At 43.1% G+C, this 72,089-nt stretch overlaps 2 protein-coding genes across 31 annotated transcripts; both read left to right on the forward strand.

Annotated features, from left to right (window-relative positions):
- The first annotated feature begins 9,920 nt into the window (after positions 1–9,920).
- Positions 9,921–26,658, forward strand: LOC121558743 (SH3 domain-binding glutamic acid-rich-like protein). Of its 30 annotated transcripts, none has more exons than XM_041872133.2 (13): positions 9,921–10,085; positions 12,645–12,830; positions 12,948–13,028; positions 14,980–15,156; positions 16,401–16,574; positions 17,343–17,369; positions 17,466–17,492; positions 20,553–20,579; positions 21,362–21,385; positions 21,761–21,787; positions 22,765–22,794; positions 24,728–24,791; positions 25,586–26,658. In XM_041872133.2, the coding sequence occupies exons 1-12, from the start codon at positions 10,041–10,043 to the stop codon at positions 24,746–24,748; spliced, it is 846 nt and encodes a 281-aa protein (XP_041728067.1). In that variant the 5' UTR covers positions 9,921–10,040; the 3' UTR covers positions 24,749–24,791; positions 25,586–26,658. The 30 variants fall into 30 exon arrangements, with proteins under 30 accessions (XP_041728067.1, XP_041728070.1, XP_041728074.1 ...); XM_041872136.2 differs by having other exon boundaries at positions 24,731–24,791; XM_041872140.2 differs by having other exon boundaries at positions 22,765–22,785.
- Positions 26,659–27,236: 578 nt separating this feature from the next.
- Positions 27,237–48,753, forward strand: LOC121558962 (immunoglobulin superfamily member 5). Its single transcript, XM_041872261.2, has 9 exons — positions 27,237–27,435; positions 28,205–28,284; positions 36,735–37,046; positions 42,082–42,381; positions 42,829–42,966; positions 45,350–45,374; positions 46,668–46,756; positions 47,078–47,148; positions 47,725–48,753. The coding sequence occupies exons 2-9, from the start codon at positions 28,239–28,241 to the stop codon at positions 47,836–47,838; spliced, it is 1,095 nt and encodes a 364-aa protein (XP_041728195.2). The 5' UTR covers positions 27,237–27,435; positions 28,205–28,238; the 3' UTR covers positions 47,839–48,753.
- Positions 48,754–72,089: the final 23,336 nt, after the last annotated feature.

Genomic DNA, 72,089 nt, shown 5'->3' on the forward strand with positions numbered 1-72,089 from the left:
TGTCATAATCCTATTCTGTTTGTTTTCGAGACTTTTAGTTCGTCTCGAAGGGGGGATATGTAGTGTCTTAAGATTATGACTTTCTTAATGGAACCAGAGGGGATGTTTATGTTAGTTCAAAAATAGCCATTTGTAGGGTGACGCCCCAGGGGAGACAGGTGATTGGACAGCAGAGGGAGCAACCCATATTTTTGCATTGTTTATAAGTATATGCTGGAGGCAGAAGAGGTTAGAGCAGCCATTGCAATCTGGGACGTTGCTCTCCGGGTGATCTTGACACCTGTAACTCATGCTGAAAGCTTGTGATATGAATAAACTTATGATCAAGGTTCAGTATGAGCGGACTCCTTTGTTTATCAGCAATGACTAGCAACTTTTACTCGATACCACAGTATGTAAACTTCTGACCCACTGGGAATGTGATGAAAGAAATTAAAGCTGAAATAAATTATTCTCTCAACTATTATTCTGACATTTCACATTCTTAAAATAAAGTGGTGATCCTAACTGACCTAAGACAGGGAATTTTGAATTTTTACTACGAATAAATGTCAAGAATTGTGAAAAACTGAGTTTAAATGTATTTGGCTAAGGTGTATGTAAACTTCCGACTTCAACTGTACATATGAGATGGGTAATGCAAGATATGTAAACATTATTAAGATGGTATAGAATACAGTATGTACATATGAGATGGGTAATGCAAGATATGTAAGCATTATTAAAGTGGCATTATTAAAGTGACTAGTGTTCCATTTATTAAAGTGGCCAGTGATTTTCAAGTCTGTACGTAGGCAGCAGCCTCTCTGTGCTAGTGATTGCTGTTTAACAGTCTGATGGCCTTGAGATAGACGCTGTTTTTCAGTCTCTCGGTCCCAGCTTTGATGCACCTGTACTGTCACGTACGTATGGCAATGTAGTGTATTTCACAAATTGCTACTCTGCGTAATGATTGTATGAGCATGTTTTAATGACCATTTATTTAAATCTCATTCCAACTTATTGAAATGAGTTGAGCAAGAAGTGTTACAATTGTTTCATATTGTTATGTAATTTTGTTCATTGTTATTCACGTTAATTGTAGGCATGGTCTGTAGCACATTTTCATTTGCTGAAAGAAACCTGAACTAATATCACAAAGTTTACTGTTTTGGATTTTGGAAGTGTTGAAGTATGAATAAGAAATATGCATACTTCAACACAATAAAGAATTTGAAAACTGAAGGCCTCAAGTGTTGGTTGTTCTTAGCATCTTGGGTATTTTAGAGAGGCTTTTACAAAAACAAAGTGTACCATTGTGGCATAGGAATGGTCATCATTGAATGTTGCTTTCATTACAATCTGATTTCAAGGGTGTTAAGGAATTTGTCATGAGCAATAGTGTCAGAGAATGTTTGTGACGCACTAATCACAAACAGAGAGCTTATTATTACTTCAGTAACAAATAGTTGAAGAATACTTTCCAGGTATATAACTGGCTATAAATATCATGCATACAAATACTCCATTTAGTAATGTGTTGAGTTGCCATGGCAGATAAAATATGTATTAAAATAAATAATCAAATTATGAAAATAGATTATCATTTTGTATTCTTCTTGGGTCAATCAAAAATGATATTGGGCTCTCTCCCAGGTGAGACCGGGCTAGCGTCTCCTGTATGGTAAGATGACATTCTGTCCATGTCTGTGCCTTGAACTCTGGATCTGCCTGTCTGCATGGCCATTGGATCAGTGATTGGGGCCTGGCCAAAAAGCTCTTTCATCAAGCTGCTCTTCTTGCTGCGGACTACACCATCCTCCGGTTGAGGGCCCGTGGTGTCACGCCTTTGGCACTTCTCTGCTGGTAGAGTGACAAAGGAAGGCTCATACGCCCCAGACCCCTGGTTCTCCACCCTGGCCTGGCCCTTGATGTATCTAGGAGGGCTCTTTCTCAGGCTTTGGGTATGGCTTGTATAGGCAGGCTTCCCACTGTGTAGGTTCTGGATGGTCCTGGGAGCGGACTCGAGGGCCTTGTTGGCACGTTCTATATTCAGAATGTCCTCCAGAGTGTACCGGACCTGGCTTTCAAATGGCTCTGTTTGCTCTCCTTCTGAAGCCTTCAGGGAACTCGCTGCCTCCTCTGCAAGGCAATCCTCCTCACCCTGAAGCTGTGGATCCTCCTCAGAATCACCATCCAGCTCTCCATCCTCTGTGGATAAATATGATAGTTGCTTGCCGTCATTCCCTAGGCTTTTTTGGGGATATAACATGACACAGGAAAGGTTATTTCAGTCCTGTTACTTAGTATGACAAGTGAGCTTTAATTAGTCCCAATGTTTGGGAGTTTTTTGTGTTTGCTGTCTTGTTTGCATATACTCTGTGACTGGAGAGTACATACCTGACACTTCAGAATGTAATTTAACCATTTATTTTCTCAATATCCCCTTAGCTTCGCATCTGTTCATTGGTAGTCCCAATAGGCTGTAGTAAAGTAAAAAAAAATCCTTACCAGCAAAATCTTCATTATCGTTTGATCCTCTGTCATCCACTGACGTGTCTGCTGCGTCACTTCTGTCTGTGAAGTCGATGGCAAAGGACTCCTGAAAAAAATAAATAAGATATCAACTTTACACAGGAATTCACTACACACACTTTTATCAAGTAGTTAATCTTTGCTTTTATCTGTCAATATTGAATGAATGTTTTATTTACCATTATCTATTTTATACAGCTTTCTGCACAGAATGTTAGCGAGAACGAAATCATTTACATACCCAGCTCAAACTCTTCTGCTTCTCCAGATGCTCAAGTGAACTGGCATATTCTAATTCAAGTTGGCATGGAGCCTCGATGGGGAGAGAGGATAAATCATCTGTTTGAACAGATTTAGTTTGTCTTGCTCCTGTAAATGGCAAAATATATTCAGCCTCAAGTAAAAACAAAGTCTGATCTTGATCATGGGTTGAACATGTTAAAAGTAAAAGTAGCTCATATCTTTGTACCTTTTCCGTTCCAGCCTTTTGGAAATCTATGTGAGTAGATATTGTGGATCTCCAATTATCTCTCTCTTTCCTATATTTTGTGTTAAATGCGTCAGTAAGCCATTTCTCAAGAATGCAATATGTACAATAAATGTTAATTTCTCAAATGTAGTGTTATCATCCTGATATCTGTTACCAGCCAGGTTTACAAGTTGCCTGACGACTCAAACTGAATTTGCCCGCTGCTCTTATGTTCGCCAAATACTTCAGTCTGAGACTGCCATCGTTTAAGTAGTTTGTGGGGACGTCAAAATGAGGGGTGTTGTACAAAACAAAGTAATCAGCGATTGGATCATCTCTAACCAATTAGAATATCAAAGCCAATGACTAATTTTCTAAACGCAGTTTTACCCATGTGTGTTCTGGCTCTGGCCCAACCCATTGGTTTCTTTAACCAATCAGAATGGTTAGAATGTGTTTGCATTATAGAAATCAACGGGGAGGTACTCAGATCCAGACATTGCGGAGAAGAAACTAACTGCGTGTAGCGTTTGGGTAGCCAGGCAAGTTTACAAGCGGGAAAATTGGTATTTCGCTTCAACCTTCAATTATGCCTTCAGAAATACAGCTGTATTAGACTCCCTCTTGTGTTTACATTGCAGTACTGCGAGTTAAATGACATTACCACTGTTTCAAACAACAGTACTGCTCCACATCTACTAAGATTGTACAAAACATTATGAACACCTGCTCTTTCCATGACAGACTTACCTGTCATGGTGTTCCTAATGTTTTTTTACACTCTGTGTATGTTGCTGCTCTCAAGTCCTTATAAACTTACTTAGATTTTTTTGGTCAACAGACTGATCTGTGCCTGGAGGTAATCGGACAGCTCTCTGGCCTCATTGGTCTTCCTTGTTTCTGTGGAAAGATGGCGATTAAAGGATATCTGGCTCAGCTCAAGATTCCTTTCCAAGTCCTGCAACACACAATTTATTTACGTTTCATGGGTAGGAGCGTTGGGCCAGTAACCGAAAGGTTGCTGGATCGAATCCCCGAGCTGACAAGGTAAAAATCTGCCGTTCTGCCCGTGAGCAAGGCATTTTTTTTTCTTTATATTTTTTCTTTTCATTTCTTTTTCTTTTTTTATTTTTTTATTTTTTTAGGGGGAATGGATCAGCTTAATATTGCAGATAGATTGTATCTTCTATCAATGTAATTGTCTGCATCACTTCCAAACCCCCATGTTTTATTTTTATTTTTATATTTTTATATATATACTCCCCTTTATTACTTTTCAACCCCACCATCCTTTCCCTACTTGGAGTAAATTAGTGAACAACAATGCCCAGGCCTCTACTTCCGGTCTATACTTACTATCTACACCTTATGGACAGAGTTAATTTTACAATAATTCTATATATATATATATATATATATATATATATATATATATATATATATATATATATATATATATATATATTTGCTCCTGAACTTCTTCTACTCTCAACCTCTCCGATCATTTTCATGATGTCCATCCGGTTTGCTTCTATATGCCATATCTTTCTAACTGTGCTCTTTCCCAAAAGCTCCCAACATACAACCTATATACTTATTATGGACACAGTATGCTTACATTATTAGCTATCTTTGTTATTATTTGTTGTTATTTGTTATTAGTCCCATCCTTCAACTCTATTCAATACCTCCCATCTATCTCTTAACCCCATCCATATAGGATTTCTATTTGCCATATATATTTCAACCGTACTGTGATGTTTTACAAAAGTTCTGAACCTTTCTATTCTCATTGCTTCTACAGATTGTGAATTAAAAATAAACATTTTTGCTAAAAGTATTATTATATTATTGATTGATTGACTATGACTTTTCAGATCACCCAGTAATGCTATCTGCAAGGTTAGTTCCAGGTAAATATTGCAATCCTTTAGCCATTCCTGGACCTGTGTCCAAAAACAAGCTACAAATGGACAGAACCAAAACAAATGATCTAATGATTCTGTCTCTTCACAGCAAAATCTGCAGAGCTGGGAAGATTGTATCCCCCATATAAATAACATTCTATTGGTAGCAAGAATTTTATATAATAATTTAAATTGAAAGATTCTAATTTTTGAATCCGGTGTCGTTTTTGCGTGTCAGTTCATAAACACTATGCCATGGGATCGGTACGTCAAAGATCTCTTCCCAACTATTTTGCAATCTATATGGGACGGCTGTCAATCCTTTGGTCCTTAAGTGAAACTGATATACTTTTTTATTTATCACAGTTTTCCTTAACCAATTATGTTCTTTAATGTAAGGCCGACAGACAAGTTCCTTACTTTCTCCCCCTTCCACTTTCCTCTTCCACTTTTGCGGTAAGGCTGCAATTATTTGGTTGTAATTTTGGGTAGAGCAGACATTTCCATATGTTTTTGTTAGCTGCATGTGCGTCATAACTCCACCAGTCCTACCGATGATATCATTTACGAAGATTATACCTTTTTTAAACATTCTGTCAAAAAATAAAGGTTTTTTGTCAATTAGTATATTTGAATTTAACCACAATATTTGTTGCATTATTTGTTCTGTCGTTTCTGGAGGATTAAATTGAAATTGCAACCAACTTTCTATGGCTTGTTTTAGAAATAGTGACATTTGGGAGATTATTTCCTTTTCAAATAACTGAAAGTGAGAGGTTGTAATCTGAATAAAGGGAAAAAGGCCTTTCTTGAACATTGGGTGAGACAATCTTACTAATTTGCTTGAGAACCAGTTCGGATTTAAGTATAACTTTTGTATGACTGAGCAAGGCAGTTAACCCACTGTTCCCTGGGCGCCGATGATGTGGATGTCGATTAAGGCAGCCCCCCGCACCTCTCTGATTCAGAGGGGTTGGGTTAAATGCGGAAGACACATTTCAGTAGAATGCATTCCAATGTACAACTGACTAGGAATCCCCCTTTCCCTAACTGTATTGACCATGTCCACCTACAGTGGGGAAAAAAAGTATTTAGTCTGCCGCCAATTGTGCAAGTTCTCCCACTTAAAAAGATGAGAGAGGCCTGTAATTTTCATCATAGGTATACGTCAACTATGACAGACAAAATGAGAAAAAAAAATCCAGAAAATCACATTGTAGGATTTTTAATGAATTTATTTGCAAATTATGGTGGAAAATAAGTATTTGGTCAATAACAAAAGTTTCTCAATACTTTGTTATATACCCTTTGTTGGCAATGACACAGGTCAAACGTTTTCTGTAAGTCTTCACAAGGTTTTCACACACTGTTGCTGGTATTTTGGCCCATTCCTCCATGCAGATCTCCTCTAGAGCAGTGATGTTTTGGGGCTGTCGCTGGGCAACACGGACTTTCAACTCCCTCCAAAGATTTTCTATGGGGTTGAGATCTGGAGACTGGCTAGGCCACTCCAGGACCTTGAAATGCTTCTTACGAAGCCACTCCTTCATTGCCCGGGCGGTGTGTTTGGGATCATTGTCATGCTGAAAGACCCAGCCACGTTTCATCTTCAATGCCCTTGCTGATGGAAGGAGGTTTTTACTCAAAATCTCACGATACATGGCCCCATTCATTCTTTCCTTTACACAGATCAGTCGTCCTGGTCCCTTTGCAGAAAAACAGCCCCAAAGCATGATGTTTCCACCCCCATGCTTCACAGTAGGTATGGTGTTCTTTGGATGCAACTCAGCATTCTTTGTCCTCCAAACACGACGAGTTGAGTTTTTACCAAAAAGTACTGGCTTAAGCAGGGGGACACGTCTGGCACTGCAGGATTTGAGTCCCTGGCGGCGTAGTGTGTTACTGATGGTAGGCTTTGTTACTTTGGTCCCAGCTCTCTGCAGGTCATTCACTAGGTCCCCCTGTGTGGTTCTGGGATTTTTGCTCACCGTTCTTGTGATCATTTTGACCCCACGGGGTGAGATCTTGCGTGGAGCCCCAGATCGAGGGAGACTATCAGTGGTCTTGTATGTCTTCCATTTCCTAATAATTGCTCCCACAGTTGATTTCTTCAAACCAAGCTGCTTACCTATTGCAGATTCAGTCTTCCCAGCCTGGTGCAGGTCTACAATTTTGTTTCTGGTGTCCTTTGACATCTCTTTGGTCTTGGCCATAGTGGAGTTTGGAGTGTGACTGTTTGAGGTTGTGGACAGGTGTCTTTTATACTGATAACAAGTTCAAACAGGTGCCATTAATACAGGTAATGAGTGGAAGACAGAGGAGCCTCTTAAAGAAGAAGTTACAGGTCTGTGAGAGCCAGAAATCTTGCTTGTTTGTAGGTGACTAAATACTTATTTTCCCCCATAATTTGCAAATAAATTCATAAAAAACCCTACAATGTGATTTTCTGCATTTTTTCTCTCAATTTGTCATAGTTGACGTGTACCTATGATGAAAATTACAGGCCTCTCTCATCTTTTTAAGTGGGAGAACTTGCGCAATTGGTGGCTGACTAAATACTTTTTTTCCCCACTGTATATTGGTCTCCCCGTAGAAGACCAATACAGATGGACAGAGTTGAAAACCCAATCAGTTTCAATACAGACATCCACCTGGCCTGTGAACATGGAGTCAGCCCTGCCATGTGAATGCATGTACTGTACTTGTATTCTCTTGTTCTTCCTGTTTAGGTCCACAGTGATCAGGGCCAGCCTGTGGCTCAGCTCTTCCCTCTCTTCCATGCTGTGGTCCTCGCTGAGCAGCTGCAGCCGGTGCAGAGCGTCCTTAGTGCGCAGCAGCTCCTCCTCCATGCCCCTCAGACGCCTGGACAGACTGTTGCGGCGGATGCGGGCTTTACACAGGAGCTCCTGCAGAGCATGCACCTCGTTGCCGTGCTTGGCCAGGACCTGACGGTGTGGGTGGGTGCAAAACATTATGACCTTAGCCAATGCTGCAAGATCAGATTATTGTTGTTAGCTGATAATGAGTTTGTTATAGCTGTGTTATACATCAATTATTCAAGCCAGACATTTTTTTGCTGCAGCATACCTGGGGAAGGCCACTCTGTGAGTCCTGGAAGCGCTGTAGCGCCACCGTGTGGCGGCCCTGGAGCTGCTTCAGCAGCTTGTTCTCTGTGGCGACACCACTCAGCTGCTGCTGTAGCTCCCACACTTGGCTGTTGAGTTCCTTGATGCGGTGCCTGTTGGCAGACCTGATGCGCTGGTTTGGTCCCCCCAGGGGATTGATTGGAGGGAAGAGAGGGGCCTTGCGGTTCCTTGAATGAGTGTTTTTCTTCTTTTTGCACCACTGCCCTCCCTTGTTTTGAGCTGAGAGGAAAAAGGCACCTAAGTGTGATGCTTACATGGGAATATGCTGCAAACCATCTCGGCCTATAGGCCTACACTTATGTCATTATAGGTAGGCTGTAGTAATGAGAAGATATGAAATATCAGATTGATATCACATACTTTGTGCTTTCGCTGTCTTCATGCTTAGACCTGGCTTATTTTTTTATATTTTTTATTTAACCTTTATTTAACTAGGCAAGTCAGTTAAGAACAAATTCTTATTTACAATGATGGCCTACACTTGCTTGGTGAGAGGGCAAGGGTCCTATTTGCAGTAGTGTCAGCCTCCTCCCTGTAGTCTGACTGGGTGCATGACCCCTGAGAGTCTTTGCTGCTGCCTTTCCTACTGCTCTATCCCTTGCTTGACCTGGAGGAGGTGGACTGGCCTGAGGAGCAGCTTGAGTCTGCATCCTCTGCACCCACTTCATAGTTAGCATCGTCCTGCTGCACTATGCCTCTGGTGTGGTGTCTCAGACTCAGAGACATGTCTCCCCCAAAGATGAGCCCGCACCAGTTTCTGTAATATAGCAGACATATATCCAATTAGTCGTTAATTTAGCCACACTGTATATGAAATGATAAGAACCCAAGCAATCTATACTTTCAACTATAGCCTACTTACATTCATTAATAGTTTAATACATTTAGCCAGCTAGATCTAACGTTATCCAGCTAGGTCTAGAAGACAGAGAGTGACAGACATTCCTTGGCTTGATAAAAAAATTAAAAATACACTTTCCTGACTTCAACTATTCTACGTAGCTAACAACCAAGCCTAATAACTCCCCATGCCAATGCTATCCCTACATTAAATTAAATTATGTGGTCCTCTGTAGCTCAATTGGTAGAGCATGGCGCCTGTAACACCAGCGTAGTGGGTTCGATCCCCGGGACCACCCATACGTAAAAATGTATGCACACATGACTGTAAGTCGCTTTGGATAAAAGCGTCTGCTAAATGGCTTATTATTATGAAAATATCTAAATGTCCCCCCACTCACTTGCATTCAGTTTAGTTATTATTTATCTTCAATAGCAAGAGACAGTCATTGACCGATTATGTTGTTGGCTGACCGTCTCAGAAATTGTATTTTGGGTTACCCTAGAAACAAGTGTACATTCTTTCTATGGACAAGTCATAGCCAAGGAATATTACGTTCCTTGATCATGGGACATTTCTTAGAACTGACTGTTTTTGGGACGATTAAATACCACACCATCCTAATTTGTATATAAACTCATTGTTTTCTAGTAAAACAATTACATTAGACTTCGTTTGCAATTGTTTAAAGAAAAATCGTCTTTCGGGATTTACTACAACAACAAAAAGATACACTAGCCTATAATAAGTTAAACAAATAAAGATGTACACTGTAGATTTACAACAACAAAAAACTGTTAGGTCCAACAATATGCATACATTTCAACTGCCCGCTTTAACTCTTGGTTTTGTTTTCACTAGTTGCTCTGTTGGTCAGTGGCTATTTCTGTCCATATATGCACTTTGCATGTAGCTTCAAACTAACTTTGTGGTCCCCATGCCGACAGACAGCTGAAGTTGCCAATCACTCGGTCAGCGCTGCACCCCTAAAACCTGGCCCACCAATCCTGCGGTGATGGAGAGTTTGGGGACAAAAATAGCCTCATTAGTGTGGCTTGTGTTCGCAGAGTAATGTCCTGGGTACGCTCTACTATTAGGGCAGGCAGCCTGTATCTTTAATAACCTACGTTAGTACCTCATTCTACAGAACACGTTGTAACAAAATGGTTATAAAAGTATTTCTAGCTTCTTCATCAGGATCGACAGCGGTAAGCATTTACCCGAGTCTTTGTTTTTAAATGCAAAATTAACTTTGTTGGCCGGTTTCCTACGACTATTGTTCAGCTCTTAGTACATGCATTTATGTGACTGGCAAACAGATTCAAATCGGTTGAAGTTATTATAGGCCTAGGCAATTTAGCGGTTTGTCAACTTTTAGTACCGTTATTTGCGTCTAACTTCTCAGTTGAGAAGCACTAAGACTACTCGAGTTTCCTTATATATCTCGACCGTCGCTGAGATCACATTCCAAACCTGCAAAAGCAATCTGTTGAAAATGAACCACCATGCATTCACTTGCAGAACTTTCTGGAATATATTTGGATTACTTCAAACCTAATCTACAAGATCAAAGAAAATGTATGATATGTGAATTGATTCATGGCATATTATTATTATTATTATTATTATTAAAATATAAAACATAAAGTCAAAAGCTTTCATTAATGTATCAGTGTCTTCTACTCTGCTCTCCCCAACCTAATGATAGAAAAAAGCAGCCAAACATGATCTCATAAAGAAGAAGCCCACAGTGCATTCGAAAAGTATTCAGACACCTTGACTTTTTCCACAATTTGTTATGTTACAGCCTTATTCTAAATCTACACACGATACCCCATAATGACAAAGCATAAACAGGTTTTTAGTAATTTTGGAAATATCACATTTACATAAGTATTCAGACCCTTTACTCAGTACGTTGTGGAAGCACATTTCGCAGCGATTACAGCCTCGAGTCTTCTTGGGTATGACTTTACAAGCTTGGCACACCTGTATTTGGGGAGTTTCTCCCATTCTTCTCTGCAGATCCTCTCAAGCTCTGTCAGGTTGGATGGGGAGCGTCACTGCACAGCTATTTTCAGGTCTCTCTCGAGATGTTAAATCGGGTTCAAGTCCGGGCTCTGGCTGGGCCACACAAGGACATTCAGAGACTTGTCCCGAAGCCACTCCTGCGTTGTCTTGGCTGTGTGCTTAGGGTCATTGGGCTCCTGAGTGGCGCAGTGGTCTAAGGCACTGCATCGCAGTGCAAACTGTGCCACTAGAGATCCTGGTTTGAATCCAGGCTCTGTCGCAGCCGGCCGCGACCGGGAGACTCATGGGCGGCGCACAATTGGCCCAGCGTTGTCCAGGGTAGGGGAGGGAATGGCCGGCAGGGATGTAGCTCAGTTGATAGAGCATGGCGTTTGCAACACCAGGGTTGTGGGTTCGATTCCCACGGGGGGCCAGTATAAAAAAATATGTATTCAGTAACTGTAAGTCGCTCTGGATAATAGCGTCTGCTAAATGACTAAAATGTCAATGTAATGTAAATGTCATTGTCCTGTTGGAAGGTGAACCTTCGCCTCAGTCTGAGGTCCTGAGCACTCTGGATCAGGTTTTCATCAAGGATCTCTCTGTACTTTGCTCCGTTCACCTTTCCCTCGATCCTGACTAGTCTCCCAGTCCCTGCCGCAGAAAAACATCCCCACAGCATGCTAATGCCACCACCATGCTTCACCGTAGGGATGGTGCCAGGTTTCCTCCAGACGTGACGCTTGGCATTCAGGCCAAAGAGTTCAATCTTGGTTTCATCAGACCAGAGTATCTTGTTTCTCATGGTCTGAGTCCTTTAGGTGCCTTTTGGCAAACTCCAAGCGGGCTGTCATGTGGCTTCCATCTGGCCACTCTACTGTAAAGGCCTGATTGGCGGAGTGCTGCAGACATGGTTGTCCTTCTGGAAGGTTCTCCCATCTCCACAGAGGAACTCTGGAGCTCTGTCAGAGTGACTATTGGGTTCTTGGTCATCTCCCTGACAAAGGCCCTTCTCCCCTGATTGCTCAGTTTGGCCGGGCGGCCAGCTCTAGGAAGAGTCTTGATGGTTCCAAACTTCTTCCATTTAAGAAGGATGGAGGCCACTGTGTTCTTGGGGGCCTTCAATGCTGCAGAATGTTTTTGGTACCCTTCCGCAGATCTGTGTCTCGACACAATCCTGTCTCGGAGCTCTACGGATAATTCCTTTGACCTCATGGCTTGGTTTTTGCTCTGACATGCACTGTTAACTGTGGGACCTTATGTAGACAGGTGTGTGCCTTTCCAAATCATGTCCAATCAATTGAATTTATCACAGGTGGACTCCAATCAAGTTGTAGAAACATTTCAAGGATGATAAATGGAAACCGGATGCACCTGGGCTAAATTTCGAGTCTCATAGTAAAGTGTCTGAATACTTATGTAAATAAGGTATTTCTGTTTTAGTTTTTTTAAATAAATTTGCGACGATATCTGCAAACCTGTTTTCACTTTGTCATTATGGGGTATTGTATGTAGATTGAGGATTTAAAAAAAATACATTTACATTTTTGTCATTAAGCAGACGCTCTTATCCAGAGCGACTTAGTTAGTGAGTGCATACATTTTTATTTAGATTTTTTTTCCATACTATTTAATCAATTTTAGAATAAGGCTGTAACGTTACAAAATGTGGAAAAAGTAAAGGGGTCTGAATACTTTCCGAATGCAATATCTATACTGTGTTTGTTGTCTGTCTGTACACCTGTGTGATGGCCCAGATCAAAAAGAAGCAACAGGATGTGCTTGGATTCCTGGAGGCCTTGAAAGTGGACTACGCTCCATTGGACATTGCCTGCAATGAGGACAACCGCATGTGGATGAGGGAAAATGTCCCTGTGGAGAAAAAGCCCACCAACGGGATCCCCCTACCCCCTCAGATCTTCAACGAAGAGAGCTACTGTGGGGTGAGCAAAACAAGATAATGTAGAAGGTGTGGTAACTAATAGGCCAGGTAGAGGGGGAACATTTCCATTAAAATGCTGAGAGAACGATTGGAGTGTCTCATTTGTCTTTTACCACAGGACTACGAGACATTCTTTGACGCCAAAGAAGACAATGCGGTATATGCCTTCCTGGGTCTGCCACCTCCTCCAGGATCCAAGGTTGGAATTCAACTTTCACTTACTTTTCTAAAATGAAAATGATGTTTATATAGCTTTTGAGCTTTAGATTACAACCACACAACCCTTTTTTCCACTCAATGGATTTTATAATGCAAATAAATGGTTTACTTCCATGTCAGGCTGTTTTAATGTTTATTTAGCTGAAATGCTAGTTTGTTTTTGCTCAGACATGGCTAAGTGCACTCCATACAGTGGGGGAAAAAAACGATTTAGTCAGCCACCAATTGTGCAAGTTCTCCCACTTAAAAAGATGAGAGAGGCCTGTAATTTTCATCATAGGTACACGTCAACTATGACAGACAAATTGAGATTTTTTTTCTCCAGAAAATCACATTGTAGGATTTTTTATGAATTTATTTGCAAATTATGGGGGAAAATAAGTATTTGGTCACCTACAAACAAGCAAGATTTCTGGCTCTCACAGACCTGTAACTTCTTCTTTAAGAGGCTCCTCTGTCCTCCACTTGTTACCTGTATTAATGGCACCTGTTTGAACTTGTTATCAGTATAAAAGACACCTGTCCACAACCTCAAACAGTCACACTCCAAACTCCACTATGGCCAAGACCAAAGAGCTGTCAAAGGACACCAGAAACAAAATTGTAGACCTGCACCAGGCTGGGAAGACTGAATCTGCAATAGGTAAGCAGCTTGGTTTGAAGAAATCAACAGTGGGAGCAATTATTAGGAAATGGAAGACATACAAGACCACTGATAATCTCCCTCGATCTGGGGCTCCACGCAAGATCTCACCCCGTGGGGTCAAAATGATCACAAGAACGGTGAGCAAAAATCCCAGAACCACACGGGGGGACCTAGTGAATGACCTGCAGAGAGCTGGGACCAAAGTAACAAAGCCTACCATCAGTAACACACTACGCCGCCAGGGACTCAAATCCTGCAGTGCCAGACGTGTCCCCCTGCTTAAGCCAGTACATGTCCAGGCCCGTTTGAAGTTTGCTAGAGTGCATTTGGATGATCCAGAAGAGGATTGGGAGAATGTCATATGGTCAGATGAAACCAAAATATAACTTTTTGGTAAAAACTCAACTCGTCGTGTTTGGAGGACAAAGAACGCTGAGTTGAATCCAATGAACACCATACCTACTGTGAAGCATGGGGGTGGAAACATCATGCTTTGGGGCTGTTTTTCTGCAAAGGGACCAGGACGACTGATCCGTGTAAAGGAAAGAATGAATGGGGCCATGTATCGTGAGATTTTGAGTGAAAACCTCCTTCCATCAGCAAGGGCATTGAAGATGAAACGTGGCTGGGTCTTTCAGCATGACAATGATCCCAAACACACCTCCCGGGCAACGAAGGAGTGGCTTCGTAAGAAGCATTTCAAGGTCCTGGAGTGGCCTAGCCAGTCTCCAGATCTCAACCCCATATAAAATCTTTGGAGGGAGTTGAAAGTCCATGTTGCCCAGCGACAGCCCCAAAACATCACTGCTCTAGAGGAGATCTGCATGGAGGAATGGGCCAAAATACCAGCAACAGTGTGTGAAAACCTTGTGAAGATTTACAGAAAATGTTTGACCTGTGTCATTGCCAACAAAGGGTATATAACAAAGTATTGAGAAACTTTTGTTATTGACCAAATACTTATTTTCCACCATAATTTGCAAATAAATTCATAAAAAATCCTACAATGTGATTTTCTGGATTTTTTTTCTCATTCTGTCTGTCATAGTTGACGTGTACCTATGATGAAAATTACAGACCTCTCTCATCTTTTTAAGTGGGAGAACTTGCACAATTGGTGGCTGACTAAATACTTTTTCCCCCCACTGTATATCATATTCCTTTGTAGGGCAAGCAGGGGTTAGTGATGTTAATTGTGTGAGAGGGATACGATGTGACATGTATGCTAAGCTAGTTGAGGATGATGCAACTGTGTTAAACAACCTGCCAATTGTCCTTGGTGCAGGAAGCGAAAGAGGCGGAAAAGGCATTTATCCTTGAAAATGGGACTGTTGAGAATGAGACCATTGAGAACGGAACCGTTGAGAGTGAGACCGTTGAGAACGGAACTGATGATGCTGAAGATGAAGAGAACCTTGAAGCTGAGGAGGTTGAGGAGGAGAACCTTGATGATGACTCACTAGTAATGCCTTTCTCTTATCCCCTCAGTCCCTGTCTCACCTTTACCATTTCTCCCCCGGTTTCTTCCTATCCAGCGTAATCTTAACCATTTCTCTAGTTAACTCCTGTTGGTTTCATTTTCCAGTTACCCAGTTAACTCTTGTTGGTTACATTTTCCATGGATGATTACCAAGTAACCAGTAATGTTGCTAATCCTCTCATTGCATGGATGAGTGTCAATTTAGAGTTGGTTTAAAAACAGTGTAACCATCTCTCATTAATTAACATGTGTACATTTCTCCCTTTAATAGTGTGTCATTGTGTTTATATTTCATCTGTAGTTTTTACAAAGCATATAAAGTATTTATAATCATTCTAGATATTATATATGATTTCTATTCAATAGAAAGCAGATGATTGGGAATCAGTTCATTCTTTTTCAAATTAATAATTTGTATAATAGGACTGTTCTTACAGAAGAGCATGCTGATGCTGTTGTAAAAAATGGTGATATGAACGTTTATATGGAGAAATATTAAGAAAAAAGTACATTAGGCAAACTTAAACATCTCAGCTCACTTTGGGATGCTGCCAAACCGGAGAGATTGACCTGGTGCATGAGCATCACAGAGAAATGAATTGTATCTTTTTTTCAAGGAGGTGGCCAGGGACAGCAGAGAAATATTGCCCAGTGGAACCTGTGATTTTCCTCTTATAAATCCCACAGGCTTTTAGAGGGTGCTGTTTCGAGAAGAGTGCAAATTGAGTTATTTTTACTGGACCAGCTTCATGGGTATTTCTGGGAAATGAGTTCAGCCGCCCCCTGCTTTTGTTGTTCTCCAGAGTACCAGAGTACCAGGCCGGTTTATTTTCCATTTAAGCTGCAATGTTGTGGGAATGACAGTTATTTTATTGATACTGTTGACTGTACTGATTTAGCTGGCTTCCGGCAGTGGGATAATATGCAGTCTTCCTCGCTACACCATACAACAATGCAAACCTCTCATTTCTCTCCACAGCACCAATATGCTGCTATTCATCACCTTGTAACCATATGTAATTTCCCTTCATTTATTCATGCATTTTCCTTTACTCAGAGGAGCTGCTGATGCTGATGCTTTACTCTGTGATGTCTTTGAACATGTGACTCCAGCATTAGGGCTGCTCCCCTCCTGGTGTTTGTGCGCCCATGACAGCTGCTGTGTCATTACTATTCTAATACATCGTTTTTTCCCCCTTGATGGCACATTGTTGTTTTCACTCTAGAAAAGAGAGGTTCCGATGGAGGAGTTCAATGGAGATGAACACACAGAGGAGGTGGGAGGAGAAACAGGAGAGGAGGCAGCAGAAAAGGCTGCAGAAGAAGACGTCGCCGCAGAAGAGAAGGTGGCAGAGGAGGAGGAGGCGGTCGAAGACACAGAGGAAGCCAGTGAAGACACTGTAATTGGCTCCCAGAATCCCGTGCTGTGTCCTCCCGTGGCATCTCCTCTCCTCCATCTCTTTAATGTTGTCTTTTCCTCTACCTCAGGGTTTTGTTTCCCTCAAGCTCCTGTTGTCCTCGTCTCCTTCTCAACTCTGGAACATACTAACCCACCTGTATACTGTTTCTATTGACTCTTCTGTAACTGTTTCTATTGACTGTTCTGTAACTGTTTCTATTGACTGTTCTGTAACTGTTTCCGTTGACTGTTCTGTAACTGTTTCTGTTGACTGTTCTATTTGTTCCTCAGATCTGTTGGATGTTTAACCACTTCTCTGTTCTGTAGCAGATAACTGTAATCTCTTTGTATGCTGTTTAGTTTTTTAGTTTTTATTGACTCCATTTGCAGCCTTTGTGTCGTCTCAATGACTACATAATCATTGGTCTTGATTTTCCTTGATATGTACTATGTCCTTTGTTCCAAAACAATGTCTAGGTGTGTATGTGTAGTATGTGTCTCCATGTCTAGGTGTGTATGTGTAGTTCCACTGTCCATCCATGTCTAGGTGTGCATGTGTTGGTGTGGGTCCTCTGGAAATCCCCACATGTTGTTGTTCAATGTGCCTGATCTGTGAGATCTGTTCAAGTTGCACGACCTCCAATGTAGAAGTGTCTCATCCATTTTTGAGGAGAGGTTCTCTGTTAGCCTAAAGCCTCCTTGAGGTAATGCTGTCATTGTAAAGATACTGATACACAATATTTTCTATTTTCTCCCCTTTCTGTCAAAGGCCCCCGTGAAGGAGGAAGAAGCCCAGGTAAAGTGTTTTTACATTTCTGAAAAGTATTGAAATCAAATAGAAATATGGGAGTCATGTCTCAGTCTCACAGTTTTTCTCTCTTATCCTAAACAGGAAGAACTAGAGGATGAGGAGGCTAAGGTAACAGGCGACACTGTGTCCACCGAAGTAATGCCTGATATGAAGGGCATTGTCATTAATAATAACTGCCACTGGTCTCTGCATTGTGCCATCTGCCCCACTAAGAAAGCCCTTAGCCTGGATCCAATAGACCTGGCACATGGTTCCATACTACATTGTGCCTTTATTTAACTCTCTAATATTCTAGAATTAAGTAAATTATTAACTTGTAGATATTTTAGTCATTCAACTATTCTAAACAAAGCATATACATGTCGGTCTAAAAGGGAAATACGTATGTTAGGTCTAAGTATTCCTGGCCATAGTCACTGATTTATAAATCAGTACTATGAAGTTTCTCTGCCAATGCCCAGGCCCAGCTATGTCTGCTAGCCATTGTAACAAAACATGATTACATCATACATGCTTAATAACATGCTATCTATATACACTTGCAAAGTTTCCCAACTCACCAGCAGCTTAATTCATTAATAAATACTTTTATTGTGACTTGAAAGCTGTATTGAGAATGGTAAAGGTTATATGAAGGCAAAAGCCTGACTGATCAGAAAAGGTCAAATATCACATTGTTTTAATGTCTCATACCACTGTTGTGTTCTGTTGGGCTCAGAAGTGCCTCAGAAGGCAGTGCTGGTATTGAATACAATGTGCTGTGGCACAAACAAACAGACGCAGAGTAAACCGAGACGTGTTAGTGTTACCCAGGGCACTGTTGTTCACTACAGAGTAAACCATTATAAACTTGTTATTGATAAGATATAAAGTTATATGCTGTTGAACAAGTTCAACTGAATATATCCATCAGTATTTATGTGCAATGTGTCAATAGATATCAAAGCACTTGTGATGTTATTGTATTGTAGTAATAATCAATTGTCACGATCGTCGTAAGCAACGGACCAAGGCGCAGCGTGATATGCGTACATCTTTGAATGAGTAGTTAATGACACTACAACAAAACGATACGTGAAGTCCTAAGGTTAACAAACACAAACCTCTCCGGAACAAGATCCCACAAATAACTAGTGCCAACAGGCTGCCTAAGTATGGTTCCCAATCAGAGACAACGAGAATCAGCTGCCTCTGATTGGGAACCACCCTGGCCAACATAGATATAAATGATCTAGAACAAAACATAGAAAACTATAACATAGAACCTACACACCCTGGCTCAACATAAAAGAGTCCCCAGAGCCAGGGCGTGACAGTACCCCCCCCCCAAAGGCGCGGACTGCGACAGCGCCAACCAAAACCAACAGGGGAGGGGCCGGGTGGGCATTCCGCCTCGGAGGCGGATCCGGCTCCGGGCGTGACCACCACTCTCTTTCTACCCCCCCGTAGCGCCCCTGGTCTGGTCTGGCCCCGCTGGCCGGAGCTGGACTGGACACCGGTGGAGCGGATTGCTCTGGCTCCGGAGTGGAGCAGCTGACCGGTGCCGAACCAGGCACGGGCCGTGCCGGACTGACGACGTGCACCACTGGCTTGGTGCGGGGAGCAGGAACGGGCCGGACCGGGCTGACGACGCGCACCACTGGCTTGGTGCGGGGAGCAGGAACGGGCCGGACCGGGCTGACGACGCGCACCACTGGCTTGGTGCGGGGAGCAGGAACAGGCCGGACCGGGCTGACGACGCGCACCACTGGCTTGGTGCAGGAACAGGCCGGACCGGGCTGGCGACGCGCACATTTTTACATTTACATTTTAGTCATTTAGCAGACGCTCTTATCCAGAGCGACTTACAGGAGCAATTAGGGTTAAGTGCCTTGCACAGGCTTGGTGCGGGGGACAGGAACAGGCCGGACCGGGCTGGCGACGCGCACCACAGGCTTGGTGCGGGGGACAGGAACAGGCCGGACCGGGCTGGCGACGTGCACCACAGGCTTGGTGCGAGGGACAGGAACAGGCCGGACCGGGCTGGCGACGCGCACCACAGGCTTGGTGCGAGGGTCAGGAACAGGCCGGACCGGGCTGGCGACGCGCACCACAGGCTTGGTGCGGAGAGCAGGAACAGGCCGGACCGGGCTGGGAACACGCACCATTGGCTTGGTGCGGGGAGCAGGAACAGGCCGGGCTGGACTGGGAACACGCACCATAGGTCTGGAGCGGAGAGCTGACACAACCCGTCCTGGCTGAATGCCTACTTCCACACAATATGTGTGAGGCATCAGCACAGGACGTACAGGGCTGTGCACTCGTACTGGCGCTACAGCACGTGGCACTGGCGCAGGATATACGGGACCGAGGAGGGGTACTGGAGGCCACGAGCGTTGAGCCGGCACACTCCGTCCTGGCTGCATGCCCACCTTAGCTAGCACAGGACGTACAGGACTGTGCCGGAACACTCGCGGCACAGTACGTGGCTCCGCATAACACGGAGCCTGCCCTTTTAGCCCCCCCCCAACATTTTCTTGGGGCTGTCTCTCGGGCTTCCTCCTCGGCCGGTACCCACTGCGTTGCCGCTGCTCCTCTCTGTAGCGCGCCTCCACAGTATCCTCCCAAGGACGGCGATCCATTCCGGCCTGGATCTCTTCCCAAGTCCAGGATCCCTTCCCGTCCAGGATCTCCTCCCAAGTCCAGGCTGTCTGTTCCTGGACACGCTGCTTGGTCCTCCTTTGGTGGGATCTTCTGTCACGATCGTCGTAAGCAACGGACCAAGGCGCAGCGTGATATGCGTACATCTTTGAATGAGTACTTAATGACACTACAACAAAACAACAAAACGATACGTGAAGTCCTAAGGTTAACAAACACAAACCTCTCCGGAACAAGATCCCACAAATAACTAGTGCCAACAGGCTGCCTAAGTATGGTTCCCAATCAGAGACAACGAGAATCAGCTGCCTCTGATTGGGAACCACCCTGGCCAACATAGATATAAATGATCTAGAACAAAACATAGAAAACTATAACATAGAACCTACACACCCTGGCTCAACATAAAAGAGTCCCCAGAGCCAGGGCGTGACATCAATTTGTTAAAATCTCTATTTCCTGGTTACAGTAACCTGGTGAAAGCTAGCGAGTTGATCCAAAGCTAATCATTGCTATTTGTTGTTTTAGGGAGAAGACGATCAGCAGGTTTCTGAGGTAGATCTACTTTGAATGTTCTATAGCTATAATGTTCAGTCCTTAAATCAAATTCATTATATATTGTAGTCTCAATTTCTGTGCTAAGGGCCTTGGGTGTTCAGTTTTAATGTAGTTTGTTTGCATCCTTGTGATTGTGATCTGTGTCTGACATCCAGACAACTAACCTCACATTCTTCTTTGTTGTAGCTTTTCTTGTGCAATATTGAATGCTTGAAATCCGTCTTCCTTCGTAGTCCCATGATTTGCAACTCCAGATCCACTTTTGTTGTTTTTGCCCCCTTCCCATTTTCCAGAGGCCTCCTGTGAAGAGATTGCTGTATGTTTGGATGCATTTCATCTTAATCCTTGACACAGTTTTGAACACTACTGATCTTTTCTATGACATGCCACCTTAGAGATATAATCATTAGATACCCTAGTCAATAACATTCATATTTGTCATTTGATAAGATTGTTTGATGATTTTATTTAGAAATATGTCATGCTCCTTTAGCTGCTACTCTGTTTAGTGTCTACATTTAAAGAGATCTTGTATAATAGTTAATACAGTAATACAGATACAGTAACAAGGATTGTATGTCTAAATAAATCCAACAAAGTCACAGAAAGATAATTAAGTTTAACTAAATATTTTAGGGCTCCAGCTTGGTTAATGTTGAATCATGCATGTAAAGCTATCTGCAAGAGGGTTTCCTCCTCCAGAAACTCCTTGTACCTCCTCCACACATTGACCCCTCCCGCCTTTGCCCTTTTCCCCATCTCTTGGTTTGGTTTTCCAGGGAGAAGAGGATTTGGGGTCGGAGGTAACTGGGCATCTGCGACTGTGAATTTATCTGGTTGTTCCCCTAGTTACCAGCTGTGTGGGTTTGTCTGGCGGAGATCAGAAGGCTTTGTGTTGTAGGACGGAAGAGCTTGCCTTGTGTGATCTGTCTGCTGTTTGTTCCCTCATCAGTAGCCCGTGTTCACTCCCTCCGAACCTCTTGTCTGTCTGTCTCCCCTCTCTTTTAGCTTTCCTCTTCCTCATTTCTTCCCTAGTCCTGTAGCTGCTTCCTTCCTTCCAGCCTGATCTATCCCTGTAGATTCCATTTTTTAAAAACAGACTTTTCCTATAGCGCATGCCTCTGGTGTCACCTCTGACCTCCATCCACACCACTGACACTTAATCTCATCCTTTCTAGGAGGAAGAAGAGCTGCGACAGCTTGAGGTAGATTGATGTGTTTTTTTTTTTTTCAACTACATTCGTCCCCCCTCTACCTCTCCACCATTCTATCAATGCTGCTTTTCTTGCTTCCACATCTTGCTGTTTATTCAGCATTCCTTCAATTTCCTCCTTCACTACTTTTTATGTAGATTAAACAGACCCTATCTCACCTATGGCATCTGAACAGACTGTAGCCCTTACTATATGTCTGTATCCCTCTCACTCATGCCAGATAATGATATCTCAATCGTTGGATGAGCAACATGGTAACTCTGGTAGCCATCAGAACACAGACCATGATAGAGAAACCCAGCACTGTCATTCATACTGATTTTAGAATATTCCTCACTCACTCTCTCTCTCACACACACACACACACACACACACACACACACACACACACACACACACACACACACACACACACACACACACACACACAGAGAGAGCCTCTCCAACATTCCAAACTGCCACTGCCTGCCCTCCCTCCTTTTCCACACAAGCTTCACTGCCTTTGCTCTCTCTCTCCCTCTCTGCTCTCTTCGTCCTCCCCTCTCTTGCTCTCCTCCACCTCCTCCACCCCCTCCTATACCTTCATTGCAGGAGCAAGAAGAGGCAGTCAGTGAAGTTGAGATAGTTTCCTCTTGTTGTAATTTGTGACATCTTCTGTGGATCTTAGATTGGAAACACCCTCTCTGTATCTCTCTATCTCTCTATTTCTGTCTGTGCTGCTGCTTGGGTTGTGGTCTCTGTGGTACGGATAACTGATGGTGTGCAGCATGACAGACACAACAGTCATTTGGTATACTTATGGTAATAATAATAATGGGAACATTAAGTAACAAAGGGCTTTCCTCCCTCTTGTAGTCTCCTTAGTGACATGCCGTTTCACTTATCTCAAATATAGCCTGTTGTATCTCTTGCCATTGTTCCCTCTTTGACATTGAAATGCTCAAAACCCCTGATATCCCCATCCTTAGGAAGAAGAAGAGGGCCCAGAGGTAACAGAGGTATATTCTGGCTGTGCTCCCAGCCCATTGCATGGTGTGGCCCCTGACGTGGAGTAAATGGATCTTATGCATGACCCTACTCCTTCATATGTGGATTTAGTGTGGGGTTGTGAAGAGCTCTCTACCCTCTTATTCCCCAAGGCTGCCAGCATCACTCCTGTGCTATGCTGTCTATAATGTTTGGAAATTATTGGACTCTCTCTGGACTCTGGTTGTGGTTTTGATGCAGTGTGACTGGGATGAGGTCATTGCCCGTTGGTTTATGTGGAGGCTTGAGTATTCTGCAGCATTGTGCCAGTGGATGTTTCATAACAGGTGACATGCATCGTTTGGTGTCAAGATCTGCCTCTGCGCACATGAGCATAAGTTTGACACCTAGATGTGCTTGTGAATTGGATCTTACAGTGTTTCATAGGGATCCCTAGTGACTTGACCAGAACTTGATGACAACCGGGATGTTTAAAAAGCCATTGGCATGGCTTCTCTTTGCAAGGAGTGTGTGGACAGTGTGGACAGGACAAGCACATCAGAAGATTAATGGACTGTTTGTTATTGTGCAATGCTCCTCCACAACAAGATCTTGGCAGTGTCAGATATGTTGCACCAGACTACGCTGCTTTAAATAATTTGTTACCGTGGACATCATTTATCAAATATTGAATACACAGCAAGCACTATATCCACAAGCAAGTTGTCCGTTACTTAGTTATTAAAAACAGTGAATTACTTGGTCACAGGACTAAATATTTTTAATTTATTTAACCCATAGGCTATTTACATTTGTAGAAATGTAGCTAATTGTATTAGCGCAACACCATGATCAACCCAACAGATGCACCTTGGAGTGAATGTGGTCTGATGATTTGTGAAGTATGCAGTGCCTTGCAGTTTCACGTCATATGACACCACCTCATAGAGGGCCTTGCTTAAAGGCCCACACTACTCTTACTACTTCACTAGCAGTTAAGGGAATGATGCCTTATCCCTGTGGATAACTTGTTCCCTTGGCCTAAGTAGTGGATATATTCCTAGTGTTCCTAGTGTCTTCCCATCCTCACCTCTCCTACCTGTTTTCTTGATGCCTCCCCTGGTTTGTAATATGGTTTTACTCCCTTTTAACCCAACTGGACCCTTCCCTTAAAAAAACAACAACGACAACATATGTTTTTGTATTTTTTGTAATGCCAAGGATGAAGAAGAAAAAGTGACAGAGGTAGAGGAAGCAGAGGTAGTATAGCAACCTGCAAACACACTGATGTTCCCACCAGTGTTCACCTTGGTGCAAAGACTCTTGTACCACTCTGAGAAGGATCTGAGCATTCTACTGAATATTCTAGTGAATCTTTCTTATGGTTATTGATGATGATGACTGCCTTATCTGAATGAAATCAGTTTCTCCGCTTCTCAGTAATCCTGTTAAACTGTAATCAAGCACAGCTGAGCGATATCACTTAATTGGAGAGGGAAGCTTTGTTCGGGCTGCTCTCTTTGTTAAACTAGCACTTTAAGATGAGTCATCTGTGCTCTTTTAAAAAAAAGAAACTAATATGGAGTTAAACTACAGTTTGGCTCATATATTGATGTTACTGAGTGGGATATCAAATTCAAATGTTATTTGTCACATGCCCCCAAATACAACAGGTGTAGACCTTACAGTGAGGGGGGACAATGCAAATAGTCCGGGTAGCCATTTGATTAGCTGTTCAGGAGTCTTATGGCTTGGGGGTAGAAGCTGTTAAGAAGCCTTTTGGACCTAGACTTGGCGCTCCGGTACCGCTTGCCGTGCGGTAGCAGAGAGAACAGTCTATGACTAGGGTGGCTGGAGTCTTTGGCAATTTTTAGGGTCTTCCTTGGATATCTTGGTTCTCCTCTCTTCTGATGTCTTGCTTTACCTTGTCATCAACGTTGTCATTACTCAGTTTTCTTTTCTCAGCAGGAAGAAGAGGACGAGTAGTTACAGCCAGGAAAGGTTTAGGATGTGGTTTACTACTGCCCAGGTAAAATACACTACTTTATTACTTAATCAGAATTATCTTGTCTGCCACTGGGTGGCAGTATGAGAGTATGTAGTTTGCAGTGAACCGATGGCTGCATCGTATACCTCATAAACATTTCTTCTTGTTACTGAATGTCTTTCTAGAGTAATTTAAAAAGAAAACTATTCAGCACATGTATTACTCTGTGCCTTTTTGACCCTTTTATCAAATGGCTCTTCTTACTGGCATTATTAAACCATTGTATTGTATTATTTAGTGCCCTAAAAATAGCTGTGTGTTTTCATAAGTGTTCTGTCAGAGAAGCTAGAGAGAACAGAGCATTGGGCTATTTAACAGGGACTGTCATCAGTCTCTTTACACAAAAAGCTTCATTGAGCACAGAATGCCTGAAGGATCCAAAGAACAGCCATATAAAACGATATCTCATGAATTCTCTTTTCTTTTCCTGCGGCAGTAATGAAGATAATAATAATCGTAATCTACAAAGCCGCACTCATCGCCCCTCTCCAGTAGTGTAGGAAATGGCTCTGCTCTCTCCAGGAGATATTTGGGTTGAGGAGAGGGAACAGCCTGAGACTTTGATCGGATGGCACAGACCACCGCACCCCCTCCCCGAAAAACCCCAAACCTGTCACGCCCAGTTAGAGAAAGCCGTTAAGTGAGCTTCTGAAGAGCCTCGGGAGGGACTGGCACTCAGGGAGGCATGGGCAGTTTGGGCACAGTGGTGATTGAAAGCTTAGGACCCACAGCCTATAGCAACGACGCATTGGTGACCTCTTTTTGTTGTCTTCCAGCCTAGAGAGACCCCCTGTTCCGGCCCTTCCTGACCCCTCAGACAATCCCCCACCCATCCCACTACCCACGATGCCCTCAACTGCTCACTGGGAATGCACATGTCCCCCTGCTAGACCCTGCCGGCTGAAACCTGCCAATCACACACTGTCTGTACGGCCCACCCATACTCCAGAGATAACCCCCTGTTTTACCAGATGTTTATATTGCGTAGGGGACTAGGACTAGAGAAGATGTATTGCTGTACTTCATTTGTATAACATTGTTAGTTTATGGTAGCTTCCATCCAGTGCGTAGCTCAATGACATAGTGTTATCAGTTTGTTGTTATTAGCAATTTTTCTAAGTGTACATACACAGTCATATGTTAAGCGTTTTAAAGATTTCAGACATACTTCACATGTTGCAAATTGAAAATTGTAGTTTTATATCACAGTTTGTATAGGATGATGAGCATGTCACCACTGATATCTTAGCAGTCAATGACTGACAGCTATAACCCTGTGAGTATCTGAGTGAAGATCACTACTGTGAACTGCAACCAGTGAATGGACTTATAATCTCAGACTGAAACAGATCTATCAATGCAGTGCCTCTCACTCGATGCCGGCAAAGATGTTAGATCTACGTGTGTGAATGCAACCCAGTGACTATCTATGCCTCAGTCCAACATGAGAAAGACCCTTGTGTAGGCTTTCCACTAGCTTCCATAGCCACAAAGTCAGATTCCACAAATTGCTTTTTGATCTTATTCTAAGGTTAGGGTTAAGCATAATGTTAGCAGTGTGGTTAGCAGTGTGGTTAGGGTTAGGTTTAAAATCAAATTTTAAGAAGATCAATTGTAGAAATGGGCGGGGTTTAGCCAACATTATGACTTTGTGGCTGTGGAAACTAGTGACGACCCTCATGTAGCGTGCCTTATGACTGTGTTTGCAGCTACTGGACACCGTTCACTGAACATTACTGTCTGCTGATCTACTGTGCACTTTGTTGAATGTAAAAGGAAGTAGATGACTGAGATCCCCCTAGATGTAAGAGAAGTGAAATGCCAATAAAGTAGAGTGGTGTAAACAGCTCCCCATGGCCTATTATGCTCTATTTTCAATTCATTGTGTTTTATTTATAGATCAATGTACAATGTTAGGGCTGGGCAGTGCAAGCTCAAGTCAACAGGATGTAGCTCAGTGTAAAGCCTATCTCTGGGGACTCCAGAAAGAGGTATGGAGGAGGGTATTGCACAGTGAGAAGAATTCGGTGGAAAAGAAAACCAAGAACACATTTATGTCTACATTTGTATTATAAGTGCGAGTTTTGTGAATTTGTCCTAGAAATTTGATATTTGGTGCTCTCTTTTGAAGACATAACTTTATTGAAAGTTATATGCATTTGAATGGAAGAGACCTGACAAATCAAAAAATCGGCTGAGGTCTCAGAGGCCTTAACAGATGTGCTCTCCCTTGGAACACAGCATACTTTTGGTCGGTTGGCATTACAGTGATCAATGTTCTCCCTCTAAATTCACACAAAGGTCATCATGTCTGTCCTGACCCATTCTCCTGAAGAGGGAGGGGAGCTGCCATGAAGCCTCTGTAGACTGGGGGAATTTCAATGGCATTGTTCTCACTGGGACTGTGGGAGTGAGTCATGATGTATGTTTGCCGCCATTTGTTCGAAGCAGGGAGCAAAGTTCGCATTCGTCTGTGGTAATGTTTAACAGGCTGGTTTTGGGTGATATGGTAGCTACAGTACACAACTGCCATACTGGAGGAGATAGCAGCAGCATTGTCAATAGTGTTCCTTAGCTCACAGCCTGTGGTGCAGTACCTGTCAGAAATCCACAAAGTCACACTGAGGTAAGTGAGATAAATACTGTAAAAAAGCTGTATTTTGTTCAACAATACATTTACCCAGTCAACATATTTCTGTGGGAGATAACAGCTCTGTGGTATCTAGCATATACAATAGGAGGACAAACATAGCATATTACCATAAAGATCCTATAATTAATTAATTATAGGACATCTATGATTATTACAACATATAAGTTTGTTGCATCACGATTACAGTTGCATCACGATTACATGATAAAAATGTTATAGTACAAATTTGTGTGTATCTCTTCAGTATATTTTTGGGACTTACTGTACTTATTTTACTGAGTTCTTCTCGAGCTATACCGTAAGGAAATGTTTGTTTAATCCTTGTAAGTACACTTAAATTCAGGTTGGTTGAAATTGAACTATTCAAAGGAACAATTAGAAAACAAACTTTAGGGATGTGTTTTTCTTATTTTAGATAATTAAGTCAATTTCATTTATATGTGAAGAACGTACTCTGAAGTAGAAAAACTTTTTTTAGATTTATTTTTTGGTACATTTAATCAGAGGTAGTAGGTGTTTACATTTCAATTACAAATTCATTACAGAAAAGAAATTCTGTTTTTCCTGCCAATTTAGAAAAGAAAGCAATCAAGATTACTGCTTTTGACTGCCAAAAATGGTGTGCATAATTGTATCTGTAACTCACTGCCACATCCAATTCTGAAATGAATTAAGGTTTACCATCAACACACATTCATTAATGTCGTTTTTATCTCACTCTCTTGTCTCTGTGTCCATTCAGCTTGGAACAATGGTTTGACTGTTCCCTGGGCAGTATGGGCAACCTCATCCCCTTGATACTTCTGGCCTGTGTGGCTCAGGGTAAGACTGCCATACCAACAAGGGCTCCACTTGGGTTAGAATCTTATATCAGAAGCCAGTAATTTGCCTGTGTATCCCCCCTACCACAATGTGCTTGATCATTGAACCCCTTGATATTAAACCCACAGGCACACTAATTAACTTCCTAATGATATATGTGCTCTGCATAATTAATTTCCTCAAAATGCTGGTGTTTCTTGTTAGTGGGAAGATATAGTGGTGAGGGACAAGAGTGTCACTGAATCCCATCTCAAATTAGAGCATGAAAATGTTCATTACTTAAATCATTCTCCCATTCGGTGGAAAAGTATGAGCTATATAAGCTGCCCTAGATATTTCTCAGACCTAATTTCCCAAACGGATACATCATTTATGACTCCACACAGGCCATATCGGCTAACACATTTAGCACTGCACAAACAATTTATACATCACCCAGATTACTTGGAAAGAGCATATTATTTCATATTCCAAAGTTGCACCAGACCCTGTCACGCCCTGACTCAGGGGACGCTTAAATGTTGAGTCAGGGTGTGTATATTCTTTGTTGTGTGTTTTCTATGTTTCGATCTATTATGTGTAGATCTATGTTGGCCGGTGTGGTTCCCAATCAGAGGCAGCTGTAGCTCGTTGTCTCTGATTGGGGATCATACTTAGGCAGCCTATTGGCACTAGTGGGTTGTGGGATCTTGTTCCTTGTAAGGTATGTTGTGTGTGCGCTACCTTGGACTTCACGTTTCGTTTCCTTTGTCGTGTGTTTAATAGTTAAAATAAACATGTACGTATATCACGCTGCGCCTTGGTCTGACCCGTCCTTAAACGAACGTGAGAGACCCATTCATATTTTCCCCTTTACACCTCCATTTATCAATGGAATTAAGTTGTGAAGCACCACTGAAATTCAATTGGGGGATGACTTTTCTAAAGGAGGAGAGCAACGAAAATGCCTCACAGCAAGGTATAGAGCTTCTCTCCTCACAGACTATACAGTCTATCTATTCTTAATCAGGTACACGGTCTTGTGGGTAATTAAATCTAACATGGCACTTCAGCTGTTAATGTGTTTGTTTACCCATCCTAACGTAGTGCTACTTATAGAGTGCCCATCCACTGCCTGCTGCTGCTATGGGCCCTAATTTACACTGTCCTTTTTGTCTGTACTCTACTCTGTAAATTCTGGTTGCCCGAGTCAAATCCTGCTCGCCATCTGGACAGCTCGGCACAGATTTAGAGTCGCTCTCCTCATTTGGACCCACTGGTTTAACATGTGTTTGTCTGGAGCCGACAAGCATGTGACTAATGTATTTTTTTATTTTTTTAAATAAATATATTTTTTGGGGGGGTTGTTGTTTGGGGGTAGATCATCTTTAATATTGCAGGTAGATTGTAACTTCCATCAATGTAATTGTCTGAATCACTTCCAATCCCCCATGTTTTCTTTTTCTTGCAAAAAAATAAAAAAATAAAAAAATATATATATACAGTGGGGAGAACAAGTATTTGATACACTGACGATTTTGCAGGTTTTCCTACTTACAAAGCATGTAGAGGTCTGTAATTTTTATCACAGGTACACTTCAACTTTGAGAGACGGAATCTAATACAAAAATCCAGAAAATCACATTGTATGATTTTTAAGTAATTAATTTGCATTTTATTGCATGACATAAGTATTTGATCACCTACCAACCAGTAAGAATTCCGGCTCTCACAGACCTGTTAGTTTTTCTTTAAGAAGCCCTCCTGTTCTCCACTCATTACCTGTATTAACTGCACCTGTTTGAACTCGTTACCTGTATAAAAGACACCTGTCCACACACTCAATCAAACAGACTCCAACCTTTCCACAATGGCCAAGACCAGAGAGCTGTGTAAGGACATCAGGGATAAAATTGTAGACCTGCACAAGGCTGGGATGGGCTACAGGACAATAGGCAAGCAGCTTGGTGAGAAGGCAACAACTGTTGGCGCAATTATTAGAAAATGGAAGTAGTTCAAGGTAACGGTCAATCATCCTCGGTCTGGGGCTCCATGCAAGATCTCACCTCGTGGGGCATCAATGATCATGAGGAAGGTGAGGGATCAGCCCAGAACTACACGGCAGGACCTGGTCAATGACCTGAAGAGAGCTGGGACCACAGTCTCAAAGAAAACCATTAGTAACACACTACGCCGTCATGGATTAAAATCCTGCAGCGCACGCAAGGTCCCCCTGCTCAAGCCAGCGCATGTCCAGGTCCGTCTGAAGTTTGCCAATGACCATCTGGATGATCCAGAGGAGGAATGGGAGAAGGTCATGTGGTCTGATGAGACAAAAATAGAGCTTTTGGTCTAAACTCCACTCGCCGTGTTTGGAGGAAGAAGAAGGATGAGTACAACCCCAAGAACACCATCCCAACCGTGAAGCATGGAGGTGGAAACATCATTCTTTGGGGATGCTTTTCTGCAAAGGGGACAGGACGACTGCACCGTATTGAGGGGAGGATGGATGGGGCCATGTATCGCGAGATCTTGGCCAACAACCTCCTTCCCTCAGTAAGAGCATTGAAGATGGGTCGTGGCTGTGTCTTCCAGCATGACAACGACCCGAAACACACAGCCAGGGCAACTAATGAGTGGCTCCGTAAGAAGCATCTCAAGGTCCTGGAGTGGCCTAGCCATTCTCCAGACCTGAACCCAATAGAACATCTTTGGAGGGAGCTGAAAGTCCGTATTGCCCAGCGACAGCCCCGAAACCTGAAGGATCTGGAGAAGGTCTGAATGGAGGAGTGGGCCAAAATCCCTGCTGCAGTGTGTGCAAACCTGGTCAAGACCTACAGGAAACGTATGATCTCTGTAATTGCAAACAAAGGTTTCTGTACCAAATATTAAGTTCTGCTTTTCTGATGTGTAAAATACTTATGTCATGCAATAAAATGCAAATTAATTACTTAAAAATCATACAATGTGATTTTCTGGATTTTTGTTTTAGATTCCGTCTCTCACAGTTGAAGTGTACCTATGATAAAAATTACAGACCTCTAGATGCTTTGTAAGTAGGAAAACCTGCTAAATCGGAAGTGTATCAAATACTTGTTCTCCCCACTGTATATATATATATACATATCCTTTAAAAAAAATATATTTCCCTTTATTACTTTCCAACCCCACCACCCCTTCCCTAATTGGAGTAAACTAGTGAACAACAACGCTTAGGCCTCTACTTCCAGCTAATACATACTATACATTTTATGGACACAGTCAATTTTACAATAATTCTATTTTGTAATTTTTTTACTCCTGAACTTCCTCTACCCTCAACCTCTCCGATAATTTTCATGATGTCCATCCGGTTTGCTTCTATATGCCATATCTTTCTAACTGTGCTCTTTCACATAAGCTCTCAACCTATATACAGTGGGGGAAAAAAGTATTTGGTCAGCCACCAATTGTGCAAGTTCTCCCACTTAAAAAGATGAGAGAGGCCTGTAATTTTCATCATAGGTACACGTCAACTATGACAGACAAAATGAGAATTTTTTTTCTCCAGAAAATCACATTGTAGGATTTTTAATGAATTTATTTGCATATTATGGTGGAAAATAAGTATTTGGTCAATAACAAAAGTTTCTCAATACTTTGTTATATACCCTTTGTTGGCAATGACACAGGTCAAACGTTTTCTGTAAGTCTTCACAAGGTTTTCACACACTGTTGCTGGTATTTTGGCCCATTCCTCCATGCAGATCTCCTCTAGAGCAGTGATGTTTTGGGGCTGTCGCTGGGCAACACGGACTTTCAACTCCCTCCAAAGATTTTCTATGGGGTTGAGATCTGGAGACTGGCTAGGCCACTCCAGGACCTTGAAATGCTTCTTACGAAGCCACTCCTTCGTTGCCTGGGAGGTGTGTTTGGGATCATTGTCATGCTGAAAGACCCAGCCACGTTTCATCTTCAATGCCCTTGCTGATGGAAGGAGGTTTTCACTCAAAATCTCACGATACATGGCCCCATTCATTCTTTCCTTTACACGGATCAGTCGTCCTGGTCCCTTTGCAGAAAAACAGCCCCAAAGCATGATGTTTCCACCCCCATGCTTCACAGTAGGTATGGTGTTCTTTGGATGCAACTCAGCATTCTTTGTCCTCCAAACACGACGAGTTGAGTTTTTACCAAAAAGTTCTATTTTGGTTTCATCTGACCATATGACATTCTCCCAATCCTCTTCTGGATCATCCAAATGCACTCTAGCAAACTTCAAACGGGCTTGGACATGTACTGGCTTAAGCAGGGGGGACACGTCTGGTACTGCAGGATTTGAGTCCCTGGCGGCGTAGTGTGTTACTGATGGTAGGCTTTGTTACTTTGGTCCCAGCTCTCTGCAGGTCATTCACTAGGTCCCCCCGTGTGGTTCTGGGATTTTTGCTCACCGTTCTTGTGATCATTTTGACCCCACGGGGTGAGATCTTGCGTGGAGCCCCAGATCGAGGGAGATTATCAGTGGTCTTGTATGTCTTCCATTTCCTAATAATTGCTCCCACTGTTGATTTCTTCAAACCAAGCTGCTTTCCTATTGCAGATTCAGTCTTCCCAGCCTGGTGCAGGTCTACAATTTTGTTTCTGGTGTCCTTTGACAGCTCTTTGGTCTTGGCCATAGTGGAGTTTGGAGTGTGACTGTTTGAGGTTGTGGACAGGTGTCTTTTATACTGATAACAAGTTCAAACAGGTGCCATTAATACAGGTAACGAGTGGAGGACAGAGGAGCCTCATAAAGAAGAAGTTACAGGTCTGTGAGAGCCAGAAATCTTGCTTGTTTGTAGGTGACCAAATACTTATTTTCCACCATAATTTGCAAATAAATTCATTAAAAATCCTACAATGTGATTTTCTGGAAAAAAATTCTCAATTTGTCTGTCATAGTTGACGTGTACCTATGATGAAAATTACAGGCCTCTCTCATCTTTTTAAGTGGGAGAACTTGCACAATTGGTGGCTGACTAAATACTTTTTTTCCCCACTGTAGCTGTACTATGATATTTGCATTGCTACTAAGTAACCCTCCAATTGTTCTCCACTATTCCCCCCGCTAAAGCCCCTCCCCATCCCAAGTTGGGTTGTCATCCCAGTGATCGGCATACCACCCCTGTCCCCCCGGATCCCTAGGCCCCCCGAGAGGCCACAGGACCCATCCTTCGAAAACAGCACACAGTGCCACCCAGAAAACAGAAGCAGGTCAACCGCCAAAAGCATTTCCAATACTCTCACCTCAATATATATATATATATATATATATATATATAGCTATTAAAAATATATATCTATTCAAATATCTTGCATATCTTAATTTCCATCATTATCAATTAATATGCGTAATAATGTCGGCAGCATGCGAAGGATTGTTACGTATAACCCGGATTGCCATTGTATTACATTACATTTTTGTCAAGCAATTATTATTTTAGCAAACAATTATTGTGGTTCATCTTATATTCTCCCTAACATCCTTACCCCCTTGCAACAGATGTGGGATACACACACACGCACATACTCTAACACACTCAATCCCTTTCCTCCACAATCAACCATAAGCTCAGATGCTCAACGGTTGTTACAACCCAGAGGCCAACTCAAGAAAGGACCTGATTTACGAATGCATATACAGTTACAATGGGGAGAACAAGTATTTGATACACTGCCGATTTTGCAGGTTTTCCTACTTACAAAGCATGTAGAGGTCTGTAATTTTTATCATAGGTACACTTCAACTGTAAGAGACGGAATCTAAAACAAAAATCCAGAAAATCACATTGTATGATTTTTAAGTAATTCATTTGCATTTTATTGCATGACATAAGTATTTGATACATAAGAAAAGCAGAACTTAATATTTGGTACAGAAACCTTTGTTTGCAATTACAGAGATCATACGTTTCCTGTAGGTCTTGACCAGGTTTGCACACACTGCAGCAGGGATTTTGGCTCACTCCTCCATACAGACCTTCTCCAGATCCTTCAGGTTTCGGGGCTGTCGCTGGGCAATACGGACTTTCAGCTCCCTCCAAAGATTTTCTATTGGGTTCAGGTCTGGAGACTGGCTAGGCCACTCCAGGACCTTGAGATGCTTCTTACGGAGCCACTCCTTAGTTGCCCTGGCTGTGTGTTTCAGGTCGTTTTCATGCTGGAAGACCCAGCCACGACCCATCTTCAATGCTCTTACTGAGGGAAGGAGGTTGTTGGCCAAGATCTCGCGATACATGGCCCCATCCATCCTCCCCTCAATACGGTGCAGTCGTCCTGTCCCCTTTGCAGAAAAGCATCCCCAAAGAATGATGTTTCCACCTCCATGCTTCACGGTTGGGATGGTGTTCTTGGGGTTGTACTCATCATTCTTCTTCCTCCAAACACGGCGAGTGGAGTTTAGACCAAAAAGCTCTACTTTTGTCTCATCAGACCACATGACCTTCTCCCATTCCTCCTCTGGATCATCCAGATGGTCATTGGCAAACTTCAGACGGGCCTGGACATGCGCTGGCTTGAGCAGAGGGACCTTGCGTGCCCTGCAGGATTTTAATCCATGACGGCGTGGTGTGTTACTAATGGTTTTCTTTGAGACTGTGGTCCCAGCTCTCTTCAGGTCATTGACCAGGTCCTGCCGTGTAGTTCTTGGCTGATCCCTCACCTTCCTCATGATCATTGATGCCCCACGAGGTGAGATCTTGCATGGAGCCCCAGACCGAGGGTGATTGACCGTCATCTTGAACTTCTTCCATTTTCTAATAATTGCGCCAACAGTTGTTGCCTTCTCACCAAGCTGCTTGCCTATTGTCCTGTAGCCCATCCCAGCCTTGTGCAGGTCTACAATTTTATCCCTTATGTCCTTACACAGCTCTCTGGTCTTGGCCATTGTGGAGAGGTTGGAGTCTGTTTGATTGAGTGTGTGGACAGGTGTCTTTTATACAGGTAACGAGTTCAAACAGGTGCAGTTAATACAGGTAATGAGTGGAGAACAGGAGGGCTTCTTAAAGAAAAACTAACAGGTCTGTGAGAGCCGGAATTCTTACTGGTTGGTAGGTGATCAAATACTTATGTCATGCAATAAAATGCAAATTAATTACTTAAAAATCATACAATGTGATTTTCTAGATTTTTGTTTTAGATTCCGTCTCTCACAGTTGAAGTGTACTTATGATAAAAATTACAGACCTCTACATGCTTTGTAAGTAGGAAAACCTGCAAAATCGGCAGTGTATCAAATACTTGTTCTCCCCACTGTATAGCTGTTTGAGAAAGCATGCAAGATTGAGCAAAAATTGACAAACATTTTAGATTTGATTAACCTATGTCAAATCCTAGGTGATGGAGATCAGATACACCCTCTTCCCCTGAGACACAAACACTCTGGTCCCCCGTTGTAACCATTTTCCCCAAGCATCTCCGTGCAGTCAGACCTTTGATTATTTTGTGCCACCAGGGCCACAATAATATGCCCCCTCTATGATTGTCCGAGTGTGACCCCCTCCCCATGGGTTACTGCAGCCAGTGTTGCCAGCACTGCCACTACCTGGGTGGGGGTACCCCACTGGAATCCCCACCGGCTAGGTACAAGGTCTTCAAGGTTCTCATTAGCAGCTTTGAGAATTTCCTTGTATATTATGCTCTCCCACCAGGGGGCTCTGGCTTTGTAGGACCAACCCTGCCAGGCAGGCTCAGAATCTTGAGGGTCTCTGACCGCATTTATTTTTCTGTTTTGGCTGCATATAGGCAACTAACAGCAGGGCCATAAAACAGATGGGGATTTCTCTTTGGTGTATGGGTCACTCAGGTGGGTGTCTAGGATATAGTGTTGGGGACAGTTCCATCATGATAGGACAATAAAAAAATAGATTAGATGTATAATAATAATAAATAATGTATACTTTATTTTAAAATGTATATCCCTCATCTGCACAAAATTGAAAGCTCTCTCTCATAACCCCTGCTCACAGATACACGTTGGTTCTGGGATATGCAACCATTTCCTTTCTCCCTCACTTAACGCCACACTTTTCCAAACACAAAAACGCACACCACACCTTCTATCACAATACATCCACACATACCCACATACTATGCCTTCTATGTCTAATGTTTTACCTCTGTCTGCATTCAAAAGATTTATACGCAAATTTGGGGTAAGAAAGAGAGAGATAAGTTTGTGTAGGTCACATTTCAAAAGTCTTCTCGACTCAGTTTTACGCAATGTTTTTTTGAGGATGAGTTTTATAGTCAGATCTTGCATGTTTCTAACAGCCTTACAATCAACCAAGACAGTCACACCTCATGTACCATATCAGAGAGTGATTCAGTGGGATTCAAATGTGTCATTGGTTTCCATTATAACTCAATCATGATTATATCACAACACCCCAATGTCACCCACATTTTCCGTGCACCATGCTTCTGACGCCCATGTCTCTGTCTGTCCCTGTTAGTGCTGGAGGCCCGGATGCAGCTGGAGCCCAGAACCATCACTGTGCTGCGAGGTGACACGGCCCGGCTGATCTGCAGCACGGCTGAGCCCTGGCAGGTCATGGTGTGGATCCTCAACGGTGGCTCTGTGTTGACCATCTCAGCCCAGTACGGTATTCTCTCAAACAACCCCAATGTGACCGCCATGAACCGCTCCACCAATCAGCTCTCCAGCTGGGAATTTGCACTGAAGAGAGTCCAGCGCAGCCACCAGGGAGAGGTGACCTGTGACCTCCAAAACATCCAGAGGCAAACTGCCGATCTGTTTGTTCAAGGTTTGTGTGCTTTTCTCATTTGGCTGTCCTTGAGGTGGCTGTCTACTGGCAGGCTGACAATATTCAGTATGGCAGAGAAACAAAGGAGCCACGGTTACTGTACGGCAAAGGTTTTTCAAGAGAGGATTTCAAAAGCCAGCTGTGAAGTGGGATTTTCTATTCTTATGGATTCTCTCTCTCTCTCCTTGTCTCTCACACATGTACGCACACTCACGTGTACACGTTCATACACACACAAAGAAAACGAAACAGATGGAACCCCTTTTGAAAACAATGGCAGAATGAAAGAAGACAGAAAGGGGAATTTAACCTTGACTAGGAGAACAAAAAGTTGAACCTCATCCTTGATGATGCCACCCACACACTCCCTGACACTAGAGACAAAAACTAAATGTTTTCCTAAGCCATATTGGCTTGTTGTTTTAATTGAATGCTTTTGTTTTAACTTGTTTGGGGTTTCATGCATGCAGCAGATTTTCTCCAGTTTTTCTCAAAGCAGCTGATTTGGTTGTTGGGCATCGATCCAGGTGTATATCAATGGAGGGAATTTATTTGGGGCCTGTCTTAGAGTAAGACTGCTGCAGTGGCTGTATGACATTGTTGATGCCAGGGTTGGAGGGTGTGGGATGGAAATCGATTGGGCCAGTTATAAATACAGGGTGGAGGGCACTCTCCTGAGCGCCAGTCATACACCAGCCGGGATTTAGAGTATGTCATCCCTCACCTGATACGCCCTCCCTCTATCCCTGTATTCCTCTATTGCTCTATCCATCTTTTCCTGTTTCCCTCTTTCCCTGTTTCCCTTTTCCCCCCTCTATCTCTCTTTCCATATGTTTCTCCATCTCTGTTTCTTGACTTGGATGCCGATTAAGGCAGCCCCCCGCACCTCTCTGATTCAGAGGGGTTGGGTTAAATGCGGAAGACACATTTCGGTTGAATGCATTCAGTTGTACAACTGACTAGGTATCCTCTTTCCTTTTCCCCTCTGTCCCTGTTTCCCTCTATCCTTCTGTTTCCCTCTATCCCTCTGTCCCTGTTCCCTCTATCCCTCTCTCTGTTTCCCTCTATCCCTCTGTCCCTGTTTCCCTCTATCCTTCTGTTTCCCTCTATCCCTCTGTCCCAGTTTCCCTCTATCCTTCTGTTTCCCTCTATCCCTCTCTCTGTTTCCCTCTATCCCTCTGTCTCGGTTTCCCTCTATCCCTCTCTCTGTTTCCCTCTATCCCTCTCTCTGTTTCCCTCTATCCCTCTCTCTGTTTCCCTCTATCCCTCTGGCCCTGTTTCCCTCTATCCCTCTCTCTGTTTCCCTCTATCCCTCTGTCCCTGTCTCCCTCTATCCTTCTGTTTCCCTCTATCCTTCTGTTTCCCTCTATCCTTCTGTTTCCCTCTATCCCTCTCTCTGTTTCCCTCTATCCCTCTGTCTCTGTTTCCCTCTATCCCTCTCTCTGTTTCCCTCTATCCCTCTCTCTGTTTCCCTCTATCCCTCTCTCTGTTTCCCTCTATCCCTCTCTCTGTTTCCCTCTATCCCTCTCTCTGTTTCCCTCTATCCCTCTCTCTGTTTCCCTCTTTCCCTCTGTCCCTGTTTCCCTCTATCCCTCTCTCTGTTTCCCTCTATCCCTCTGTCCCTGTTTCCCTCTATCCTTCTGTTTCCCTCTATCCCTCTCTCTGTTTCCCTCTATCCCTCTCTCTGTTTCCCTCTATCCCTCTCTCTGTTTCCCTCTATCCCTCTCTCTGTTTCCCTCTATCCCTCTCTCTGTTTCCCTCTATCCCTCTCTCTGTTTCCCTCTATCCCTCTGTCTCTGTTTCCCTCTATCCCTCTCTCTGTTTCCCTCTATCCCTCTCTCTGTTTCCCTCTATTAATTTGTCCCTGCATCCATCCTTTTGTTCCATTGGGAGGATTTAAACCACTGTTTCACATAATGGATTTCCTAGTCAGGCATGGTTTCCAAAGTATCACTGTCTGTGCTTTGAACTATTGGTTATCTTGTTCAAATTTATTCTATTGATATATTTGCAGCAAGTTCATTAATGACTGAAAATTCTCTTCTTGAACTTTTATTTGGATCTTGAGGACATTACTGTTTTCCTTGTTGTTATTCAATTTCTTATCGTTGATGCAGTGCTTTCCCCACTGTAATCACAGTGCATTTCTCTGATTTCCAGTATGCAGATAGACTCTGTTCCACAGGGGCGAAGGTGTGGAGAGATTGAGTGGCACAAATATTGAATAGTGTTCAAAAGTCAGGGCAGGATAACAATCAGAGCTCCTCCGCAGTTTTTGCTGAAATTGTTATCTCTCCAAGCCAAAAGTATCCCAGTGAATCATCTCAGAGAGTTTGCTGGGGATGCCCTGCATGGCAAAGAATTACCACAGAGAATACTCAGCCAGAAATGAAGAAAGATGAAGGATGATTACAAGCCGTACTCTGGGACAGGATTCACCAAAACTGATAAGCTGGTATGGACAGTAGCAATGCTAGGAGGTGTTGCTGATATCTCCTCTACATTCTACAGTCATATAATCTTATTATAAACTCCACTCATATTGGGAAGTTGGACCAAAGACAAATTGGTTGTAAACAAGAAAAGCTGTGAAATGAATAATTCATTTTGCGATAAAAACATAAATATTGTATTAATGTTTACTCTGCAACGTTTTAGCATAAACATGAATGAGATGGTTATGATGATGATATGTAAAAAAACAACAACATGATGATGACATATCGCCGGGTGATGAATCTCTATTACACCATACAGGAAATTCAGATAGTCCCCTTTCCTTTCTCATTATTCAGCTAATTTCGCCCTGCTGTCCTCCATGCAAAAAGGAGGGAACAAAGCAATGACCCATTGCCTTCAATATATTACAGGAGTCCTCCTTTATTACCAGAGTTACACATTATCCCTGACATACACTGAGTATACCAAACATTAGGAACAGCGTCCTAATATTGAGTTGCACAACCCCTTTTGCCATCAGAACAGACTCAATTCATCGGGGAATGGACTCTACAAGGTATCGAAAGCGTTCCACAGGGATGCTGGCCCAGTTGTGTCAAGATGGCTGGATGTCCTTTGAGTGGTGGACCATTCTTGATACACACAGGAAACTGTTGAGTGTGAAAAACCCAGCGGTGTTGCAGTTCTTGACACAAACCGGTGTGCTACTACCATGCCCTGTTCAAAGGCACTTAAATATTTTGTCTTGCCCATTCACCTTCTGGATGGCACACATACACAATCCACGTCTCAATTGTCTCAAGGCTTAAAAATCATTATTTAATATGTCTCCTCTCCTTCATCTACACTGATTTGAAGTGGATTTAACAAGTGACATCAAGAGGGATCATAGCTTTCACCTGGATTCACCTGGTCAGTATATGTCATGGAAAAAGCAGGTGTTCTTAATGTTTTATATACTCAGTGTATGTAACCACTACCCATTAACAATAGTGCATGGTGGATCAAGCCCTCCAGTGTGGATGCAGAGGATCTCAGAGCCTTTTAATTAATAGTGCATCTAGGCGTTTTCCAGTTACCAGTCAGCAACTCTGCTGGTGATTTGTGGCCCGTTGGTCCAAATATACCATATTCACTGGAGACTGGCCCCTTGCTCTCCTCAGCCCTCCATTCTAATTGTCCAATATGAATGTGATGTAAACACACCCACACAGAACGTATACACACATACTGCTTGCAGACACACAAACAAACACACACATACATGCACGTACACGCACGTGTACACACACACGCACACACACACACACACGCAGACACACACACACACACACACACACATATTCTCTTGAACAAATCAATATGTCTGTATGGGGTTGTTGAATATGAACAGAATGTGCTGTAAGGGCCAGAGCCGAGGATGAGGCCACTCTGATGTAAATCAGAGACGAGTGAGTGTGCCTTTCGTGATTGGGCTGGAGAGCCGCAGCATGCTGTTCATCAGAATAAATTCACACACAGACACACATACAAACACATGCATAACAACTAGTGCTTTTGGAACATACAATACTGCTAATCCGAGCAGAAAGTGCCCATACAGATTAAATACTATCCCTCAGAGTTGCAATTTCCCTGCCGAGGGCCCTGTTGAAAAATCACAGGAATTAAAAAGAGCTGTACTCCTCACCAGCATCTTCTCAGGGAACAGTCACAAAGCCTGTCTAAGATGGCTAGGCTTACTGTGATTAACAAACCTTATGAAACCTTATTTCAGAGATCATTTAGATTGGAATGATGGGGGAGGAGCCTCATGTTGTAAGGGACTGACTATCTTTCCTCAAATGTTTCAATCTTCCATCCATGATTAGCTGCAGTAGTTTATTAGTCCATGGAAGTGAGATGCTGTTTTCTTCTGATCCTTATTCCTTTATTGCACTGCTGAGATTTGCTTAGAGCTTTAAATGGCTTCCTTTTACAGCCTTTTCAATGGGGAGACAGTGTAATCAAAGTTACATATCAACTTACGGTATATAACACCAAATCAAATATCAAGACGCAGCCTATGATGAACGGGGGAGCAGTCTTTGTGCACAGAACATTGAGGGCTTTGATCCTGAATCAACAGACATGTAATTCAGTTAGACGAAGCTTCAGTAATTATCTATCTATAGCAATTCTCTGCTGCACCGTCTGCTTTTCACTCTGCCAGACAATAGACTTCACAGAAGATATTGCCCAGTCTAAGTGTCTTATTTGGCTGCCAGTGTATAAGGGGGGAAAGAGGCATTCTCCGATCAGCTAATTGAGACCTCGAGGCACACGTTCAATCATTTAGGAAGAGTAAGAAGCCTCTATAAGTGAGCAGGTCAATTGCGATCGGAGAATCCCTATCAGTCTCAGGATACACATGCATACAGTATACACGCATACTGCGTAATGCACACAGTGCCTTCCTGTAATCCATAAACGTGACAGAACTTGCTAAATACTACACACGCTCTTGCAAAATAGCACAATGGACTAGAAAGAAAATACATTCAGTATCCCAAAACAATTAATATTTTCTTTCCAGAGAGGGGTAATGTGGCCATCACAGGGGGGAACGTGACTGTGCTGAAGGGGGAAGAGGTCCTGTTCCAGTGCCTGGCTGTAGGCTGGTACCCAGAGCCCAGTCTGACTTGGCTGGTGAACGGCAGAGAGGTGGACCAGGGTCAGTACAACATCAGCACTGAAGGGCCTGTTGATGTGGATGGGCTCTACAACCTGACCAGTGATCTCAGCGTCCAGGCAGCAGAGAGCTCTCATGTGGAGTGCCTAGCCTCTGTCTCTGCCCTCCCCACGCCCCAGGCCAGCAGTGTGCGTCTGACTGTGGGTGAGAAACACAAACTCTCTCTCTCTCGCTCTCGCTCTCGCTCTTTCTCTCTACTCAGAGCTGGGGTTTGTCTATGTCCATATATTCATCAGTGAAAGCAGACGGTGGGGGGTTGTTATTGGTGATGAGAGAAATTACAAGAAAGGCATTGCAAGATAGACACAAGGCTTTTATCACCATTGAAGTGGAGCAAAGTGTTCCCAATCTCTCTGAAGTCATCCTACATAAATAGAGTATTGGGAGCTGCAGGATTTGGTTTGCTAACGGTGTTATGTTGCATACTGAGTTTCCCCTCTGTGGTTTGGGTAATCTTTAAAATACATTAAATAGCGTAAACAAAAGACAGCAAACCCTGATAATAGACTGTATCAATTAAAATATTAATTAAAGAATGACATTTTTCAGCTTCTTTGGGACTAAACCTCATAAATTACATTATTTGTTTAGTTGCAGAGGTGGTGGCGGAGAATGTATGCGACGACTGCACTGTTCTAATTGCAGTAACTGCCTCAGTGGCCACCGTCCTCCTGCTCCTGCTACTGAGCATCTGCATTGTCCTCTGTTACAGACGGAGGAGAAGAGCAAGTAAGCACCTTTCTTTTCTTTTTATATGGCTCAGTGAAAAATGTCCACCCCCCCGCCCTCACGAGAATAATGATTAAAGTATAATGAAGGAGTTAGGCTGTCACACGCAGTGATTCTGCAGTGTGCCCCACGCCTGCATCGGCAAGGGCATGGGTTTTTGAATGCATACAGAACTTCAACTGTCAGCAGAATACTCCAGTTCTAAAGTGCTGGCTTTGGCCTAACCTCCCACCTGTCCATAAAACACAGGAGCACCACCATGGAGAAACAGTTGTCCAGGAGAGACACACTGGACAGAGCACCTCCTGGTGGTCACTCTATGGAAATGCAGTTATTCTGTCACTAAGTAAGGAACACAGGTAGACAGACTCATGAATATGGGTGAGAATTACATTAAGCAGGAGTTAGCCTATAATATTGTTTATTTTCCATTTGCTAGGTTGAATAATCTGAGAGTTATGTCAATCATCAAACAGTCTTATGATCTGGTGTTACATATACCAAGACCAATTCAAAATGACTCTAATAGGGGCCACAATCCACAAACATGTCTCTGAAGTGACCCCAAAAAATCTTCAACTTCCTACTCCTGGAATTAATGTCTTACTGGGTTACCAGCAGCCAGTGAATAGAAGGTTTTGTGAGTCTTTGGCGGCTTTAGGAGTAGAGATGGTTGGTGAGGAGTTTTTGGAGAGCCATCTCAGAGGGGATCGTTGTTGTGGGCGACGAGGCAGCCGTCTGGCTGTTTGTGTGTGATAACAAAACCTGCCCCTGAGTCATACATTAGACTGCTCTAATCCCTGTGACTGATTCAGATTAGTGCAAATAAGGGCCATTATTTGGGAGCTGTAGGATTATCTTAATAAGGCAGGTGTGCCCTCTTTAGTACATTTACAGTATTCACCCAATAGTCTGGTATCTTTTTCACTGTCCTTTATTTTGTCCAGTTCCTTTCCCCCCGCTTTCCTTATTGTAAATCCCAGGAAGCAAAGCGTCAAATCAACATAATCAGGATTTTTCACATTTAAGAAAATGGTATGGTTCCAAGTCAGTCCTGCTCTCTGTGAGCTAATCCAACACACTAAAGAGTTATGTGTGCATTGCAATTATTTGAACAGAATGGGGATGAAATATATTCACCTTAATAACTTTGGACAGTATGGGTTTAACATAAAACATAAAGACAGAGGCAATTTCTCCTCCTGTAAAACCAGGAGGAGCCCGTCTGGTGTTCAACCTTCCCAAGTTCTCTCATGTCACCCCGCTCCTCCGCACACTCCACTGGCTTCCAGTTGAGGCTCGCATCTACTACAAGACCATGGTGCTTACCTACGGAGCTGTGAGGGGAACACCTCCTTACCTTCAGGCTCTGATCAGACCCTACACCCAAACAAGGGCACTACGTTCATCCACCTCTGGCCTGCTAGCCCCCCTACCTCTACGGAAGCACAGTTCCCGCTCAGCCCAGTCAAAGCTATTTGCTGCTCTGGCACCCCAATGGTGGAACAAGCTCCCCCACGATGCCAGGACAGCGGAGTCACTGACCACCTTCCGGAGACACTTGAAACCCTACCTCTTTAAGGAATACCTGGAATAGTATAAAAGTAATCCCCCCCATTAAAAAAAAAAAGAAGAAAAAAAAAGAAATGGTTGTCCCACTGGCTATCATAAGTTGAATGCACCAATTTGTAAGTCGCTCTGGATAAGAGCATCTGCTAAATGACGTAAATGTAAATGTAAAAGAGTCTGGTTTATCCTTCTCCTGGGCCGGCACCATCTGTACCACCATTGTTATAGAATAGTTTTGGCTCTGGCCAGGGCCTTGGGCTAAGAAAGATAATGATGTTGTGTAATAATATTCATTAACAATAAGCTCAGGCTTTCATTCTAACATTTCTAAAGTGACCTCAGGCTACAGTGAGTGTGTGCTGGCCCAAAACGAGTGAACGCTGCATTTACAGCTGTCATACATACACTCTTAGAAAAAAAGGTGCCATCTAGAACCTTAAAGGGTTCTTCGGCTGTCCCTATAGAAGAACCCTTTCAAGAACCCTTTTTGGTTGCAGATAGAACCCTTTCTTCATGGAACCCAAAAGGGTTCTACCTGAAACTAAAAAGGGTTTTACCTGGAACCAAAAAGGGTTCTCATATAGGGACAGCTGAAGAACCCTTTTGGAACCCTTTTTTCTAAGAATGTATTTTGGAGCTTCAGACACTGAGCAAACTAAATGATGCTGTGGTCTATGCAACCACAAGCAAGGTCAGGATTACTGTATTGGTCCAGATTGAGCATTGAGACAGTGAAAATCCTGGATGATAGCCATAATGTAAGATCACATAAGATCATGACTGTTGTATTTTTCTGTATTTGGTTGTCTTTCAGAATCAAGCCAACCGGAGGCAATAAGGTGAGAGTTTGATGCTCTTTGTGCCGTTCTTTCTAACCTCTCAACCTGCTTGTTAATGTGGGATTATACAATGTTTGAAAAGGTACAGACCTTGGTGTTTCTTTTATTGGCGAGAGCTGACAAATGAAAATACAGGATCAAATGTGGCTACTTTAGAGGATGTGACTAACCATCCATAAAACCATTTATGGAAAACATTTGTGAGAGGGAACTAATACAGTCTCATCCTATTGATTCAAAATTCCATTAGTCCTTTACACAAGTTACTGCTGGGTCTCAGCATAAATCTTAGTAAATAAGTCAACCCAAAGGCATGTATTTATATGGCTCTGAGTCTGCCTTGTGTCTGAGAAGAGACTGGGATTTTATAGTTAATTAAAATAAAGAATTTAGAATAATTATTTGGAACATTAGATGGTTATTAGATTATAACATCCACTTTAAGATTGAAACTCTAGTTTACTCAAAAATATACACATGGCAGTCAATGCAGTCAATTAAACAGAAATACATGGATATTACAATACATACACAATAACACTTTCAAGTTGAAATCACAAGTGAAATTCATGACAGTATGTACAGTCAGGAGACTCAAAATAATTTGCATAGGTATAGAATGGGCGACTTTTTATATCTCTCAGTCCTGGCCTGTTGAATTGAAAGCAGGTGTGTACTGCGAATGGAGCTGCCTGACACTTGTCCTCGGCAGGCAGGTAACCAGTCTCTGAAGGGGGACTTGAAGCAAAGGCACAGTTTCTCTCTTTTCTCATGAAGTGAGGGCAGTGATAGTGACGTCAGAGCATTGTTGTATCCAGGATATGCCGTGCCAAGGATGATTCTGCAAGTATGCTTCTGTATTGGTCAGAGAGGGCTTGAGTCAAGGAGCTGTGCCAAGCTGGTGCTGCATTCTCTAGGCAGGGTCAAACATAGCTAGTAGATAACGTTTTATACCATTTGTCAGCAGTTTTAATGTCCCTAATGATACCATTCCACTATTGAAGCAGTGAACACGCTGACTTAAGAGTGGTTAAGTCTAAATAAATTGAATAATGATATGGCTCTTTTTTTTTCATAGGTATCAGCGCATTACATTGGGGAAAAAACACTAAAGCCTGTACACTGCAGTCACAAGACAAGACAATTGATAGGACCAACATAAAGCTCACAAAACTGTTGCTTCTTTCAAGGTTGCACCATTTTCCTGCTGTAGGAAACTGGCTCAAATTAAGATCCTACATCTGTAGGAATAGGTCATATTTTCCATTGGGCTTTTCCTCTGGGTTTCCACAGGATAGACGAATCAGAGAGCGGGAGAAGCTCTATTGCCGAGGCAACAGGAGGGAAGGTCAACCTGGGATACACAACAGAGGGCCACTCAGGTGAGAGTCAGGGTGACAAATACCCCTTCTCCTCATTAGGACACATTATCTTCAACATCTAATGAGATTAGTGTGGTAGGTAAGCATAGAAAATCAGAATGGATAGGCTATTGTATTTTATCTGTTATTTTTAGAATTTAGTATTTTTTAGTATTATAGGCTACTAACAGCATTAGAGGCTATAATTGACAATGATGTAATCATAATGCCATGTTCTATGTTGGAGCCGCTGTACTATACTTCCCCTGAGCATACAGTGTGGTACAGTGAAATGGTCAGAGGGGATGTCAGGTCAGGTAAACGCCTGTTCTCACTCGACAGACGCTGGCCGCAGTGACCTCATCGTCACTGGGGGAACCCACAGCCAGATGAGGTCCATCAGAGCTCACAAGGTAAGGAGAGAGAGAGAGAGCAACTTACCGCAGCTGAATAATGCAGAGTCAGTCTCCATACTGCAGCCGGAGCCCCTGACACCTCCCAGGCTCTCACATTGACGGGGACAGCAGGGATCCTCCCCTGGCCGGGGGACAGCTAACTTTCAATGGCTGCAATCGAAATGGCATCCTATTCACTCTAGAGTGCACTAGTTTTGACCAGGGCCCATGATTCACTCATAATGAACCTACTGTACTGTATATGATAACAGTCTAACCAACTGACTGTTCAAAATGTGATTTGCTGGATATATAGATTAAAGTTAGTTGTCAATAATATATTGTATATTAGTTCATCAATGTTGATGAGCTAATGGAGCTTCTTAGATGCTTTTATAAAGATTGTTAAGAAATAACACCAGTAACTGATTGGAATATTGATCAAAGGAATGTTCAGAGTTGTTGCATGATCAGTAATGGTGATGGGAGAACGATATGCCAACCACACTCTCCTTGCCTTGTTCTTCAAGTAGCTTTACACAAGGTCAGAAGTTCAACTGTCACAAAATATTCACCTTTTGTTCTATATTCCAGATCCCAGATGTTGTCTCTTCCAGTAACTTCTCGCTAAACACTAGTCAGAGTAATGTCCCAACTGACCACAGTGGAGATGGCTCCAAGAACGTTAGAAGAGTGACTACGGTGTGATTGTCGTATGGGGTCCAAACAAGACATGCTGGATTTTGCTGTTACATTAGTGTATCATTGCCAATTATGCTACACAACATGCTTTTCATGACATGAAATGTATCACACTTTTATCTAAGATATTATTGTACATACTGTATGTATATTCACTTGATGTAAACTATTTTTACATTTTTGTACTGTCACTGCATATTGAGGATACCTAATCCCATGGAATTAACTCTCAACACATTGTTTGTGGGTTTTTGGGATCACACAGACCAAGGTATCAAATGACTGACTCTCTCATACCTCTTTGTTCTCACTCACACATTCTTCCAAGGTTTTAGGAGTAGTAAACCACCATCCACCGGCTATAGTGATATGGATTAAGAAAGCCAATAGCCTGGACCCTACTGAGTCATGGGTTCATCATTGAGATCTGTTGTGTAACTTTATGTTAATCCTCCTGTCAACAGTTACATGGCCAACTCACCATCATCCCAATGCTCAGCTAGGTTTCACATTCTCATAGGTGACAGGGATCAGAAAAGATAAAGCATGGGACAATTTTCGGCAATGTAGTGGCATGGTACCAAGACCTCCTTGTAAGTAGATGTTATCCCGGCAGATACATGGGTCTGTATTGACCAATCATCACATTGGTCAATGGCAAGGCCTGGGAAGTGAGTGACAGCAGGTATTCTAGTGGCATTTTCCTCCAGTTGAGGTGTTATAGGATAGGGATACCTTCCTGTTCATCGATGAATGATGCCAACATTAATAATGTATGCTATCCCTTCCTGTGAAAATGGATACAAGTGATATTCAACAAAAAGGAAAACAGAAATAGCTTTTTATTACATGCAATATGTAAACTTGCTCTTCAAAAGCTGCCTATGATATAAAAAATAAAGCATGTCCTATATTACACTACCAGTCAAAGGTTTTGACACACCTACTCATTCAAGGGTTTTTCTTTATATTTACTATTTTTTACATTGTAGAGTAATAGTGAAGACATCAAAACTATGTAATAACACATATGGTTAGTGTCATGATTCCTCTATTGACGCAGATATAATAATGACGATTTTTTATCTGTGGTTCCTGTCGTTTTCTGTCTAAGTGCTGCAGAGATTCCTTCTGTGTGACCAAAATTGTCGGTTTTAGGAACAAACTAAATGAATCGACAATAAACTGAGAACGGGATACATCTCTCTGAATATAAATATATCTAAACACATTTCTATATTATATGAAGGGTGAAAATGTGCTATCGAGCAGAGCCAGTTGTTACGGTCTCAAGAGTCTGCTGTTAGTGACGGTGTCTGTGTAGGAGACTCAGTTGAGCGGATCTCGGTGTGTGTGTTGCTATTCTTCCCCAGGACCACGATCTGCTCAACATCTTTTAGGAGTCTGGAATTCTGGCTGTAAATTCATTTGTTCTGATCCCGACTGGAATTCTGACCCTCCCATAAGCTTTACATTAGCATGGGTGTATTTCTTGGCCAGTTAGTTCACCCAAATTGCAATGACATTGGTTTCCTTACCCTGTAAGCCAGTCTATGGACAAGGTATGACAACAACATGCTTTGGTTTGGTTTCCCTTGCACTGTTGTCACATGGTAGCGTTTTGGCATTTGTGGCACAAGTCTCATTCAAGTCATTTGACCGATATTGGCATTTCTCACACATCAGTATGAAAAATGAATGCTAAATGACTAAAATGTAATGTAATGTAAAAATATGGAATCATGTAGTAACCAAAAAAGTGTTAAACAAATCCAAATATATGTAATATTTGAGATTCTTCAAATAGCCACCCTTTGCCTTGATGACAGCTTTGCACACTTGGCATTCTCTCAACCAGCTTCATGAGGTAGTCACCTGGAATGCATTTCAATTAACAGGTGTGCCTTGTTAAAAGTTAATTTGTGGAATTTATTTCCTTCTTAATGCGTTTGAGCCAATCAGTTGTGTTGTGACAAGGTAGGGGTGGTATACAGAAGATAGCCCTATTTGGTAAAATACCAAGTCCATATTATGGCAAGAACAGCTCAAATAAGCAAAGAGAAACGACAGTCCATCATTACTTTAAGACAAGAACTTTGAAAGTTTCTTCAAGTGCAGTCGCAAAAACCATCAAGTGCTATGATGAAACTGGCTCTCATGAGGACCACCACAGGAATGGAAGACCCAGAGTTACCTCTGCTGCAGAGGATAAGTTCATTAGAGTTACCAGCCTCAGAAATTGCAGCCCAAATAAATGCTTCACAGAGTTCAAGTCACAGACACATCTCAACATCAACTGTTCAGAGGGGACTGTGTGAATCAGGTGTTCATGGTCGAATTGCTGCAAAGAAAACACTACTAAAGGACACCAATAAGATGAAGGGACTTGCTTGGGCCAAGAAACACGCGCAATGGACATTAGACAGGTGGAAATTTGTCCTTTGGTCTAGAGTCCAAATTTGAGATTTTTGGTTCCAACATCCGTGTCTTTGTGAGACGCGGTGTGGGTGAACGGATTATCTCCACATGTGTAGTTCCCACCGTAAAGCTTGGAGGAGGAGGGGATATGGTGTGGGGGTGCTTTGCTGGTGACACTGTCTGTGATTTATTTAGAATTAAAGGCACACTTAACCAGCATGGCTACCACAGCATTCTGCAGCGATACACCATCCCATCTGGTTTGGGCTATTATTGGTTTTTCAACAGGACAATGACCCAAAACACCTCCAGGCTGTGTAAGGGCTATTTGACCAAGAAGGAGAGTGATGGAGTGCTGCATCAGATGACCTGGCCTCCACAATCCCCCGACCTCAACCCAATTGAGATGGTTTGGGATTAGTCGGACGGCAGAGTGAAGGAAAAACAGCCAACAAGTGCTAAGCATATGTGGGAACTCCTTCAAGACTGTTGGAAAAGCATTCCAGGTGAAGCTGGTTGAGAGAATGCCAAGAGTGTGCACAGCTGTTATCAAGGCAAAGGGTAGCTATTTGAAGAATCTCAAATATAACATTATTTGATTTGTTTAACACTTTTTTGGTTGCTACATGATTCCATATGTGTTCTTTCATAGTTTTGATGTCTTCACTATTATTCTACAATGTAGAAAATAGTAAAAATAAAGAAAAACCCTTGAATGAGTAGGTGTGTCCAAACTTTTGACTGGTACTGTATATTAGAGGAAAGGTATGTTACGCAATATGACCATGCTGGATGGAACTCAAGGGATTCAATAATGTATGTATTCAATACACACTACTGCAATTAATAGGAAGACCATTCACTGTCTCTATCTACCCCTGAATAGAATTAAGCAACTAAGGAGCAACCAAACCCCAGTTAACTTGCAAAGCCACAGTGTTTGGTCAGTCATTGTCCCTCACAAATTAAATGAGGAGGAACCAGAGTGTCATAAAATGTTTAAGCCGTTTTCACCAACAATAGCTAGTCAGAGAACATTGTTCCCCCTCTTCCCTTTGCTTTATATAATCATTTTGACAACTAAACCGTAATCCAATATGTGTCAGCACCTCTCCCCCTGCCTCCTTATTTCTCTAACTAAATTAATTCCCTTATCAGGAGAGGAAACGGCTACAACAGCCATGGAAAAGCTTGGAGTGGTATGCTGCTGCTGTGAGAGAGAGGCTCAGCAATGCATTGGAAAGTGGATATTCTTACAGAAGGGATGATATAACATTTGCATTTTATAATGGTAAAGGAGAATAGTCGCGAGTGGCAGAGGTATATGAACCTGTCATAGCAATTCTATAGTCACACTGGCGTTACTGTCACTTACAGAGTCGGCATGCATACAAATAATGACATGCCTATGACTTCTATCTCAGAGGTGCTTGATTTGCTACATCTTTTAACAGCATGGGGATGCTGTCAGTGGCTTATGCCAATCAGTGGCTTATGCTTTGTGAATAGAAAATATACTGACATCTCAGTTTATTTATGCATTCTTATAGACCTGTTTAGCACATTGATTTGTCTTATCAGTGTCTGTGACCTTGATGGAGAAGAAGGGGCCTGAAACCTTTGGTGATTGGCGTAATAATTACTATAAAATTGTAAGTGCTACTTCAACTGGACCTAAAAACACCACAGAGCAAAATGTTTGGGCCCTGACCTTAATACCTCTTTATATGCAGATGATGTGGTTTTCTAGTCTAGTTTGTCTGTCTGTAAATGGTACAGTAATTGTATCTGTGCAGCCTGCAGCTGGAAGATTACACTTGGTGTCAGAGAGTGAGTAAGAACTTTTAATAGAAAGTAAATGAAAGACATAACATCCTTATTGGGTGGAGTCTGAGGGAATATGTTACCCTTATTGTCAGTTATGCAGGGACAACATCCACTGCATTATTGCAAATAGCATTTTGTTCATTGTAATTCTATTTCACCAGATGGGTGATAGTACAGATCTTCTCCTTCTTAAAAATCCCATAATGACTGAGAGGAAAGTGGCCTAGCCCTAGTGTGTTTATCCTCTCCTGCTTTTTCCCCACACCAAACGCCTGCCGTGCAGTCAAAGCAGTGGCTATTAAATAAATGAAACATCCTCCAGTGGGTTCACAAAGAGGGGCTGGATATGAGAGGCCTATTACATGACCCTGTTCTGTGTTTTGTTTTCTAGACTAATGTTACCCTCCCTTGAGCTCCAAGGTTTTCAGTTACCCTTCACCAACGGTGTATTCATATCGCTAGGAGCCATCTAAAACCCCAAGGTGTGCCTTTCCAGCATCAACGTCTTGGCAGTCTTTTAAGCCATCTCTGTCTCTCCCTCACTCATTCTCCATCCCTCCTACTCCTTACTTTCTAGGCTCTCCACCTGCTCAGGTTATTGTGTGAGGCAGCAGTCACGTTGCACAGTCTCTCTCAGGTGCCGTCTCTGAGCCTTTAGGGGCAACTCTTACGTAATAAACACTCCTCTCTTCAAAGGGCTTCTGTCGTTTCGGCAGGGTGTTTTTTCCTCCTTCTCGAACAGAACACAGGAGATCTCAGCAGATGTTCCACAATTAAGAGACCAATGAGGAGAAGCAGTGATAAGGGTTCAGCTCCCTTTCATAGCTTGCCCTCGCAATTACCCAGGGTGCACAAGCCGTTTTCTAATGTATGAATAAATAAATGGAGCCTTTGCTAATGGCTCTCTGGCTCTCTATTTCAGTGTTTAAACAGTGTGCATACAGTAAGTATCTCCTTCATCTTGAACTGCTGGTGTCGGAGAGAAACAGGGCATGCACAGATATAGGAACACAGATTATTCTATTGAGTCAACACAAGGCAAGGTGGCACCAGATTCATCTCTCCTTATTGACCCATGAATGTAGATACATGAGTGCAACTCCGTCACTCCAATATTAACATAATAATAGGATAATAATAGGATGTAAAGCCTGAGAGCTCTTCACCATTTCTATAAATATTTATTCATGCATATTAGACCCCAGTGACATAAAATACTTTGCCTCTTCAGGAGGGGTCTTGAGTTTATGTAATTGGCTTCAATGAAATGGTCCCTCTTGGCATTGGTCAGGGCAAATTAAACAATTGTGCTTGGTTTGTGCCTCTCAGGGTCAATGCTGATAAATAACTTAGCACGGCCTCCCTCTCATTATTGAAAGCCAATGCACTCAAGTGCAACTTTCACTGGCCTGGGCACGAATGAAGGGCTTCCAAAACCAGACCTTTGCTACTGTAATATGTGTCTGGGCTATTAAAGGCAACTGGAGCAAAAAATCCTTGACGTGACCCTGTTAACATAATTAAGGCTTTCTTAATTAGCTGATTAGTGCAATTTAGAAATAGATGCCGCAGCCCTTTACCAGAGTACAAGAGAGTGAGAGCTGCATGTGGCTGTCATTTCTCTGCGAGAGGCAGACTGGTACACGTCTCTTCGCTTCGCTCCAGGCCCCAGTGGCTGATTGAAGATGTAGTCCGGGATCTTAAGCACTTAGGAATTCGTACCATATCATACCATTTGCAAAAACAGTTACAAAAAATTATCATGGACCCATTTTGACTCGTGAGCACTACATTCAAAACTGCTGGCCGAAATTATACAAAAGCTCTGGAGCATCGCTTTAACTGGTTGTGGCTGAATTTGGAGCAGGGTCAAGGTATGGCCACCGTCTGAATCCTAGCTAAGCAGAGCACTTCCACTTTTAAGCCTCTGAAGCGTCTCCAATCCTGCCCTGCCTTCCCTCTCCATCCAGTATGTGTCTCTGACTCACTGTGCATTCACAGTTTCATATCCTATCATATCCTATCATTAACATTAGCCGTAGCCAAACACACATTTTTAGTTGCACAAGGGTTATCACCAGAATAAAAACAACAAGCCCTCTAGTGGGATACATCTTGGAAGAGCATGGAATGAACATCAAGGTCACCTTTTAGCCATTCTAGGAAGAATATTATTATACAGTATAAAAACAATATAGTGTTCCCTATAGAGTGGCTTGCGAAAGTATTCACCCCCCTTGGCATTTTTCCTCCTTTTCTTGGGGTATGTCTCTATAAGCTTGCCACATCTAGCCACTGGGATTTCTGCCCATTCTTCAAGGCAAAACTGCTCCAGCTCCTTCAAGTTGGATGGGTTCCGCTGGTGTACAGCAATCTTAGGTCATACCACAGATTCTCAATTGGATTGAGGTCTAGGCTTTGACTAGGCCATTCCAATACATTTAAATGTTTCCCCTTAAACCACTCAAGTGTTGCTTTAGCAGTATGCTTAGGGTCATTGTCCTGCTGGAAGGTGAACCTCCGTACCAGTCTCAAATCTCTAGAAGACTGAAACAGGTTTCCCTCAAGAATTTCCCTGCCATCATTGCTTTAATTCTGACCACTTTTCCAGTCCCTGCCGATGAAAAACATCCCCACAGCATGATGCTGCCTCCACCATGCTTCACTGTGGGGATGGTGTTCTCGGGGTGATGAGAGGTGTTGGGTTTGCGCCAGACATAGTGTTTTCCTTGATGGCCAAAAAGCTCAATTTTAGTCTCATCTGACCAGAGTACCTTCTTCCATATGTTTGGGGAGTCTCCCACATGCCTTTTGGCGAACACCAAAAATGTTTGCTCATTTTTTTCTTTATGCAATGGCTTTTTTTGGCCACTCTTCCGTAAAGCCCAGCTCTGTGGAGTGTACGGCTTAAAGTGGTCCTATGGACAGATCCTCCAATCTCCACTGTGGAGCTTTGCAGCTCCTTCAGGGTTATCTTTGGTCTCTTTGTTGCCTCTCTGATTAATGCCCTCCTTGCCTGGTCCGTCAGTTTTGGTGGGCGGCCCTCTCTTGGCAGGTTTGTTGTGGTGCCATATTCTTTCCATTTTTTAATAATGGATTTAATGGTGCTCTGTGGGATGTTCAAAGTTTAGGAGATTTTTTTATAACCCAATCCTGATCTGTACTTCTCCACAACTTTGTCCCAGACCTGTTTGGAGAGCTCCTTGGTCTTCATGGTGCCGCATGCTTGGTGGTGCCCCTTGCTTAGTGGTGTTGCAGACTCTGGGGCCTTTCAGAACAGGTGTATATATACTGAGATCATGTGACAGATTATGTGACACTTAGATTGCACACAGGTGGACTTTATTTAACTAATTATGTGACTTCTGAAGGTAATTGGTTGCACCAGATCTTATTTAGGGGCTTCATAGCAAAGGGGGTGAATACATATGCACGCACCACTTTTCCGTTATTTATGTTTTAGAATTTTTTTAAAGAAGTAATTTTTTTCATTTCACTTCACCAATTTGGACTATTTTGTGTATGTCCATTACATGAAATCCAAATAAAAATCCATTTAAATTACAGGTTGTAATGCAACAAAATAGGAAAAACGCCAAGAGGGATGAATACTTTTGCAAAGCACTGTACTCTAATGGTGCATTGCTAATCATAGCAATAGCATTGCATGACAACTCTTACATCTTAGCTTTGTTTTTCTCCTTTCCCCATGTGTCAACAGACTGTAATCACATTAATGACTGAATGGAGCTGGCAAGAAAGCGCTATTCGACTTATGTGGTACAAGTTAAGCCTTGGGGACGATTCATGTCATGTGCACTCAAATAATTATTTGCCGTCAAATATTTTCTGGTCCATTTCTTCAAGGATGAAAGTATCTTTTTTTTTGTTGCAGCATGTGTTTATATCACCTCTGGCGATTCTCAGGGAAGCATAAGTAAACTGGACAGAAGTCTTTTGTTTCTGGAGACAGGCCCTAATATCTTGATTTGGGGAATTGCTTTGTAGTGTGTTGCTAAGGGTACCCTACTATTTCAAACCAGGGTGTAGAATTGATTATATCACCAGCCAACCAAGGATGGAAATCATTTTTATATCAGTGTAAACTGTATCTGATTCACATTATTCTGTCGTTTTTTATCACTTCAATTGCAGCCATTTTGGGCAAATAGAACATATGTTATCTAACAGATGTTATTTCCTGATGTCCAGTCTATTGTATTTTTTACCCTGTACTTATTCCCTGTATGTGTTCCCTGTACCTATTCAAATATTACCACGGTTAGTTTGGGTGCATGGGCACTTCAATTAAATCTCACTTTTCCATATGTCCCGACCTGCCCATCTGTCACTGCTGGGCTCAGATGGCAAGGACTTGGGCAGAAAGGGGGCAGCAGTTCACATCCCCTGACAGCTCTCGTCCTGATAAATGACACCCAGCCGTCACTGGGCAGCAGGCAAAATACTTATGCAACACTAGAACCCCTCATCGTTGCTCACTCTCACATCACAGAAGTAGCTTAGTAAAACAACTCCCATACGGAGACCTACAGCATTAGGTAGGATGTTAGACCTCATATGTGTGGATTAGTTTGCTAACTCCGGTATTAGCCCATGAGCAACAGATTAGAGACATACCATGACCAATACTGGCACATACCAATACCTGGATTGGAATTATCTACATTTACATTTAAGTCATTTAGCAGACGCTCTTATCCAGAGCGACTTACAAATTGGTGCATTCAACTTAAGATAGCCAGTGGGACAACCACATCTTGATCACAGTAAGTACACTTCTTCAAACAAGCAGCTGTGAGCAAAGTCAGTGCAATCATGGACAACTACATCTCGATCACAATAAGTACATTTCTTTAAACAAGTCAGTACTAGCAGGTGAAATAAGTCAGGTGTTAGTTTAGACAAAAGACAGTGGTAGTAAAGGGGGGGTAGAAGGATTACTATTCCAGGTATTCCTTAAAGAGGTAGGGTTTCAAGTGTCTCCGGAAGGTGGTCAGTGACTCCACTGTCCTGGCGTCGTGGATGAGCTTGTTCCACCATTGGGGTGCCAGAGCAGCGAATAGCTTTGACTGGGCTGAGCGGGAACTGTGCTTCCGTAGAGGTAGGGGGGCTAGCAGGCCAGAGGTGGATGAACGTAGTACCCTCGTTTGGGTGTAGATTCTGATCAGAGCCTGAAGGTAAGGAGGAGCCGTTCCCCTCACAGCTCCGTAGGCAAGCACCATGGTTTTGTAGTAGATGCAAGCTTCAACTGGAAGCCAGTGGAGTGTGCGGAGGAGCGGGGTGACGTGAGAGAACTTGGGAAGGTTGAACACCAGACGGGCTGCAGCGTTCTTGATAAGTTGCAGGGGTTTAATGGCACAGGCAGGGAGCCCAGCCAACAGAGAGTTGCAGTAATCCAGCCACCTGGTTATCAGAAGGAGGAAAGGAGAAAATGAATTGTGTGTCGTCTGCGTAGCAATGATAGGAGAGACCATGTGAGGATATGACAGAGCCACATGACTTGGTGTATAGAGAGAATAGGAGAGGGCCTAGAACTGAGCCCTGGGGGACACCAGTGGTGAGAGCATGTGGTGCGGAGACAGATTCTCGCCACACCACCTGGTAGGAGCGACCTGTCAGGTAGGACGCAATCCAAGAGTGAGGAGCGCCGGAGATGCCCAACTCGGAGAGGGTGGAGAGGAGGATCTGATGGTTCACAGTATCAAAGGCAGCAGAAAGGTCTAGAAGGATAAGAGCAGAGGAGAGAGAGTTAGCTTTGGCAGTGCGGAGAGCCTCCGTGACACAGAGAAGAGCAGTCTCAGTTGAATGACCAGTCTTGAAACCTGACTGGTTAGGATCAAGAAAGGTCATTCTGAGAAAGATAGCAGGAGACTTGGCTAGAGACGGCACGCTCAATAATTTTTGAGAGAAAAGAAAGAAGGGATGCTGGTCTGTAGTTGTTGACATGGAGGGATCGACTGTAGGTTTTTTGAGGAGGGGTGCAACTCTCGCCCTCTTGAAGACGGAAGGGACATAGCCAGCAGTCAAGGATGAGTTGATGAGTGAGGTGAGGTAAGGGAGAAGGTCTCCGGAAATGGTCTGGAGAAGAGAGGAGGGGATAGGGTCAAGCGGGCAGGTTGTTGGGCGGCCGGCTGTCACAAGTCGCAAGATTTCATCTGGAGAGAGAGGGGAGAAAGAAGTCAAAGCATAGGGTAGGGCAGTGTGAGCAGGACCAGCGGTGTCATTTGACTTAATAAATGAGGATCGGATTTTCAAAATGGTTGACGAAGTCATCGACAGAGAGGGAGGAGGGAGGGGGAGGAGGAGGATTCAGCAGGGAGGGGAAGGTGGAAAAGAGCTTCCTAGGGTTAGAGGCAGAGTCTTGAAATTTAGAGTGGTAGAAAGTGGCTTTAGCAGCAGAAACAGAGGAAGAAAAAGTAGAGAGGAGGGAGTGAAAAGATGACAGGTCTGCAGGGAGTTTTCCTCCATTTCCGCTCGGCTGCCCGGAGCCCTGTTCTGTGAGCTCGCAATGAGTCGTCAAGCCACAGAGCAGGAGGGGAGGACCGAGCCGGCCGGGAGGATAGGGGACATAGAGAGTCAAAAGATGCAGAAAGGGAGGAGAGGAGGGTCGAGGAGGCAGAATCAGGAGACCGAAGGGAGAAGGATTTGGCAGAGGGAAGAGATTATAGGATGGAAGAGGAGAGAGTAGCGGGAGAGAGAGAGCGAAGGTTGCGACGGCGCATTACCATCTGAGTAGGGGCAGAGTGAGTAGTGTTGGAGGGGAGTTGCAGTGAGATTAGTAGAAGAACAGCATCTAGTAAAGATGAGGTCAAGTGTATTGCCTGCCTTGTGAGTAGGGGGGGATGGTGAGAGGGTGAGATCAAAAGAGGAAAGGAGTGGAAAGGAGGCAGAGAGAAATGAGTCGAAGGCAGACGTCGGCAGGTTAAAGTCACCCAGAACTACGAGGGGTGAGCCATCCTCAGGAAAGGAACTTATCAAGGCGTCAAGCTCATTGATGAACTCTCCAAGGGAACTTGGAGGGCGATAAATGACAAGGATGTTAAGCTTGAATGTGCTAGTGACTGTGACAGCATGGAATTCAAATGAGGAGATAGACAGATGGGTCAGGGGGGAAAGAAAGAATGTCCACTTGGGAGAGATGAGGATTCCTGTGCCACCGCCGCGCTGACCAGATGCTCTCGGGATGTGCGAGAACACATGATCAGACGAGGAAAGAGCAGTAGGAGTAGCAGTGTTTTCTGTGGTAATCCATGTTTCCGTCAGCGCCAAGAAGTCGAGGAACTGGAGGGTAGCATAGGCTGAGATGAACTCTGCCTTGTTGGCCGCAGAACGGCAGTTCCAGAGGCTGCCGGAGACCTGGAACTCCACGTGGGTCGTGCGCGCAGGGAACACCAGATTAGAGTGGTAGCAGCCATGCGGTGTGAAGCGTTTGTATGGCCTGTGCAGAGAGGAGAGAACAGGGATAGACATACACATAGTTGACAGGCTACAGAAAAGGCTACAATAATGCAAAAGAGATCGGAATGAAATTAACTAAACATCTGGGGAAGCGAGAGAGCGGGGCCTCCCTCGATTAACTCCCACTGAACAACTTGGCAGAACTGTCTTTGTTTCAGGGACAGTCTTCGTTTTGGGGACAGCTGCCGCAGCCAGCTGCCGCTGAACAAAGAGGTTGTGCTAATAACACTAAGCTAATTGCCTAGCACAAGTGTAGCCACTCCCCCTCCTATTGAGTTGTAATATGCAGAGAACAAAAGAAGTGGCTGGCCAGGCGTCCAGTGTGAATGAGTAGCAATCGCTTTTTAAGCAGACTGGGTAGCTTACTAACTATGACAGACAGACAGAACCAACACAGTTTACAAGTTAAAACATTTCTACTTACAGAATCAAGCAGGATCCTTCCAAGACTATTAGTTGACACCTAGTACTATCCCAGAGTTTAAATTCCAAAGCACTTTTTTGTTAAGTTGAGTTGAAAAGCTCTTCCTAAAGCCATCTCTGAGCTGTTTTTGTATTATTTGAGATATAGCTTATGTCTTGTACTCTACAGTACAATATGAAGGCATCCAGCACTTTGGCTTCTTCTTTTTTGGGACCAGTATTCAATTATTTCTTATCTCCAGAGAGACGATTAAGGATACCTTACAGGAGGTTATGATAGAGTTCACCTCTGGCTCGGCGAGGAAAGTCACCCACACACACCATCTGCCTGGAGTGTTGGAGCCAACCTCTGTGTGCTTCAAAAGAGGAGGGGAAAAATCAAAGGTGTGCTCACTGGTATGAAAGAAAGAACACACTTTGGTCTTTTCAGAGAGCTGCGATATTGGAGGGGCCTTTTATAAAAGCAGTGGTGACGTGGTTTCTCTGTGACCATCTGATGAGATATTTCCCATGGATTTAGACCTGGGCCTGTATCCACATAGCGTCTCAGAGTAGAAGTGCTGATCTAGGATCAATTTAGCCTTTTAGATCAAAATGAATAAGATTATATGGACAGATCCTAGATCAGCACTCCTACTCTGAGATGCTTTGTGGATACGGGCCCTGGACACATAGATGCACTGTCAGCAGGGTGCAGACTAAAACCCAATGGGTGAACCTCTCTCACTGACTGTCTTCTGTCACATCAAACAGAAATGAAACCGTGAAGGCAGCTGGGCTGGACACCCCCTGTAAAGCTGTCAGGATAGAGATGCATAAATCAAATCAAATCAAATTTTATTGGTCACATGCGCCGAATACAACAGGTGCAGACATTACAGTGAAATGCTTACTTACAGCCCTTAACCAACAGTGCATTTATTTTAAACAAAAAAAAGTAAAAATAAAACAACAACAAAAAAGTGTTGAGAAAAAAAAGAGCAGAAGTAAAATAAAGTGACAGTAGGGAGGCTATATATACAGGGGGGTACCGTTGCAGAGTCAATGTGCGGGGGCACCGGCTAGTTGAGGTAGTTGAGGTCATATGTACATGTGGGTAGAGTTAAAGTGACTATGCATAAATAATTAACAGAGTAGCAGCAGCGTAAAAAGGATGGGGTGGGGGGCAGTGCAAATAGTCCGGGTAGCCATGATTAGCTGTTCAGGAGTCTTATGGCTTGGGGGTAGAAGCTGTTGAGAAGTCTTTTGGACCTAGACTTGGCACTCCGGTACCGCTTGCCGTGCGGTAGCAGAGAGAACAGTCTATGACTAGGGTGGCTGGAGTCTTTGACAATTTTGAGGGCCTTCCTCTGACACCGCCTGGTATAGAGGTCCTGGATGGCAGGAAGCTTTGCCCCAGTGATGTACTGGGCCGTACGCACTACCCTCTGTAGTGCCTTGCGGTCGGAGGCCAAGCAGTTGCCATACCAGGCAGTGATGCAACCAGTCGGGATGCTCTCGATGGTGCAGCTGTAGAATTTTTTGAGGATCTGAGGACCCATGCCAAATCTTTTCAGTCTCCTGAGGGGGAATAGGCTTTGTCGTGCCCTCTTCACGACTGTCTTGGTGTGTTTGGACCATGATAGTTCATTGGTGATGTGGACACCAAGGAACTTGAAGCTCTCAACCTGTTCCACTACAGCCCCGTCGATGAGAATGGGGGCGTGCTCAGTCCTCTTTTTTTTCCTGTAGTCCACAATCATCTCCTTTGTCTTGGTCACGTTGAGGGAGAGGTTGTTGTCCTGGCACCACACGGCCAGATCTCTGACCTCCTCCCTATAGGCTGTCTCATCGTTGTCGGTGATCAGGCCTACCACTGTTGTGTCGTCGGCAAACTTAATGATGGTGTTGGAGTCGTGCCTGGCCATGCAGTCATGGGTGAACAGAGAGTACAGGAGGGGACTGAGCATGCACCCCTGAGGGGCCCCCGTGTTGAGGATCAGTGTGGCAGATGTGTTGTTACCTACCCTTACCACCTGGGGGCGGCCTGTCAGGAAGTCCAGGATCCAGTTGCAGAGGGAGGATCTTTAGCTTAGTGATGAGCTTAGAGGGCACTATGGTGTTGAATGCTGAGCTGTAGTCAATGAATAGCATTCTCACGTAGGTGTTCCTCTTGTCCAGGTGGGAAAGGGCAGTGTGGAGTGCAATAGAGATTGCATCATCTGTGGATCTGTTGGGGCGGTATGAAAATTGGAGTGGGTCTAGGGTTTCTGGGATAATGCTGTTGATGTGAGCCATGACCAGCCTTTCAAAGCACTTCATGGCTACAGACGTCAGTGCTACGGGTCGGTAGTCATTTAGGCAGGTTATCTTAGAGTCCTTGGGCACGGGGTCTATGGTGGTCTGCTTGAAACATGTTGGTATTACAGACTCAGTCAGGGACATGTTGAAAATGTCAGTGAAGACACTTGCCAGTTGGTCAGCACATGCTCAGAGTACACGTCCTGGTAATCCGTCTGGCCCTGCGGCCTTGTGAATGTTGACCTGCTTAAAAGTCTTACTCACATCGGCTACGGAGAGCGTGATCACATAGTCATCCGGAACAGCTGGTGCTCTCATGCATGCTTCAGTGTTGCTTGCCTCGAAGCGAGCATAGAAGTGGTTTAGCTCGTCTGGTAGGCTTGTGTCACTGGGCAGCTCGCGGCTGTGCTTCCCTTTGTAGTCTGTAATAGTTTTCAAGCCCTGCCACATCCGACGAGCGTCAGAGCCAGTGTAGTACGATTCAATCTTAGTCCTGTATTGACTCTTTGCCTGTTTGATGGTTCGTCGGAGGTCATAGCGGGATTTCTTATAAGCGTCCGGGTTAGAGTCCCGTTCCTTGAAAGCGGCAGCTCTACCCTTTAGCTCAGTGCGGATGTTTCCTGTAATCCATGGCTTCTGGTTGGGGTATGTACGTACGGTCACTGTGGGGACGACATCATCGATGCACTTATTGATGATGCCAGTGACTGATGTGGTGTACTCCTCAATGCTGTCTAGCAAAACAGTCCTGTAGCTTAGCATCTGCGTCATCTGACCACTTTTTTATTAACCGAGTCACTGTTGCTTCCTGCTTTAGTTTTTGCTTATAAGCAGGAATCAGGAGGATAGAGTTATGGTCAGATTTGCCAAATGGAGGGCGAGGGAGAGCTTTGTATGCGTCTCTGTGTGTGGAGTAAAGGTGGTCTAGAGTTTTTTTTCCTCTGGTTGCACATTTAACATGCTGATAGAAATTAGGTAGAACGGATTTAAGTTTCCCTGCATTAAAGTCCCCGGCCACTAGGAGCGCTGCATCTGGATGAGCGTTTTCCTGTTGATTAATGGCCTTGTACAACTCATTCAGTGCAATCTTAATGCCAGCATTGGTTTGTGGTGGTAAATAGACAGCTATGAAAAATATAGATGAAAACTCTCTTGGTAAATAGTGTGGTCTACAGCTTATCATAAGATACTCTACCTCAGGCGAGCAAAACCTCGAGACTTCCTTAGTATTTGATTTTGTGCACCAGCTGTTGTTTACAAATATACACAGACCGCCACCCCTTGTCTTACCGGAGTCAGCCGTTCTGTCCTGCCGATGTAGCGTATAGCCTGCTAGCTGAATGTTATCATTGTCGTCGTTCAGCCACGACTCGGTGAAACATAAGATATTACAGTTTTTAATGTCCCGTTGGTAGGATAACCGTAATCTTAAGTCATCCAATTTATTTTCAAATGATTGAACGTTGGCTAATAGGATTGATGGAAGAGGCAGTTTACTCGCTCGCCGTCGGATCCTTACAAGGCACCCCGATCTACGTCCACGATATCTCCGTCTCTTCCTCACGCGAATGACGGGGATTTGGGCCTTGTCGGGTGTCTGTATGATATCCTTCGCGGCCGCCTCGTTGAAGAAAAAATCTTCGTCCAATACGAGGTGAGTAATCGCTGTCCTGATATCCAGAAGCTCTTTTTGGTTATAAGAGACGATGGCAGAAACATTATGTACAAAATAAATTACAAATAACGCGGAAAAACACACATAATAGTACAATTGGTTAGAGGGCTGTAAAACGGCAGCCATCTTCTCCGGCGCTGTATAAATGGCGTACATACCAGTACAGTACATAAGGTAACAATCGAGTTGACAGTTTTCAAGCTTTTTTGATGAATTTACTCTATGTTCTCTTCCTGAAGATATTTTGGTCTGGAAAATGTTGATGTTTCTGAAAGAGGCTTTCCAGGTTTATCACAACATGCTAGCAGAGCTTAGCAATGGGCAGTATTTTATCAAGAGACACAGCTGTCCTTTTTGATGATCCTCTCTGCTCGCCACTTGAGCAGCACATGCCCAAAGTTCAAGTTTGTCAAAACCCAAAGCCAAAACCCAAAACTCAAACACACCAATCGATGACATTGTAGTGACAAATAAATTCATGGCTGGTGACAGGAAGGGTTATTGCCATAGCAGCCTTATTTATTGTCACAACTTGTCAGTCTCCTAATATTTCATTTCTAAACCACTTTTGACAAGCAACATCCTGCAGCCCTTATTTGACAAATATTCTTAAAAAATTCCATAAGAACAGTATTTGCCTGAAGTGGAAATACAATTGTTTGATTTGATTCCTTTCAGTAGTAAACAATATTATTTTTTATGTACAGTCGCTTACTGTAGAAATTGTCTCCCTCATGGAGAACCAAACCAACTCCTCTTATCCTGGAATAGTATAACAGTTCCTTCTACCCACCCTCCCCCACCCCCCCATTAAAAAATAAAAAATAAAATAAAAAATATAAAAAATAATAATATATATATAAAAATAAATAATAATAATAATAAAAACATATTTTAAAAGGAGGTGGTTGTCCCGCTGGCTATCCTAAGTTGAATGCACCAATGTGTAAGTCGCTCTGGATAAGAGCGTCTGCTAAATGACTTAAATGTAAATGTTAAATGTAAAATCCATTTACAAAATATTTGTGACCAGGTGAACAAGAGTGGCGATCGATATGCAAATGCAGAGCAACTCTTCCTGGGTTCCACATAAAATCTACAAATATATTTTAGAACAGTTATAGACAAGGACATTAAAGGAAACACATTTAAATTAAATAAAACATTACAAAAATGAAAAGAAATACAAATAAAACAAGAGTTATATATTGGAAATGTATAATTGATCCAGTAGTTACCAATTGCACTAACCAGAGAGAGTTGATAAATTGCTGTCAAAGTCAATTTTACATTGTTTGTGTAGGTATTGGTTTCAATACACCTCCCCTATGCTATGCAGACCATCGTCAAGGATCAGCCTAAGTGTGAGGCTGCAGGGGAGGGGCTGGGGTCATCCCATCTCTAGCCATTAGCAGACAGAAAGAGAGATAAAAAGCAGCACCCCTGGGTGAATCCCATTCCACAGTTAATCATCAGCCTCAATTATTAATACATAGTTAAATAGACAATTTGCATGCATTAGACATGATTCCAGGGCATTAGACATGATTCCAGGGATGAGTACCTTAGATTAGGCCTCTCCCTTTAGCATCACCTCTGCCTCCTATGCTAGGTCTCAGCCCTGGTTCTGAAGACATGCAACCCTATAGCCCTTCTTCCACAGATGAGCAGACAGAGCTATTGACGACAGCGGCTGAGTAATGGGGCAAGGAGGACATGATTGACTCCCAAATGTGCCGTTCCTTTTACAGGACCCATTGGAGCCATCGATTACCGCGGTCTCTGTGTTGCTCCTTTTACCGTCTGAGGTCTCATTCGGGCTAAATAGACTAGCCTTGTTGCTAGGACGTATATATTCTCTCCCCTTTCTTAGCGAAGACAATTGTCAGGGCAGCAGGGAATGAGAAATGGCTAATGGCTATTGATAGACCATCAGTAATGTAACCTCTGCTCGCCAAGGCTTTTTAACTCCTGGTCTGGGTCTTTGCTTACCTCAGTATTTTCACATCTCATAAAAAATTGCTTAAAGTAATCTTCAGAAACAGTTTTCAATAAAGTAATTTGGATAGTGGATAACCCCAAGGTATTCTGGCTGTGCAGTAATTAAGCATTGACCTATCTTTCCCTTTGATCTCACTATGCTGACTGGGAGATGGCAGTCGTTGCTTCTCTCTGTCAGCACTGCATGGGCTTTGTGTTCAGCTGTACCAGAACTAGAAGTAGGAGGATGAGATAGGTAGATAGTCTGTGTTTTTTTCTCTCCATCTCTGTCCTTCTCTCTGGTGATAACTTGATAGCACACCTCCATAGTTACTCTGCCTGGACTATCCACTTCAATGTGTACATTTCACACCATGACCCTTTATGGAGGAAATTAAAAGCAAACATTGGAGCCATTCCCTCGGTAACAGTGGATGAGCAGACTTGCTCTAGTCTAACCTTTCCCTCTCTCTCCTGCTCCCTCTCTCCTACTTGGTAACCTTAAAGGTGCCCTCCAGTGGAAGTTTCCACCCCTATTTCGAAGTAATTCCTATCCTAGAACGGAAATCCTTGTTTAGTTGCACCTCCGAAGAATGGCGCAGACTCATACATCAAATCAAATCAAATTGTATTTGTCACATACACGTGTTTAGCAAATGTTATTTCGGGTGTAGCGAAATACATATTCACAAATTGGGGGTGTGAACGTTGTTGTGAATTCCATGTGGAGGGGAGAGACACAACAAGAAATAGGGCAATGACAGCTGTCAGTGTAGCTAGCTAGCATGCTAACCTTATCTAGCTAGCTGTTATCTGTTGTTGCTGTTTTACATAGTATTCAAAAGATTAGCGAGCTGGCTATGGCTGCTTCTGAAGCTGGATTTGTCATAAGCATTTAGGGAAAACCTTGCCACAGATGAAACCACTAACCTATCTTTGACTTCGTCATCTATTGTTATCTCCAAAGTTTTGGCATCTTCCATAAATTGTGGCCGCGAATCCGCCATAGTCATATTTAGAAAGAATAAGATCAAGCTCCGGTAATATGGATAACTATTAAATGGTTTGGGCTAGACATGCGGTTTTCTACATTGTAAGGGACAAGGTGCAACCTTTGGTTGGATGGTGGTAGGCTATTCGGCTGCGGTACAGCAAAGCCAAGTCAGCCCGTGCTCAAGGTTCCCACATGGGAAGTGAAATGATATGCTACAATGACTTTGCACACCGCTCAAATGATATGTACAGTTGAAGTCGGAAGTTTACATACACTTAGGTTGGAGTCATTAAAACTAGTTTTTCAACCACTCCACAAATGTCTTGTTAACAAACTATAGTTATGGCAAGTCGGTTAGGACATCTACTTTATGCATGACACAAGTAATTTTTCCAACAATTGTTTACAGACAGATTATTTCACTTATAATTCACTGTATCACAATTCCAGTGGGTCAGATGTTTACATACACTATGTTGACTGTGCCTTTAAACAGCTTGGAAAATTCCATAAAATGATGCCATGGCTTTAGAAGCTTCTGATAGGCTAATTGACATCATTTGAGTCAATTGGAGATGTCCCTGTGGATGTATTTCAAGGCCTACCTTCAAACTCAGTGCCTCTTTGCTTGACATCATGGGAAAATCAAAAGAAATCAGCCAAGACCTCAGAAACAAAATTGTAGACCTCCACAAGTCTGGTTCATCCTTGGGAGCAATTTCCAAACGCCTGAAGGTACCACCTTCATCTGTACAAACAATAGTACGCAAATATAAACACCATGGGACCACGCAGCCGTCATACCACTCAGGAAGGAGACGCGTTCTGTCTCCTAGAGATTAACGTACTTTGGTGCGAAAAGTGCAAATCAATCCCAGAACAACAGCAAAGGACCTTGTGAAGATGCTGGAGGAAACAGGTACAAAAGTATCTATATCCACACAGGAAAACGAGTCCTATATCGACATAACCTGAAAGGCCGCTCAGCAAGGAAGAAGCCACTGCTCCAAAACCACCATAAAAAAGCCAGACTACGGTTTGCAACTGCACATTGGGACAAAGATTGTTCTTTTTGGAGAAATGTCCTCTGGTCTGATGAAACAAAAATAGAACTGTTTGGCCATAATGACCATCGTTATATTTGGAGGAAAAGGGGGTTGCTTGCAAGCCGAAGAACACCATCCTAACCATGAAACACAGGGGTGGCAGCATCATGCTGTGGGGGTTCTTTGCTGCAGGAGGGACTGGTGCACTTCACAAAATAGATGGCATCATGAGGAAGGAAAATTATGTGGATATATTGAAGCAACATCTCAAGACATCAGTCAGGAATTTAAAGCTTGGTCGCAAATGGGTCTTTCAAATGGACAATGACCCCAAGCATACTTCCAAAGTTGTGCCAAAATGGCTTAAGGACAACAAAGTCAAGGTATTGGAGAGGCCATCACAAAGCCCTGACCTCAATCCTATAGAAAATGCGTAGGCAGAACTGAAAAAGCGTGTGCGAGCAAGGAGGCCTACAATAAAAGCTTAAATAAATAATTATCTCTAATATTATTCTGACATTTCACATTCTTAAAATAAAGTGGTGATCCTAACTGACCTAAGACAGGGCATTTTTACTAGGATTAAATTTCAGGAATTGTGAAAAACTGAGTTTAAATGTATTTGGCTAAGGTGTATGTAAACTTCCGACTTCAATTGTAACAACACCCTAAGCACATTAGACAAAACACCAATACAAATGTAACAACAGCATAACAAAATAGATAAACCAGTTCCTTGAATCTTCTTTCACAGGTGCCATTTTATTATAGGATAGACACTTGTGAAATAATGTTTTCTAGCTGCACCAATCAAAGAGGTGGCACGTGTAGCGAGCCAAAACGTTTGTGGTCAAAACCATTCATCTTGGGGTGATGGGGGGAGCAGGGATGCAAAATGCAATTATATCATTTTAATACAGACTAGCTAAAAAATATGAACACATTTTCCAATGGATTATGATAATTATCTGGTAAAAAAGTGAAGGTGCAAAAACATGTTTGCACCCCCTATTTTAATCTACCCCAGGGCTCAGACTCCCAAGTGGACATTGAAAGGCTGTTTGGCTCAGCTCAGTCGTGACTCGCGAAGAGGAAGAACTTTGCAGGTGTTTCTGATTAATAAACAATTCCATGCTGGTGGGTGGTAACGTTCAAATAAAACCCAGACCTGAAAAGAAACGTAGTCTGAAAACTATTTGCATGTCATGTCAATAGGGGAACACACTGAATTTACATGGATTTCCACAAAGTTCCCACTTCGGATTTCCCACTTCAAGCCCAAATATATACATGCTAAAGCAATGACTTATTGACTTAAATTGTTGTGCAACATCATGGGTAAGCTCTGGGCATCGTCTTTCAGCTGGATTTTCACTGTTGTGATACTTTAAAGCTGCCTGGAGACTCAACAGTGGTGGGTGTTTGTTTACCTCTAAAGGGAACACTGTCTGTTTACAGTCAGAAAATAATGTAGTGGCTAGGGATGATTTATGCAGATGTTCTCAGTGCTGTTGGTGTATGCATAATGCATTTCATGTAGAGGGAGAACTAGAGGGGAGAGTGGGGTAAGTTGAGCCAACCCTTGTTTCTAGGAAACCATACACAAAATTAATAATGTGACCAAATATTTAGGAAGATGTCATCATTTCATGGACTCTGTGAAGGAAGAAACCACACAGAAAAAGTGGTAAGCAAGTTAGCTCCCAAAAACAGATTTTCACAAAGTCCCCCCAAAAATGTTATGCATAGCATTTTTGCAATGTGTCATGCATATGAACTCAAGATAGTGCATTTTTATTGTTTCAGAGCAGACATATTCATGCCTGTCACGCCCTGACTCTGAGGACTTGTATTTGTTGAGTCAGGGTGTGCATTTTCTGTGTTGTGTTTGCTATGTTGTTTTCTATGTTTTAGATCTAGAATGTGTAGATCTATGTTGGCCGGGGTGGTTCCCAATCAGAGGCAGCTGTAGCTCGTGGTCTCTGATTGGGGACCATACTTAGGCAGCCTTTTGGCACCTGTTAGTGGTGGGATCTTGTTCCGTGTAAGGTATGTTGTGTGTATGCTACCTTGGACTTCACGTTTCATTTGTTGTTTTGTTGTGGTGTTTATTCGTTAAATAAACATGTATGCTTATCACGCTGCGCCTTGGTCCTTCTCGTTCGTAAACGATCGTGACAATGCCCCATGTATACAGTGAAAGTATTCAGACCCCTTGACTTTTTCCACATTTTGTTACGTTACAGCCTTATTCTAAAATGGATTTTTATTTAAATAATCCTCACCAATCTACCAAAAGCAATAATAACAAAGCAAAAATAGGTCTGTATAAATTTTTGCACATTTATTTAAAATAAAAAACTACCTTGTTTACATAAGTATTCAGACCCTTTGCTATGAGAATCGAATTTGAGATCAGGTGCATCCTGTTTCCATTGATCATATTTGAGAAGTTTCTACGACTTGATTGGAGTCCACCTGTGGTATATTCCATTGACTGGACATAATTTGGAAAGGCACACACCTGTCTATATAAGGTCCCACAGTTGACAGTGCATGTCAGAGCAAAAACCAAGCCATGAGGTAGAAGGAATTGTCCGTAGAGCTCCGAGACAGGATTGTGTCAAGGCACAGATCTGGGGAAGGGTACCAAAACATTTATGCAGCATTGACGGTCCCCAAGAACACAGTGGCCTCCATCATTCTTAAATGGAAGAAGTTTGGAACCACCAAGACTCTTCCTAGAGCTGGCCGCCCGGCCAAAAGGCACCTAAAGACTCTTAGACCATGAGAAACAAGATTCTCTGGTCTGATGAAACCAAGATTGAACTCTTTGGCCTGAATGCCAAGTGTCACGTCTGGAGGAAACCTGGCACCATCCCTACGGTGAAGCATGGTGGTGGCAGCATCATGCTGTGGGGATGTTTTTCAGCGGCAGGGACAGGGAGACTAGTCAGGATCGAGGGAAAGATTAACGGAGCAAAGTACAGAGAGATCCTTGATGCCCAGAGCGCTCAGGACCTCAGACTAGGGCGAAGGTTCACCTTACAACAGGACCACGATACTAAGCACACAGCCAAGACAACGCAGGAGTGGCTTCGGGACAAGTCTCTGAATGTCCTCAAGTGGCCCAGCCAGAACCCGAACTTGAATCCGATCGAACATCTCTGGAGAGACCTGAAAATAGCTGTGCAGCAATGCTCCCCATCCAACCTGACAGAGCTTGAGAGGATCTGCAGAGAAGAATGGGAGAAACTCCCCAAATACAGGTGTGCCAAGCTTGTAGCGTCATACCCAAGAAGACTCGAGGCTGTAATCGCTGCCAAAGGTCCTTCAACAAAGTACTGAGTAAGGGGTCTGAATACTTATGTAATTGTGATATTTCCAGTTTTTTTTTAATACATTTGCAAAAATGTCTAAAAACCTGTTTTTGTTTTGTCATAAAAAAACTAACAATTAAATCACTTTTAGAATAAGGCTGTAACCTAACAAAATGTGGAAAAAGTCAAGGGGTCTGAATACTTTCGAAGGCACTGTACAAACGTACACTGTACAAACGTAAGGCTCTTGAGAGAGCAGCCAAGGAAGTCAGAGAAGGGAAGAAGTCCATTCGAGCAGCAGAAAGGGATGGAAAAATAGACTGAATGACACTGAAGCGGTACATTGACAAAAAAGAAAACGAATATCTACCTGTACGAAAAAGTGGCTATGATAGAGCAGCAGAGGCACACAAGGTCTTATATGATGATGATTATATGATGATGATGAGTCTGAGCTTGCTAAATAAATGTTATATCAAGAATTTCGCAGACTAGTTTCATGGGCTCAGTAGCCTCAAATGCAGAGAACTTGTCTATACATTGGCACATTGAAACAACATCCCTGTCCCAGACAACTGGTCAAGAAATGGAAGGGTAAGTGATATTGAACAGAGATATAGTTTCTATAGCTGAATGTAGGCATTGTGATGTCACGAGAGGCTGTGTCCTGGAGGGACGTTACATCCCCCTGAGGTGGCTGCAAACCCAGACAGCTATGGCTCCATCTGCTGGTATGGTCGGGAACTCCAACCCTCTGTGGCCAATCTTCCCACGCAGCTGAAACCAATCAGGAGCTGATGAGCTGAAGGTTTGGT

The sequence above is a fragment of the Coregonus clupeaformis genome, chromosome 5 (genome assembly GCF_020615455.1).
Source record: "Coregonus clupeaformis isolate EN_2021a chromosome 5, ASM2061545v1, whole genome shotgun sequence".
Taxonomy (NCBI): domain Eukaryota; kingdom Metazoa; phylum Chordata; class Actinopteri; order Salmoniformes; family Salmonidae; genus Coregonus; species Coregonus clupeaformis.

What these genes read in the sequence shown, in the direction of transcription:
- LOC121558743 (XM_041872133.2), top strand. Translation starts at nt 10,041, where the DNA reads ATGGTTATAAAAGTATTTCTAGCTTCTTCATCAGGATCGACAGCG. An exon ending in ACCTTGATGATGACTCACTA is followed by an intron (nt 15,157 to 16,400) that starts GTAATGCCTTTC and finishes TTTTCACTCTAG; the next exon opens with AAAAGAGAGGTTCCGATGGA. An exon ending in TAGAGGATGAGGAGGCTAAG is followed by an intron (nt 17,493 to 20,552) that starts GTAACAGGCGAC and finishes TTGTTGTTTTAG; the next exon opens with GGAGAAGACGATCAGCAGGT.
- LOC121558962 (XM_041872261.2), top strand. Translation starts at nt 28,239, where the DNA reads ATGGGCAACCTCATCCCCTTGATACTTCTGGCCTGTGTGGCTCAGG. An exon ending in CACAACAGAGGGCCACTCAG is followed by an intron (nt 46,757 to 47,077) that starts GTGAGAGTCAGG and finishes CTCACTCGACAG; the next exon opens with ACGCTGGCCGCAGTGACCTC. An exon ending in GGTCCATCAGAGCTCACAAG is followed by an intron (nt 47,149 to 47,724) that starts GTAAGGAGAGAG and finishes TCTATATTCCAG; the next exon opens with ATCCCAGATGTTGTCTCTTC.